Raw genomic sequence first — 72,089 nt, forward strand, 5'->3', positions numbered from 1 at the left:
CTTACGCTAACCCTAAACCGTTGTCGTACACTAACCTGTACCCTAAACCGTACCCGTTCCCTAACCCTAACTCTAATCCTAACCGTCACCCGTACGCGTTCCCTAACCCTAACCCGTACCCGTACCCTAACAACTACCCTACCCGTACCCTAACACGTACGCTAACCCTAAACCGTTGTCATACCCTGATCTGTACCCTAAACTGTACCCGTTCCCTAACCCTAACCCTAACCCTAACATTAACACTAACGCTTACCCTAATCCTTACCCTAACCCGTAACATAATCCTAATCCGTACTGTAACACTAACCCGTATCCTAACACGTACCCTAACCCTAAACCGTTGTCGTACCCTAACCTGTACCATAAACCGTACCCGTTCCCTAACGCTATCCCTAACCCTAACCCTAACACTAACACTAACCCTAACCCAAACCCTAACACTAACCCTAACCCTAACCCCTAACCACAACCACACCACAACCACAACCGTAACCCTAAACCTAACCCTAACTAAAACCCTAACCCTACCTCTAACCCTAACCCTAAACCTAACTCCTAACCACAACACCAACACCAAACCCAACCGTAACCCTAAACCTAACCCTAACCCTAACCCTAACCCTAACCCTATGATGCATTTCCAGGCAGAGCCTCAAAACAAGGGATCAGGGCCTTTATCCAGAGCCGACTGGGATGTGTAGAGAAGAAAAAGGTACAACGTAAAAGCTGAGAGGAACCTTTTATTCGGGGATCTTACTGAGCACTACAGACACGGCGACAGCCACTCACAAAGTGCTATGGAAAGGTTTTGAATTAGTACGGGAGGAAAGAGCCAGGCTATGTAGGAGTTTTCGTTGAATAAAAGAGGAAAAAATAGAAACATGTCGGGGAATACCAAAAGATTGCTGCTAATCACAAAGACAAAAAACAAAACAATGACATAAACACAGCACCAGCACCACCACCACCACCAACAACAACCGCAACACCTCACCCAGAACATCTCAAGTCAGAGATTTGAGCGCTTTTCTAATCATGGGAAGACACAAGAGTCTTGGTCCATTGAAATCATTCCTAGGTATGCATCTGAACTTTCCAGGACTACTATCCTGCTTTTCTCCATCTTGAATTGCCCTCGGGGGCCACCCTTGGGGGCAGAGGCAGTGTGTGAGTGCCGATGGCAGGGCCACAACCTTTGTTTACTGAAGAGGCTGGTGACATTTTGTGTCCGCAGATGCAAAGCAAAGCAGGCGGTCACCGTGGCGTGAGTGTTTAAGGATGTCATGCCCATATGCCACCCAGAGCCTGGCGCGAGACCAATGTGGAAGGTGATCGTGAGGCTCCTTACAGTTTCCTCAACGTTTCCTTTCTTTGCTCCTCTAAAGTCTTCCTAGGTGTGCAGAGCGAGCAGGAGGGAGCTCCAAGGGAAAGCACATCCACGTCCCAGGGATTTCGCACACACTGAAGTATCTGAAGGACTCTTAGAATTGAGGAGTGGAGTGTCTGTTTGGGACATTCTTGTAGGCCAAGCTGTCCCAGGAAGTAGACCCACCTTTGAAATTGGTGAGAAAAAACAAACACACGAAAACATCCCGCGACCACAAAAGTCACCACCTTCCTGTAGGGCCTAAGGGGGATCTTTCCCAGGCATGAAACATCAGGGCACATCGGACACTGATTTGGGGGAAATGCAGGGAGGAAGGAGGGCAGGGACTGGGAGCAGCACGTGGTGGAACCCCTACTCTCAGCATCGCTTCACACCCTTGCCTGTGTTCGCCAGGGCTTAATGTTACTGAAATCACTCGGGCTCGCGCACGCACGCCCCCACCACCCCGCACATGGTCACATTCAGGGCAGCACGCCTGCGCAGGCCCCCGCACTGGTACCCACTCTGCCCGTCTCCGTGGACCCGACGGTTGCCCTACCTTCCTTGTTCCCTGTTCTTCCTCCTTGCCCTTTTCTGTTGCTATTTCCACTTCCCAGTTGGGCACTACAGCATCGCCAAACAGGCCTCTCCCTGGACACGCTTCTGCCCCTTACCTGAGTGGCTGAGACTTAGCCTTGGCTGATGGCTCTTCCCTCAGGAAGCCCCAGGAGGCTTCGGCCGGTTCCATCTGCCAACTTGGGACACAGTGTGCCCTGGGGATCGCCTTCATGCTTCACCTCCATTATGGTCCTTTCTTTTGATTTCTGTTTGCTCTCCGCTTTCGGCTCCTGCCTTCCACTCAATGCCTTACTTTCAGTTCTTCCCTCTGGACAAAAGGCACGGTTGGGAGCGTGCCTGGGAAGCTCAACATGGCCAATACATGTACTTTCCCTGTGCAAGGGAAAATGCCCCCGTGGACTAGGAGAGTAAGGGGCATTCCCTCACAGCCATCCCTTAATTGCCATCGGGGATTACCTCGCCCCTCTCGTGTCCCTTACCTCCCCTTAGTAACCTAGATTTCCCAGGGTTCTACCTAACCTTTCCTGAGTGCCCTGAGTGCATCCCGAGGCTCTTTGGCCCTTTGCAGTGTACCCATGACATACTCAGGGTGTCAGAGGTGGCTCTACCTCTCCTTTTGCCTTCTGTAGGCCCGGCGGGCCCACTGCTGACTCGGAGCCCTTGATGGCACTCAGGAGGGACCCCCACGCCGCCCCCGCCGCCAAGCCCAGGTCAAGGGGCTGCCTGGTGGCCTGTCCTTTGGTCTGCCGGCAGCTTGTGTCTCCCTGTCACTCCCTGTGCATGTTGCAAAAGATACACAGTGAAGCGCCTCTGCACTGGATCCACGGCATCGCTCGTGGTTGTCGTGGCGACGGTGGTGGAGGTGGTGGTGATGGTGACGGTGGTGGTGGTGGTGGTGGTCAGTTACTGCTTCCCTCTATTCCTTTCACTGTCTATTCTGAGCTGGCCTAGTGTCCTCAGCGTCCTCCTCGCACGTCTGCTCTTTCGTTAAGGGGGAGGCACGAGTGTAGGAGAAGGCAGTCGTGTGGTTCACTTCGGACTCTTCCCCTTCCTCCTCGACATCTTTTCCCTTCTCCAGCGGTGGAGGGCATTGTCACCCTCCGGGAAAACCCAGAAAACTAAACATCAACAAAACCAAACAAGATCTAGGAGTTACTTCGCAGTGAAACAGCATGACGAACTCGAGGCTTGCAAAATTATCTCTTGACTTTCCATTCGGTGCAGTTGTTCTCCTTATGGAAGCCCTTCAAGTCCAAACGTGAGCCAGCAGGGGCCCCCTCAAGTTGCACCCTGCTTGCCGTTGGTTCCCAATCCAATGGCGTGATCCGAACAGTGTACATTTCACTGTATGACTTACGAGCGGTCGCCTCCCTGTCCACAAGCCCAGGCAGGTTGGTGCTGGCCGCCGCTCAGAAGACCAGGCAATCAAGCACCCACAGCCGGATACCCACAGCAACACATGCCCACGGGCAGGCAAGCACCTTAGACAGGTGTGAGAGCATGGGCTCGAGTACACACACACACAGACAAACACACACACACACGCACACACACACACACACACCCTGTCTTCCTACCCCGCCACACACAGCACACCCTCACACAACCACAAACATACTGACACACGCTGTCACCTGTGCTTTCCTCTATACCCTCGCACCTGTCTCCCCCCACCCCACCCCCACCCCACCCCCTGACCGCAGCAAGTACTCTGAGAATGGCTGAAACACGCATTCCCAGAGGGGCTCTCAAAAAGGGACACGCAGCCATTCTGTGTTCCAGGTGATAGTCGTCGGTCAGCAGGTGGACCCAAGCTGCCAGTGTAAACCTGAAACGTCCCTTGTTTAGCCAGATAAATGGGGTCTCCAAGTGGGAGCAGAGTCTGTGCCCATCCTCAAGAGAAGCAAGGCCCTGTGTGGGGCTCTGTGACTGGCGATGTTTGTTAGCCTTGCAAGGTTCCTGTGTGAGGGCAAGGCCAGCCCGCCCAGAGCCAGTCCTTGGCACCCCATGTTGGGGGCGCCTCCGGGTTGGGCCAGCCACTTCTGGCTGCACTGTTGGGCCAGCCCGAGGTGGTGGCCTCAAGCCGAAGCTCCGGGCCTTCAAAGGGAAGCGGAGTCCTGCAACAAAGTGACTTGCAAGCCAGCGGGGTTTTCGCCACCAGTAAGGTGGCTGCCACCTGGTCCAGGAGAAATCCTGTGATTTAGACACTCAGGCAATGTCACCCAGCCAGGTCGCTTGGTGTATCCTTTGCCTTTTACTTCTCCCAAGAGCAGGAGTCAAGAAAAAGGGGGTTGGAGGAAAGGAAGTGGAAAGGACTGCAGGGGGTCCAGCCTCGTGGCCAGTGGTCCTTTCGTCCTGTGCATTTGGTGGTCCGCGTGGGTGCCGGTGGGTGGTTGCTTTCTTTCCTTTTCTCTCCTCCTTCGTGGCACTGTCTGTGTTGGTTTGGTTTTGCTTTTGGTTTTACATTAGAAGGGGAGGAGAACCCAGGCCTGATGATGTAGTGGGGGCAGGGTTAGGCGCTTAGTTGGCCTTGATGGAGCTATACTGCCACCAAGCGGAGATGGTTTCGCTCAAAGCCAGTTACCAGGTCTCAAGGGATGGAGACAGCCACAGGGCTGGAAGCAACTGGCCCAGTGGGGACGGCGCGGCGTGGGGCTGGGGTGGGTGTGTTGTCCTGAGGGTGCACATGGGCAATGGGCTCCGGGCCGTGCCTTCATGTGTGCTCTCCGCGGGGGACTGGACCCTGGTTGTGCAGCTGGGCAAGGCCCTCAGAAACCCCAGGGGCAGCACGAGATGGCCGCCCCTGGGATGCCCGGTGCAAATGGCCCCGGCTCCAGGACCTCTAAGACCCTCAGCTTCCGGTGAGGAAGGGGGCCACGTGACCCCAGTGCGGCCGCAGGCAGGGCACCCCGGCACTCCCCAGCAGGGACACCGGAGGAAAAGTTGCAGGGTTGCTCTGGGCCCACCCCCAAAATGGCTGACGGGGGAAGCTCCGCTCCCTGGGCTGGACAGTCCGGGAATTGCCTGCTGTGTCCGGGGCCCCGAGAGCTCATGATTTTCCCCACAGGGTCGCACTGGCGCGCACGGCGCCCTCACAGGCCTCTGAAACCCCGCGGAGGAGACCTCCTGCGCCTTGGGCAGAACCCATTCTGCCCAGCACAGCCTCGCGGTTCCCTGCGCAGGGCAGAAGACACAGCTCGGCTGCCTGGGCTTTTCACATAACGCATTCCGCTGGATGGCACTGTGGCTCCAGAAATGGCAGTCTCCCCTTTCCCTACCCCCACCGAGCCTTCCGCGCCTGCCTTTAACTTCCAAACAGTGGACGGTGTGTAGTGCTGGCTGTGAAACTATTAGATCACCTTCCTCGTCCTGGTCCTCGTCCTCTTTCTGGTCGTCGTCCTCGTCCTCCTCCACCTCCTCCTCCTCCTCCTTCTCCCCGTCATCATCATCATCATTATCATCATCATCAACAGCAGCAGCAGCAGCAGCCACAGAGGCACCAATATCCCATTATCCTCATCCCCATCCATAGTCCAGCTCACCGACCACCCATGTCACCTTCAGCTGGGCTCTTCACCAACTTGGCCACTTTCCACCAAACCCGCAAGTGTAGCTAGGCAGTTCTTGATTCCCTTGATGCCCTGGTTCACAGTGAACGCCGCTGTCGACGACACTGCAGAGATCCCACCAGTGAGCTTGCAGTTTCTTCTTTGTATCTTCTGACTCCTGTCCTGTGGCTTGTCTGCACCGCATCACTTCCTAGGGAGCAACCTCTGTTCTGCTCAAGTTGAGTGCTTCACTGGGACAAAGATCCTGTGGGTCAGTGGCAGACACATCCCGGGAAGGTTCCGAAGGTTGTGAACCCTTCTTTACTTGAGTCACAAGGGTCCGGAGGTGACCACCGCGCTGCATCCCTGCGTGGAAACCCCGAGCATCCTTTGTGCGCAGGGGTGGGACTTTTGGGGATGGCATGGGTCGCACCGGTGGGCCTACTTGGGGAAGGCCACTTGGCCTCGACTACATTTGTCCACAAGTTCGCTACCACCGGGGTCTTTCTTCCCGCAGGCCTCGCTAGCCAGGCTCTCAGGCTTCAGTTCTGCGCCAGAAGCCCGTCCACATGTCATGCTCAATTCTTTCCAGGTGCCCCTGTGAATTTTTATCCTTTGGGAGAAGTGGGATACAGGGCGGAGGGGGAGGGGAAGTGGGTCTTGGGGTTTGGAGGGTCATGTGGAAGAAGGGAGCTTTTTGGCTTGCTTTGGCATGGAGATCACTCTGCTTCTCGACCTAACCTCTGACACTGGCCTAGTGTTCTCACTGGAAGACCCGTGAGATCTTGCAGGGGAAATTATGGATCCCCGGGAAACACGCGCGCACACACACACACACACACACAGTCACACACACACACACACTCACACACGGACACGCACATGCACACATCTCAGAAGCCACTTCTGAAGAACCACTCAACACCTTACCCGAAGGCTTACCCTAACCCGTACCCTCATCCTAACCCGTACACTAACACTAACCCGTACCCTAACACTTACGCTAACCCTAAACCGTTGTCGTACACTAACCTGTACCCTAAACCGTACCCGTTCCCTAACCCTAACTCTAATCCTAACCGTCACCCGTACGCGTTCCCTAACCCTAACCCGTACCCGTACCCTAACAACTACCCTACCCGTACCCTAACACGTACGCTAACCCTAAACCGTTGTCATACCCTGATCTGTACCCTAAACTGTACCCGTTCCCTAACCCTAACCCTAACCCTAACATTAACACTAACGCTTACCCTAATCCTTACCCTAACCCGTAACATAATCCTAATCCGTACTGTAACACTAACCCGTATCCTAACACGTACCCTAACCCTAAACCGTTGTCGTACCCTAACCTGTACCATAAACCGTACCCGTTCCCTAACGCTATCCCTAACCCTAACGATAACCCTAACCCTAACACTAACACTAACCCTAACACTAACCCTAACCCTAACCCCTAACCACAACCACAACCACAACCACAACCGTAACCCTAAACCTAACCCTAACTAAAACCCTAACCCTACCTCTAACCCTAACCCTAAACCTAACCCTAACTATAACCCTAACCCTACCTCTAACCCTAACCCTAAACCTAACCCTAACCCTAACCCTAACCCTATGATGCATTTCCAGGCAGAGCCTCAAAACAAGGGATCAGGGCCTTTATCCAGAGCCGACTGGGATGTGTAGAGAAGAAAAAGGTACAACGTAAAAGCTGAGAGGAACCTTTTATTCGGGGATCTTACTGAGCACTACAGACACGGCGACAGCCACTCACAAAGTGCTATGGAAAGGTTTTGAATTAGTACGGGAGGAAAGAGCCAGGCTATGTAGGAGTTTTCGTTGAATAAAAGAGGAAAAAATAGAAACATGTCGGGGAATACCAAAAGATTGCTGCTAATCACAAAGACAAAAAACAAAACAATGACATAAACACAGCACCAGCACCACCACCACCACCAACAACAACCGCAACACCTCACCCAGAACATCTCAAGTCAGAGATTTGAGCGCTTTTCTAATCATGGGAAGACACAAGAGTCTTGGTCCATTGAAATCATTCCTAGGTATGCATCTGAACTTTCCAGGACTACTATCCTGCTTTTCTCCATCTTGAATTGCCCTCGGGGGCCACCCTTGGGGGCAGAGGCAGTGTGTGAGTGCCGATGGCAGGGCCACAACCTTTGTTTACTGAAGAGGCTGGTGACATTTTGTGTCCGCAGATGCAAAGCAAAGCAGGCGGTCACCGTGGCGTGAGTGTTTAAGGATGTCATGCCCATATGCCACCCAGAGCCTGGCGCGAGACCAATGTGGAAGGTGATCGTGAGGCTCCTTACAGTTTCCTCAACGTTTCCTTTCTTTGCTCCTCTAAAGTCTTCCTAGGTGTGCAGAGCGAGCAGGAGGGAGCTCCAAGGGAAAGCACATCCACGTCCCAGGGATTTCGCACACGCTGAAGTATCTGAAGGACTCTTAGAATTGAGGAGTGGAGTGTCTGTTTGGGACATTCTTGTAGGCCAAGCTGTCCCAGGAAGTAGGCCCACCTTTGAAATTGGTGAGAAAAAACAAACACACGAAAACATCCCGCGACCACAAAAGTCACCACCTTCCTGTAGGGCCTAAGGGGGATCTTTCCCAGGCATGAAACATCAGGGCACATCGGACACTGATTTGGGGGAGATGCAGGGAGGAAGGAGGGCAGGGATTGGGAGCAGCACGTGGTGGAACCCCTACTCTCAGCATCGCTTCACACCCTTGCCTGTGTTCGCCAGGGCTTAATGTTACTGAAATCACTCGGGCTCGCGCACGCACGCCCCCACCACCCCGCACATGGTCACATTCAGGGCAGCACGCCTGCGCAGGCCCCCGCACTGGTACCCACTCTGCCCGTCTCCGTGGACCCGACGGTTGCCCTACCTTCCTTGTTCCCTGTTCTTCCTCCTTGCCCTTTTCTGTTGCTATTTCCACTTCCCAGTTGGGCACTACAGCATCGCCAAACAGGCCTCTCCCTGGACACGCTTCTGCCCCTTGCCTGAGTGGCTGAGACTTAGCCTTGGCTGACGGCTCTTCCCTCAGGAAGCCCCAGGAGGCTTCGGCCGGTTCCATCTGCCAACTTGGAACACAGTGTGCCCTGGGGATCGCCTTCATGCTTCACCTCCATTATGGTCCTTTCTTTTGATTTCTGTTTGCTCTCCGCTTTCGGCTCCTGCCTTCCACTCAATGCCTTACTTTCAGTTCTTCCCTCTGGACAAAAGGCACGGTTGGGAGCGTGCCTGGGAAGCTCAACATGGCCAATACATGTACTTTCCCTGTGCAAGGGAAAATGCCCCCGTGGACTAGGAGAGTAAGGGGCATTCCCTCACAGCCATCCCTTAATTGCCATCGGGGATTACCTCGCCCCTCTCGTGTCCCTTACCTCCCCTTAGTAACCTAGATTTCCCAGGGTTCTACCTAACCTTTCCTGAGTGCCCTGAGTGCATCCCGAGGCTCTTTGGCCCTTTGCAGTGTACCCATGACATACTCAGGGTGTCAGAGGTGGCTCTACCTCTCCTTTTGCCTTCTGTAGGCCCGGCGGGCCCACTGCTGAGTCGGAGCCTTTGATGGCACTCAGGAGGGACCCCCACGCCGCCCCCGCCGCCAAGCCCAGGTCAAGGGGCTGCCTGGTGGCCTGTCCTTTGGTCTGCCGGCAGCTTGTGTCTCCCTGTCACTCCCTGTGCATGTTGCAAAAGATACACAGTGAAGCGCCTCTGCACTGGATCCACGGCATCGCTCGTGGTTGTGGCGACGGTGGTGGAGGTGGTGGTGATGGTGACGGTGGTGGTGGTGGTGGTGGTCAGTTACTGCTTCCCTCTATTCCTTTCACTGTCTATTCTGAGCTGGCCTAGTGTCCTCAGCGTCCTCCTCGCACGTCTGCTCTTTCGTTAAGGGGGAGGCACGAGTGTAGGAGAAGGCAGTCGTGTGGTTCACTTCGGACTCTTCCCCTTCCTCCTCGACATCTTTTCCCTTCTCCAGCGGTGGAGGGCATTGTCACCCTCCGGGAAAACCCAGAAAACTAAACATCAACAAAACCAAACAAGATCTAGGAGTTACTTCGCATGAAACAGCATGACGAACTCGAGGCTTGCAAAATTATCTCTTGACTTTCCATTCGGTGCAGTTGTTCTCCTTATGGAAGCCCTTCAAGTCCAAACGTGAGCCAGCAGGGGCCCCCTCAAGTTGCACCCTGCTTGCCGTTGGTTCCCAATCCAATGGCGTGATCCGAACAGTGTACATTTCACTGTATGACTTACGAGCGGTCGCCTCCCTGTCCACAAGCCCAGGCAGGTTGGTGCTGGCCGCCGCTCAGAAGACCAGGCAATCAAGCACCCACAGCCGGATACCCACGGCAACACATGCCCACGGGCAGGCAAGCACCTTAGACAGGTGTGAGAGCATGGGCTCGAGTACACACACACACACACAAACACACACACACACGCGCGCGCACACACACACACACACACCCTGTCTTCCTACCCCGCCACACACAGCACACCCTCACACAACCACAAACATACTGACACACGCTGTCACCTGTGCTTTCCTCTATACCCTCGCACCTGTCTCCCCCCACCCCACCCCCACCCCACCCCCTGACCGCAGCAAGTACTCTGAGAATGGCTGAAACACGCATTCCCAGAGGGGCTCTCAAAAAGGGACACGCAGCCTTTCTGTGTTCCAGGTGATAGTCGTCGGTCAGCAGGTGGACCCAAGCTGCCAGTGTAAACCTGAAACGTCCCTTGTTTAGCCAGATAAATGGGGTCTCCAAGTGGGAGCAGAGTCTGTGCCCATCCTCAAGAGAAGCAAGGCCCTGTGTGGGGCTCTGTGACTGGCGATGTTTGTTAGCCTTGCAAGGTTCCTGTGTGAGGGCAAGGCCAGCCCGCCCAGAGCCAGTCCTTGGCACCCCATGTTGGGGGCGCCTCCGGGTTGGGCCAGCCACTTCTGGCTGCACTGTTGGGCCAGCCCGAGGTGGTGGCCTCAAGCCGAAGCTCCGGGCCTTCAAAGGGAAGCGGAGTCCTGCAACAAAGTGACTTGCAAGCCAGCGGGGTTTTCGCCACCAGTAAGGTGGCTGCCACCTGGTCCAGGAGAAATCCTGTGATTTAGACACTCAGGCAATGTCACCCAGCCAGGTCGCTTGGTGTATCCTTTGCCTTTTACTTCTCCCAAGAGCAGGAGTCAAGAAAAAGGGGGTTGGAGGAAAGGAAGTGGAAAGGACTGCAGGGGGTCCAGCCTCGTGGCCAGTGGTCCTTTCGTCCTGTGCATTTGGTGGTCCGCGTGGGTGCCGGTGGGTGGTTGCTTTCTTTCCTTTTCTCTCCTCCTTCGTGGCACTGTCTGTGTTGGTTTGGTTTTGCTTTTGGTTTTACATTAGAAGGGGAGGAGAACCCAGGCCTGATGATGTAGTGGGGGCAGGGTTAGGCGCTTAGTTGGCCTTGATGGAGCTATACTGCCACCAAGCGGAGATGGTTTCGCTCAAAGCCAGTTACCAGGTCTCAAGGGATGGAGACAGCCACAGGGCTGGAAGCAACTGGCCCAGTGGGGACGGCGCGGCGTGGGGCTGGGGTGGGTGTGTTGTCCTGAGGGTGCACATGGGCAATGGGCTCCGGGCCGTGCCTTCATGTGTGCTCTCCGCGGGGGACTGGACCCTGGTTGTGCAGCTGGGCAAGGCCCTCAGAAACCCCAGGGGCAGCACGAGATGGCCGCCCCTGGGATGCCCGGTGCAAATGGCCCCGGCTCCAGGACCTCTAAGACCCTCAGCTTCCGGTGAGGAAGGGGGCCACGTGACCCCAGTGCGGCCGCAGGCAGGGCACCCCGGCACTCCCCAGCAGGGACACCGGAGGAAAAGTTGCAGGGTTGCTCTGGGCCCACCCCCAAAATGGCTGACGGGGGAAGCTCCGCTCCCTGGGCTGGACAGTCCGGGAACTGCCTGCTGTGTCCGGGGCCCCGAGGGCTCATGATTTTCCCCACAGGGTCGCACTGGCGCGCACGGCGCCCTCACAGGCCTCTGAAAACCCGCGGAGGAAACCTCCTGCGCCTTGGGCAGAACCCATTCTGCCCAGCACAGCCTCGCGGTTCCCTGCGCAGGGCAGAAGACACAGCTCGGCTGCCTGGGCTTTTCACATAACGCATTCCGCTGGATGGCACTGTGGTTCCAGAAATGGCAGTCTCCCCTTTCCCTACCCCCACCGAGCCTTCCGCGCCTGCCTTTAACTTCCAAACAGTGGACGGTGTGTAGTGCTGGCTGTGAAACTATTAGATCACCTTCCTCGTCCTGGTCCTCGTCCTCTTTCTGGTCGTCGTCCTCGTCCTCCTCCACCTCCTCCTCCTCCTCCTTCTCCCCATCATCATCATCATCATCATTATCATCATCATCAACAGCAGCAGCAGCAGCAGCCACAGAGGCACCAATATCCCATTATCCTCATCCCCATCCATAGTCCAGCTCACCGACCACCCATGTCACCTTCAGCTGGGCTCTTCACCAACTTGGCCACTTTCCACCAAACCCGCAAGTGTAGCTAGGCAGTTCTTGATTCCCTTGATGCCCTGGTTCACAGTGAACGCCGCTGTCGACGACACTGCAGAGATCCCACCAGTGAGCTTGCAGTTTCTTCTTTGTATCTTCTGACTCCTGTCCTGTGGCTTGTCTGCACCGCATCACTTCCTAGGGAGCAACCTCTGTTCTGCTCAAGTTGAGTGCTTCACTGGGACAAAGATCCTGTGGGTCAGTGGCAGACACATCCCGGGAAGGTTCCGAAGGTTGTGAACCCTTCTTTACTTGAGTCACAAGGGTCCGGAGGTGACCACCGCGCTGCATCCCTGCGTGGAAACCCCGAGCATCCTTTGTACGCAGGGGTGGGACTTTTGGGGATGGCATGGGTCGCACCGGTGGGCCTACTTGGGGAAGGCCACTTGGCCTCGACTACATTTGTCCACAAGTTCGCTACCACCGGGGTCTTTCTTCCCGCAGGCCTCGCTAGCCAGGCTCTCAGGCTTCAGTTCTGCGCCAGAAGCCCGTCCACATGTCATGCTCAATTCTTTCCAGGTGCCCCTGTGAATTTTTATCCTTTGGGAGAAGTGGGATACAGGGCGGAGGGGGAGGGGAAGTGGGTCTTGGGGTTTGGAGGGTCATGTGGAAGAAGGGAGCTTTTTGGCTTGCTTTGGCATGGAGATCACTCTGCTTCTCAACCTAACCTCTGACACTGGCCTAGTGTTCTCACTGGAAGACCCGTGAGATCTTGCAGGGGAAATTATGGATCCCCGGGAAACACGCGCGCGCGCACACACACACACACACACACAGTCACACACACACACACTCACACACGGACACGCACATGCACACATCTCAGAAACCACTTCTGAAGAACCACTCAACACCTTACCCGAAGGCTTACCCTAACCCGTACCCTCATCCTAACCCGTACACTAACACTAACCCGTACCCTAACACTTACGCTAACCCTAAACCGTTGTCGTACACTAACCTGTACCCTAAACCGTACCCGTTCCCTAACCCTAACTCTAATCCTAACCGTCACCCGTACGCGTTCCCTAACCCTAACCCGTACCCTAACAACTACCCTACCCGTACCCTAACACGTACGCTAACCCTAAACCGTTGTCATACCCTGATCTGTACCCTAAACCGTACCCGTTCCCTAACCCTAACCCTAACCCTAACATTAACACTAACGCTTACCCTAATCCTTACCCTAACCCGTAACATAATCCTAATCCGTACTGTAACACTAACCCGTATCCTAACACGTACCCTAACCCTAAACCGTTGTCGTACCCTAACCTGTACCATAAACCGTACCCGTTCCCTAACGCTAACCCTAACCCTAACCCTAACGATAACCCTAACCCTAACACTAACACTAACCCTAACCCAAACCCTAACACTAACCCTAACCCTAACCCCTAACCACAACCACAACCACAACCACAACCGTAACCCTAAACCTAACCCTAACTAAAACCCTAACCCTACCTCTAACCCTAACCCTAACCCTAACCCTAAACCTAACCCCTAACCACAACACCAACACCAAACCCAACCGTAACCCTAAACCTAACCCTAACCCTAACCCTAACCCTAACCCTATGATGCATTTCCAGGCAGAGCCTCAAAACAAGGGATCAGGGCCTTTATCCAGAGCCGACTGGGATGTGTAGAGAAGAAAAAGGTACAACGTAAAAGCTGAGAGGAACCTTTTATTCGGGGATCTTACTGAGCACTACAGACACGGCGACAGCCACTCACAAAGTGCTATGGAAAGGTTTTGAATTAGTACGGGAGGAAAGAGCCAGGCTATGTAGGAGTTTTCGTTGAATAAAAGAGGAAAAAATAGAAACATGTCGGGGAATACCAAAAGATTGCTGCTAATCACAAAGACAAAAAACAAAACAATGACATAAACACAGCACCAGCACCACCACCACCAACAACAACAACCGCAACACCTCACCCAGAACATCTCAAGTCAGAGATTTGAGCGCTTTTCTAATCATGGGAAGACACAAGAGTCTTGGTCCATTGAAATCATTCCTAGGTATGCATCTGAACTTTCCAGGACTACTATCCTGCTTTTCTCCATCTTGAATTGCCCTCGGGGGCCACCCTTGGGGGCAGAGGCAGTGTGTGAGTGCCGATGGCAGGGCCACAACCTTTGTTTACTGAAGAGGCTGGTGACATTTTGTGTCCGCAGATGCAAAGCAAAGCAGGCGGTCACCGTGGCGTGAGTGTTTAAGGATGTCATGCCCATATGCCACCCAGAGCCTGGCGCGAGACCAATGTGGAAGGTGATCGTGAGGCTCCTTACAGTTTCCTCAACGTTTCCTTTCTTTGCTCCTCTAAAGTCTTCCTAGGTGTGCAGAGCGAGCAGGAGGGAGCTCCAAGGGAAAGCACATCCACGTCCCAGGGATTTCGCACACGCTGAAGTATCTGAAGGACTCTTAGAATTGAGGAGTGGAGTGTCTGTTTGGGACATTCTTGTAGGCCAAGCTGTCCCAGGAAGTAGGCCCACCTTTGAAATTGGTGAGAAAAAACAAACACACGAAAACATCCCGCGACCACAAAAGTCACCACCTTCCTGTAGGGCCTAAGGGGGATCTTTCCCAGGCATGAAACATCAGGGCACATCGGACACTGATTTGGGGGAAATGCAGGGAGGAAGGAGGGCAGGGATTGGGAGCAGCACGTGGTGGAACCCCTACTCTCAGCATCGCTTCACACCCTTGCCTGTGTTCGCCAGGGCTTAATGTTACTGAAATCACTCGGGCTCGCGCACGCACGCCCCCACCACCCCGCACATGGTCACATTCAGGGCAGCACGCCTGCGCAGGCCCCCGCACTGGTACCCACTCTGCCCGTCTCCGTGGACCCGACGGTTGCCCTACCTTCCTTGTTCCCTGTTCTTCCTCCTTGCCCTTTTCTGTTGCTATTTCCACTTCCCAGTTGGGCACTACAGCATCGCCAAACAGGCCTCTCCCTGGACACGCTTCTGCCCCTTGCCTGAGTGGCTGAGACTTAGCCTTGGCTGACGGCTCTTCCCTCAGGAAGCCCCAGGAGGCTTCGGCCGGTTCCATCTGCCAACTTGGGACACAGTGTGCCCTGGGGATCGCCTTCATGCTTCACCTCCATTATGGTCCTTTCTTTTGATTTCTGTTTGCTCTCCGCTTTCGGCTCCTGCCTTCCACTCAATGCCTTACTTTCAGTTCTTCCCTCTGGACAAAAGGCACGGTTGGGAGCGTGCCTGGGAAGCTCAACATGGCCAATACATGTACTTTCCCTGTGCAAGGGAAAATGCCCCCGTGGACTAGGAGAGTAAGGGGCATTCCCTCACAGCCATCCCTTAATTGCCATCGGGGATTACCTCGCCCCTCTCGTGTCCCTTACCTCCCCTTAGTAACCTAGATTTCCCAGGGTTCTACCTAACCTTTCCTGAGTGCCCTGAGTGCATCCCGAGGCTCTTTGGCCCTTTGCAGTGTACCCATGACATACTCAGGGTGTCAGAGGTGGCTCTACCTCTCCTTTTGCCTTCTGTAGGCCCGGCGGGCCCACTGCTGAGTCGGAGCCTTTGATGGCACTCAGGAGGGACCCCCACGCCGCCCCCGCCGCCAAGCCCAGGTCAAGGGGCTGCCTGGTGGCCTGTCCTTTGGTCTGCCGGCAGCTTGTGTCTCCCTGTCACTCCCTGTGCATGTTGCAAAAGATACACAGTGAAGCGCCTCTGCACTGGATCCACGGCATCGCTCGTGGTTGTGGCGACGGTGGTGGAGGTGGTGGTGATGGTGACGGTGGTGGTGGTGGTGGTGGTCAGTTACTGCTTCCCTCTATTCCTTTCACTGTCTATTCTGAGCTGGCCTAGTGTCCTCAGCGTCCTCCTCGCACGTCTGCTCTTTCGTTAAGGGGGAGGCACGAGTGTAGGAGAAGGCAGTCGTGTGGTTCACTTCGGACTCTTCCCCTTCCTCCTCGACATCTTTTCCCTTCTCCAGCGGTGGAGGGCATTGTCACCCTCCGGGAAAACCCAGAAAACTAAACATCAACAAAACCAAACAAGATCTAGGAGTTACTTCGCATGAAACAGCATGACGAACTCGAGGCTTGCAAAATTATCTCTTGACTTTCCATTCGGTGCAGTTGTTCTCCTTATGGAAGCCCTTCAAGTCCAAACGTGAGCCAGCAGGGGCCCCCTCAAGTTGCACCCTGCTTGCCGTTGGTTCCCAATCCAATGGCGTGATCCGAACAGTGTACATTTCACTGTATGACTTACGAGCGGTCGCCTCCCTGTCCACAAGCCCAGGCAGGTTGGTGCTGGCCGCCGCTCAGAAGACCAGGCAATCAAGCACCCACAGCCGGATACCCACGGCAACACATGCCCACGGGCAGGCAAGCACCTTAGACAGGTGTGAGAGCATGGGCTCGAGTACACACACACACACACAGACAAACACACACACACACGCGCGCGCACACACACACACACACACCCTGTCTTCCTACCCCGCCACACACAGCACACCCTCACACAACCACAAACATACTGACACACGCTGTCACCTGTGCTTTCCTCTATACCCTCGCACCTGTCTCCCCCCACCCCACCCCCACCCCACCCCCTGACCGCAGCAAGTACTCTGAGAATGGCTGAAACACGCATTCCCAGAGGGGCTCTCAAAAAGGGACACGCAGCCTTTCTGTGTTCCAGGTGATAGTCGTCGGTCAGCAGGTGGACCCAAGCTGCCAGTGTAAACCTGAAACGTCCCTTGTTTAGCCAGATAAATGGGGTCTCCAAGTGGGAGCAGAGTCTGTGCCCATCCTCAAGAGAAGCAAGGCCCTGTGTGGGGCTCTGTGACTGGCGATGTTTGTTAGCCTTGCAAGGTTCCTGTGTGAGGGCAAGGCCAGCCCGCCCAGAGCCAGTCCTTGGCACCCCATGTTGGGGGCGCCTCCGGGTTGGGCCAGCCACTTCTGGCTGCACTGTTGGGCCAGCCCGAGGTGGTGGCCTCAAGCCGAAGCTCCGGGCCTTCAAAGGGAAGCGGAGTCCTGCAACAAAGTGACTTGCAAGCCAGCGGGGTTTTCGCCACCAGTAAGGTGGCTGCCACCTGGTCCAGGAGAAATCCTGTGATTTAGACACTCAGGCAATGTCACCCAGCCAGGTCGCTTGGTGTATCCTTTGCCTTTTACTTCTCCCAAGAGCAGGAGTCAAGAAAAAGGGGGTTGGAGGAAAGGAAGTGGAAAGGACTGCAGGGGGTCCAGCCTCGTGGCCAGTGGTCCTTTCGTCCTGTGCATTTGGTGGTCCGCGTGGGTGCCGGTGGGTGGTTGCTTTCTTTCCTTTTCTCTCCTCCTTCGTGGCACTGTCTGTGTTGGTTTGGTTTTGCTTTTGGTTTTACATTAGAAGGGGAGGAGAACCCAGGCCTGATGATGTAGTGGGGGCAGGGTTAGGCGCTTAGTTGGCCTTGATGGAGCTATACTGCCACCAAGCGGAGATGGTTTCGCTCAAAGCCAGTTACCAGGTCTCAAGGGATGGAGACAGCCACAGGGCTGGAAGCAACTGGCCCAGTGGGGACGGCGCGGCGTGGGGCTGGGGTGGGTGTGTTGTCCTGAGGGTGCACATGGGCAATGGGCTCCGGGCCGTGCCTTCATGTGTGCTCTCCGCGGGGGACTGGACCCTGGTTGTGCAGCTGGGCAAGGCCCTCAGAAACCCCAGGGGCAGCACGAGATGGCCGCCCCTGGGATGCCCGGTGCAAATGGCCCCGGCTCCAGGACCTCTAAGACCCTCAGCTTCCGGTGAGGAAGGGGGCCACGTGACCCCAGTGCGGCCGCAGGCAGGGCACCCCGACACTCCCCAGCAGGGACACCGGAGGAAAAGTTGCAGGGTTGCTCTGGGCCCACCCCCAAAATGGCTGACGGGGGAAGCTCCGCTCCCTGGGCTGGACAGTCCGGGAACTGCCTGCTGTGTCCGGGGCCCCGAGGGCTCATGATTTTCCCCACAGGGTCGCACTGGCGCGCACGGCGCCCTCACAGGCCTCTGAAAACCCGCGGAGGAAACCTCCTGCGCCTTGGGCAGAACCCATTCTGCCCAGCACAGCCTCGCGGTTCCCTGCGCAGGGCAGAAGACACAGCTCGGCTGCCTGGGCTTTTCACATAACGCATTCCGCTGGATGGCACTGTGGTTCCAGAAATGGCAGTCTCCCCTTTCCCTACCCCCACCGAGCCTTCCGCGCCTGCCTTTAACTTCCAAACAGTGGACGGTGTGTAGTGCTGGCTGTGAAACTATTAGATCACCTTCCTCGTCCTGGTCCTCGTCCTCTTTCTGGTCGTCGTCCTCGTCCTCCTCCACCTCCTCCTCCTCCTCCTTCTCCCCATCATCATCATCATCATCATTATCATCATCATCAACAGCAGCAGCAGCAGCAGCCACAGAGGCACCAATATCCCATTATCCTCATCCCCATCCATAGTCCAGCTCACCGACCACCCATGTCACCTTCAGCTGGGCTCTTCACCAACTTGGCCACTTTCCACCAAACCCGCAAGTGTAGCTAGGCAGTTCTTGATTCCCTTGATGCCCTGGTTCACAGTGAACGCCGCTGTCGACGACACTGCAGAGATCCCACCAGTGAGCTTGCAGTTTCTTCTTTGTATCTTCTGACTCCTGTCCTGTGGCTTGTCTGCACCGCATCACTTCCTAGGGAGCAACCTCTGTTCTGCTCAAGTTGAGTGCTTCACTGGGACAAAGATCCTGTGGGTCAGTGGCAGACACATCCCGGGAAGGTTCCGAAGGTTGTGAACCCTTCTTTACTTGAGTCACAAGGGTCCGGAGGTGACCACCGCGCTGCATCCCTGCGTGGAAACCCCGAGCATCCTTTGTGCGCAGGGGTGGGACTTTTGGGGATGGCATGGGTCGCACCGGTGGGCCTACTTGGGGAAGGCCACTTGGCCTCGACTACATTTGTCCACAAGTTCGCTACCACCGGGGTCTTTCTTCCCGCAGGCCTCGCTAGCCAGGCTCTCAGGCTTCAGTTCTGCGCCAGAAGCCCGTCCACATGTCATGCTCAATTCTTTCCAGGTGCCCCTGTGAATTTTTATCCTTTGGGAGAAGTGGGATACAGGGCGGAGGGGGAGGGGAAGTGGGTCTTGGGGTTTGGAGGGTCATGTGGAAGAAGGGAGCTTTTTGGCTTGCTTTGGCATGGAGATCACTCTGCTTCTCAACCTAACCTCTGACACTGGCCTAGTGTTCTCACTGGAAGACCCGTGAGATCTTGCAGGGGAAATTATGGATCCCCGGGAAACACGCGCGCACACACACACACACACACACAGTCACACACACACACACACTCACACACGGACACGCACATGCACACATCTCAGAAGCCACTTCTGAAGAACCACTCAACACCTTACCCGAAGGCTTACCCTAACCCGTACCCTCATCCTAACCCGTACACTAACACTAACCCGTACCCTAACACTTACGCTAACCCTAAACCGTTGTCGTACACTAACCTGTACCCTAAACCGTACCCGTTCCCTAACCCTAACTCTAATCCTAACCGTCACCCGTACGCGTTCCCTAACCCTAACCCGTACCCGTACCCTAACAACTACCCTACCCGTACCCTAACACGTACGCTAACCCTAAACCGTTGTCATACCCTGATCTGTACCCTAAACTGTACCCGTTCCCTAACCCTAACCCTAACCCTAACATTAACACTAACGCTTACCCTAATCCTTACCCTAACCCGTAACATAATCCTAATCCGTACTGTAACACTAACCCGTATCCTAACACGTACCCTAACCCTAAACCGTTGTCGTACCCTAACCTGTACCATAAACCGTACCCGTTCCCTAACGCTATCCCTAACCCTAACCCTAACACTAACACTAACCCTAACCCAAACCCTAACACTAACCCTAACCCTAACCCCTAACCACAACCACAACCACAACCACAACCGTAACCCTAAACCTAACCCTAACTAAAACCCTAACCCTACCTCTAACCCTAACCCTAAACCTAACCCCTAACCACAACACCAACACCAAACCCAACCGTAACCCTAAACCTAACCCTAACCCTAACCCTAACCCTATGATGCATTTCCAGGCAGAGCCTCAAAACAAGGGATCAGGGCCTTTATCCAGAGCCGACTGGGATGTGTAGAGAAGAAAAAGGTACAACGTAAAAGCTGAGAGGAACCTTTTATTCGGGGATCTTACTGAGCACTACAGACACGGCGACAGCCACTCACAAAGTGCTATGGAAAGGTCTTGAATTAGTACGGGAGGAAAGAGCCAGGCTATGTAGGAGTTTTCGTTGAATAAAAGAGGAAAAAATAGAAACATGTCGGGGAATACCAAAAGATTGCTGCTAATCACAAAGACAAAAAACAAAACAATGACATAAACACAGCACCAGCACCACCACCACCACCAACAACAACCGCAACACCTCACCCAGAACATCTCAAGTCAGAGATTTGAGCGCTTTTCTAATCATGGGAAGACACAAGAGTCTTGGTCCATTGAAATCATTCCTAGGTATGCATCTGAACTTTCCAGGACTACTATCCTGCTTTTCTCCATCTTGAATTGCCCTCGGGGGCCACCCTTGGGGGCAGAGGCAGTGTGTGAGTGCCGATGGCAGGGCCACAACCTTTGTTTACTGAAGAGGCTGGTGACATTTTGTGTCCGCAGATGCAAAGCAAAGCAGGCGGTCACCGTGGCGTGAGTGTTTAAGGATGTCATGCCCATATGCCACCCAGAGCCTGGCGCGAGACCAATGTGGAAGGTGATCGTGAGGCTCCTTACAGTTTCCTCAACGTTTCCTTTCTTTGCTCCTCTAAAGTCTTCCTAGGTGTGCAGAGCGAGCAGGAGGGAGCTCCAAGGGAAAGCACATCCACGTCCCAGGGATTTCGCACACGCTGAAGTATCTGAAGGACTCTTAGAATTGAGGAGTGGAGTGTCTGTTTGGGACATTCTTGTAGGCCAAGCTGTCCCAGGAAGTAGGCCCACCTTTGAAATTGGTGAGAAAAAACAAACACACGAAAACATCCCGCGACCACAAAAGTCACCACCTTCCTGTAGGGCCTAAGGGGGATCTTTCCCAGGCATGAAACATCAGGGCACATCGGACACTGATTTGGGGGAAATGCAGGGAGGAAGGAGGGCAGGGATTGGGAGCAGCACGTGGTGGAACCCCTACTCTCAGCATCGCTTCACACCCTTGCCTGTGTTCGCCAGGGCTTAATGTTACTGAAATCACTCGGGCTCGCGCACGCACGCCCCCACCACCCCGCACATGGTCACATTCAGGGCAGCACGCCTGCGCAGGCCCCCGCACTGGTACCCACTCTGCCCGTCTCCGTGGACCCGACGGTTGCCCTACCTTCCTTGTTCCCTGTTCTTCCTCCTTGCCCTTTTCTGTTGCTATTTCCACTTCCCAGTTGGGCACTACAGCATCGCCAAACAGGCCTCTCCCTGGACACGCTTCTGCCCCTTGCCTGAGTGGCTGAGACTTAGCCTTGGCTGACGGCTCTTCCCTCAGGAAGCCCCAGGAGGCTTCGGCCGGTTCCATCTGCCAACTTGGGACACAGTGTGCCCTGGGGATCGCCTTCATGCTTCACCTCCATTATGGTCCTTTCTTTTGATTTCTGTTTGCTCTCCGCTTTCGGCTCCTGCCTTCCACTCAATGCCTTACTTTCAGTTCTTCCCTCTGGACAAAAGGCACGGTTGGGAGCGTGCCTGGGAAGCTCAACATGGCCAATACATGTACTTTCCCTGTGCAAGGGAAAATGCCCCCGTGGACTAGGAGAGTAAGGGGCATTCCCTCACAGCCATCCCTTAATTGCCATCGGGGATTACCTCGCCCCTCTCGTGTCCCTTACCTCCCCTTAGTAACCTAGATTTCCCAGGGTTCTACCTAACCTTTCCTGAGTGCCCTGAGTGCATCCCGAGGCTCTTTGGCCCTTTGCAGTGTACCCATGACATACTCAGGGTGTCAGAGGTGGCTCTACCTCTCCTTTTGCCTTCTGTAGGCCCGGCGGGCCCACTGCTGAGTCGGAGCCTTTGATGGCACTCAGGAGGGACCCCCACGCCGCCCCCGCCGCCAAGCCCAGGTCAAGGGGCTGCCTGGTGGCCTGTCCTTTGGTCTGCCGGCAGCTTGTGTCTCCCTGTCACTCCCTGTGCATGTTGCAAAAGATACACAGTGAAGCGCCTGTGCACTGGATCCACGGCATCGCTCGTGGTTGTGGCGACGGTGGTGGAGGTGGTGGTGATGGTGACGGTGGTGGTGGTGGTGGTGGTCAGTTACTGCTTCCCTCTATTCCTTTCACTGTCTATTCTGAGCTGGCCTAGTGTCCTCAGCGTCCTCCTCGCACGTCTGCTCTTTCGTTAAGGGGGAGGCACGAGTGTAGGAGAAGGCAGTCGTGTGGTTCACTTCGGACTCTTCCCCTTCCTCCTCGACATCTTTTCCCTTCTCCAGCGGTGGAGGGCATTGTCACCCTCCGGGAAAACCCAGAAAACTAAACATCAACAAAACCAAACAAGATCTAGGAGTTACTTCGCAGTGAAACAGCATGACGAACTCGAGGCTTGCAAAATTATCTCTTGACTTTCCATTCGGTGCAGTTGTTCTCCTTATGGAAGCCCTTCAAGTCCAAACGTGAGCCAGCAGGGGCCCCCTCAAGTTGCACCCTGCTTGCCGTTGGTTCCCAATCCAATGGCGTGATCCGAACAGTGTACATTTCACTGTATGACTTACGAGCGGTCGCCTCCCTGTCCACAAGCCCAGGCAGGTTGGTGCTGGCCGCCGCTCAGAAGACCAGGCAATCAAGCACCCACAGCCGGATACCCACAGCAACACATGCCCACGGGCAGGCAAGCACCTTAGACAGGTGTGAGAGCATGGGCTCGAGTACGCACACACACACAGACAAACACACACACACACGCACACACACACACACACACCCTGTCTTCCTACCCCGCCACACACAGCACACCCTCACACAACCACAAACATACTGACACACGCTGTCACCTGTGCTTTCCTCTATACCCTCGCACCTGTCTCCCCCCACCCCACCCCCACCCCACCCCCTGACCGCAGCAAGTACTCTGAGAATGGCTGAAACACGCATTCCCAGAGGGGCTCTCAAAAAGGGACACGCAGCCATTCTGTGTTCCAGGTGATAGTCGTCGGTCAGCAGGTGGACCCAAGCTGCCAGTGTAAACCTGAAACGTCCCTTGTTTAGCCAGATAAATGGGGTCTCCAAGTGGGAGCAGAGTCTGTGCCCATCCTCAAGAGAAGCAAGGCCCTGTGTGGGGCTCTGTGACTGGCGATGTTTGTTAGCCTTGCAAGGTTCCTGTGTGAGGGCAAGGCCAGCCCGCCCAGAGCCAGTCCTTGGCACCCCATGTTGGGGGCGCCTCCGGGTTGGGCCAGCCACTTCTGGCTGCACTGTTGGGCCAGCCCGAGGTGGTGGCCTCAAGCCGAAGCTCCGGGCCTTCAAAGGGAAGCGGAGTCCTGCAACAAAGTGACTTGCAAGCCAGCGGGGTTTTCGCCACCAGTAAGGTGGCTGCCACCTGGTCCAGGAGAAATCCTGTGATTTAGACACTCAGGCAATGTCACCCAGCCAGGTCGCTTGGTGTATCCTTTGCCTTTTACTTCTCCCAAGAGCAGGAGTCAAGAAAAAGGGGGTTGGAGGAAAGGAAGTGGAAAGGACTGCAGGGGGTCCAGCCTCGTGGCCAGTGGTCCTTTCGTCCTGTGCATTTGGTGGTCCGCGTGGGTGCCGGTGGGTGGTTGCTTTCTTTCCTTTTCTCTCCTCCTTCGTGGCACTGTCTGTGTTGGTTTGGTTTTGCTTTTGGTTTTACATTAGAAGGGGAGGAGAACCCAGGCCTGATGATGTAGTGGGGGCAGGGTTAGGCGCTTAGTTGGCCTTGATGGAGCTATACTGCCACCAAGCGGAGATGGTTTCGCTCAAAGCCAGTTACCAGGTCTCAAGGGATGGAGACAGCCACAGGGCTGGAAGCAACTGGCCCAGTGGGGACGGCGCGGCGTGGGGCTGGGGTGGGTGTGTTGTCCTGAGGGTGCACATGGGCAATGGGCTCCGGGCCGTGCCTTCATGTGTGCTCTCCGCGGGGGACTGGACCCTGGTTGTGCAGCTGGGCAAGGCCCTCAGAAACCCCAGGGGCAGCACGAGATGGCCGCCCCTGGGATGCCCGGTGCAAATGGCCCCGGCTCCAGGACCTCTAAGACCCTCAGCTTCCGGTGAGGAAGGGGGCCACGTGACCCCAGTGCGGCCGCAGGCAGGGCACCCCGACACTCCCCAGCAGGGACACCGGAGGAAAAGTTGCAGGGTTGCTCTGGGCCCACCCCCAAAATGGCTGACGGGGGAAGCTCCGCTCCCTGGGCTGGACAGTCCGGGAACTGCCTGCTGTGTCCGGGGCCCCGAGGGCTCATGATTTTCCCCACAGGGTCGCACTGGCGCGCACGGCGCCCTCACAGGCCTCTGAAAACCCGCGGAGGAAACCTCCTGCGCCTTGGGCAGAACCCATTCTGCCCAGCACAGCCTCGCGGTTCCCTGCGCAGGGCAGAAGACACAGCTCGGCTGCCTGGGCTTTTCACATAACGCATTCCGCTGGATGGCACTGTGGTTCCAGAAATGGCAGTCTCCCCTTTCCCTACCCCCACCGAGCCTTCCGCGCCTGCCTTTAACTTCCAAACAGTGGACGGTGTGTAGTGCTGGCTGTGAAACTATTAGATCACCTTCCTCGTCCTGGTCCTCGTCCTCTTTCTGGTCGTCGTCCTCGTCCTCCTCCACCTCCTCCTCCTCCTCCTTCTCCCCATCATCATCATCATCATCATTATCATCATCATCAACAGCAGCAGCAGCAGCAGCCACAGAGGCACCAATATCCCATTATCCTCATCCCCATCCATAGTCCAGCTCACCGACCACCCATGTCACCTTCAGCTGGGCTCTTCACCAACTTGGCCACTTTCCACCAAACCCGCAAGTGTAGCTAGGCAGTTCTTGATTCCCTTGATGCCCTGGTTCACAGTGAACGCCGCTGTCGACGACACTGCAGAGATCCCACCAGTGAGCTTGCAGTTTCTTCTTTGTATCTTCTGACTCCTGTCCTGTGGCTTGTCTGCACCGCATCACTTCCTAGGGAGCAACCTCTGTTCTGCTCAAGTTGAGTGCTTCACTGGGACAAAGATCCTGTGGGTCAGTGGCAGACACATCCCGGGAAGGTTCCGAAGGTTGTGAACCCTTCTTTACTTGAGTCACAAGGGTCCGGAGGTGACCACCGCGCTGCATCCCTGCGTGGAAACCCCGAGCATCCTTTGTGCGCAGGGGTGGGACTTTTGGGGATGGCATGGGTCGCACCGGTGGGCCTACTTGGGGAAGGCCACTTGGCCTCGACTACATTTGTCCACAAGTTCGCTACCACCGGGGTCTTTCTTCCCGCAGGCCTCGCTAGCCAGGCTCTCAGGCTTCAGTTCTGCGCCAGAAGCCCGTCCACATGTCATGCTCAATTCTTTCCAGGTGCCCCTGTGAATTTTTATCCTTTGGGAGAAGTGGGATACAGGGCGGAGGGGGAGGGGAAGTGGGTCTTGGGGTTTGGAGGGTCATGTGGAAGAAGGGAGCTTTTTGGCTTGCTTTGGCATGGAGATCACTCTGCTTCTCAACCTAACCTCTGACACTGGCCTAGTGTTCTCACTGGAAGACCCGTGAGATCTTGCAGGGGAAATTATGGATCCCCGGGAAACACGCGCGCACACACACACACACACACACAGTCACACACACACACACACTCACACACGGACACGCACATGCACACATCTCAGAAGCCACTTCTGAAGAACCACTCAACACCTTACCCGAAGGCTTACCCTAACCCGTACCCTCATCCTAACCCGTACACTAACACTAACCCGTACCCTAACACTTACGCTAACCCTAAACCGTTGTCGTACACTAACCTGTACCCTAAACCGTACCCGTTCCCTAACCCTAACTCTAATCCTAACCGTCACCCGTACGCGTTCCCTAACCCTAACCCGTACCCGTACCCTAACAACTACCCTACCCGTACCCTAACACGTACGCTAACCCTAAACCGTTGTCATACCCTGATCTGTACCCTAAACTGTACCCGTTCCCTAACCCTAACCCTAACCCTAACATTAACACTAACGCTTACCCTAATCCTTACCCTAACCCGTAACATAATCCTAATCCGTACTGTAACACTAACCCGTATCCTAACACGTACCCTAACCCTAAACCGTTGTCGTACCCTAACCTGTACCATAAACCGTACCCGTTCCCTAACGCTATCCCTAACCCTAACCCTAACACTAACACTAACCCTAACCCAAACCCTAACACTAACCCTAACCCTAACCCCTAACCACAACCACAACCACAACCACAACCGTAACCCTAAACCTAACCCTAACTAAAACCCTAACCCTACCTCTAACCCTAACCCTAAACCTAACCCCTAACCACAACACCAACACCAAACCCAACCGTAACCCTAAACCTAACCCTAACCCTAACCCTAACCCTATGATGCATTTCCAGGCAGAGCCTCAAAACAAGGGATCAGGGCCTTTATCCAGAGCCGACTGGGATGTGTAGAGAAGAAAAAGGTACAACGTAAAAGCTGAGAGGAACCTTTTATTCGGGGATCTTACTGAGCACTACAGACACGGCGACAGCCACTCACAAAGTGCTATGGAAAGGTCTTGAATTAGTACGGGAGGAAAGAGCCAGGCTATGTAGGAGTTTTCGTTGAATAAAAGAGGAAAAAATAGAAACATGTCGGGGAATACCAAAAGATTGCTGCTAATCACAAAGACAAAAAACAAAACAATGACATAAACACAGCACCAGCACCACCACCACCACCAACAACAACCGCAACACCTCACCCAGAACATCTCAAGTCAGAGATTTGAGCGCTTTTCTAATCATGGGAAGACACAAGAGTCTTGGTCCATTGAAATCATTCCTAGGTATGCATCTGAACTTTCCAGGACTACTATCCTGCTTTTCTCCATCTTGAATTGCCCTCGGGGGCCACCCTTGGGGGCAGAGGCAGTGTGTGAGTGCCGATGGCAGGGCCACAACCTTTGTTTACTGAAGAGGCTGGTGACATTTTGTGTCCGCAGATGCAAAGCAAAGCAGGCGGTCACCGTGGCGTGAGTGTTTAAGGATGTCATGCCCATATGCCACCCAGAGCCTGGCGCGAGACCAATGTGGAAGGTGATCGTGAGGCTCCTTACAGTTTCCTCAACGTTTCCTTTCTTTGCTCCTCTAAAGTCTTCCTAGGTGTGCAGAGCGAGCAGGAGGGAGCTCCAAGGGAAAGCACATCCACGTCCCAGGGATTTCGCACACGCTGAAGTATCTGAAGGACTCTTAGAATTGAGGAGTGGAGTGTCTGTTTGGGACATTCTTGTAGGCCAAGCTGTCCCAGGAAGTAGGCCCACCTTTGAAATTGGTGAGAAAAAACAAACACACGAAAACATCCCGCGACCACAAAAGTCACCACCTTCCTGTCGGGTAGGGCCTAAGGGGGATCTTTCCCAGGCATGAAACATCAGGGCACATCGGACACTGATTTGGGGGAAATGCAGGGAGGAAGGAGGGCAGGGATTGGGAGCAGCACGTGGTGGAACCCCTACTCTCAGCATCGCTTCACACCCTTGCCTGTGTTCGCCAGGGCTTAATGTTACTGAAATCACTCGGGCTCGCGCACGCACGCCCCCACCACCCCGCACATGGTCACATTCAGGGCAGCACGCCTGCGCAGGCCCCCGCACTGGTACCCACTCTGCCCGTCTCCGTGGACCCGACGGTTGCCCTGCCTTCCTTGTTCCCTGTTCTTCCTCCTTGCCCTTTTCTGTTGCTATTTCCACTTCCCAGTTGGGCACTACAGCATCGCCAAACAGGCCTCTCCCTGGACACGCTTCTGCCCCTTGCCTGAGTGGCTGAGACTTAGCCTTGGCTGACGGCTCTTCCCTCAGGAAGCCCCAGGAGGCTTCGGCCGGTTCCATCTGCCAACTTGGGACACAGTGTGCCCTGGGGATCGCCTTCATGCTTCACCTCCATTATGGTCCTTTCTTTTGATTTCTGTTTGCTCTCCGCTTTCGGCTCCTGCCTTCCACTCAATGCCTTACTTTCAGTTCTTCCCTCTGGACAAAAGGCACGGTTGGGAGCGTGCCTGGGAAGCTCAACATGGCCAATACATGTACTTTCCCTGTGCAAGGGAAAATGCCCCCGTGGACTAGGAGAGTAAGGGGCATTCCCTCACAGCCATCCCTTAATTGCCATCGGGGATTACCTCGCCCCTCTCGTGTCCCTTACCTCCCCTTAGTAACCTAGATTTCCCAGGGTTCTACCTAACCTTTCCTGAGTGCCCTGAGTGCATCCCGAGGCTCTTTGGCCCTTTGCAGTGTACCCATGACATACTCAGGGTGTCAGAGGTGGCTCTACCTCTCCTTTTGCCTTCTGTAGGCCCGGCGGGCCCACTGCTGAGTCGGAGCCCTTGATGGCACTCAGGAGGGACCCCCACGCCGCCCCCGCCGCCAAGCCCAGGTCAAGGGGCTGCCTGGTGGCCTGTCCTTTGGTCTGCCGGCAGCTTGTGTCTCCCTGTCACTCCCTGTGCATGTTGCAAAAGATACACAGTGAAGCGCCTGTGCACTGGATCCACGGCATCGCTCGTGGTTGTCGTGGCGACGGTGGTGGAGGTGGTGGTGATGGTGACGGTGGTGGTGGTGGTGGTGGTCAGTTACTGCTTCCCTCTATTCCTTTCACTGTCTATTCTGAGCTGGCCTAGTGTCCTCAGCCTCCTCCTCGCACGTCTGCTCTTTCGTTAAGGGGGAGGCACGAGTGTAGGAGAAGGCAGTCGTGTGGTTCACTTCGGACTCTTCCCCTTCCTCCTCGACATCTTTTCCCTTCTCCAGCGGTGGAGGGCATTGTCACCCTCCGGGAAAACCCAGAAAACTAAACATCAACAAAACCAAACAAGATCTAGGAGTTACTTCGCAGTGAAACAGCATGACGAACTCGAGGCTTGCAAAATTATCTCTTGACTTTCCATTCGGTGCAGTTGTTCTCCTTATGGAAGCCCTTCAAGTCCAAACGTGAGCCAGCAGGGGCCCCCTCAAGTTGCACCCTGCTTGCCGTTGGTTCCCAATCCAATGGCGTGATCCGAACAGTGTACATTTCACTGTATGACTTACGAGCGGTCGCCTCCCTGTCCACAAGCCCAGGCAGGTTGGTGCTGGCCGCCGCTCAGAAGACCAGGCAATCAAGCACCCACAGCCGGATACCCACGGCAACACATGCCCACGGGCAGGCAAGCACCTTAGACAGGTGTGAGAGCATGGGCTCGAGTACGCACACACACACACAGACAAACACACACACACACGCGCACACACACACACACACACACACACCCTGTCTTCCTACCCCGCCACACACAGCACACCCTCACACAACCACAAACATACTGACACACGCTGTCACCTGTGCTTTCCTCTATACCCTCGCACCTGTCTCCCCCCACCCCACCCCCACCCCACCCCCTGACCGCAGCAAGTACTCTGAGAATGGCTGAAACACGCATTCCCAGAGGGGCTCTCAGAAAGGGACACGCAGCCATTCTGTGTTCCAGGTGATAGTCGTCGGTCAGCAGGTGGACCCAAGCTGCCAGTGTAAACCTGAAACGTCCCTTGTTTAGCCAGATAAATGGGGTCTCCAAGTGGGAGCAGAGTCTGTGCCCATCCTCAAGAGAAGCAAGGCCCTGTGTGGGGCTCTGTGACTGGCGATGTTTGTTAGCCTTGCAAGGTTCCTGTGTGAGGGCAAGGCCAGCCCGCCCAGAGCCAGTCCTTGGCACCCCATGTTGGGGGCGCCTCCGGGTTGGGCCAGCCACTTCTGGCTGCACTGTTGGGCCAGCCCGAGGTGGTGGCCTCAAGCCGAAGCTCCGGGCCTTCAAAGGGAAGCGGAGTCCTGCAACAAAGTGACTTGCAAGCCAGCGGGGTTTTCGTCACCAGTAAGGTGGCTGCCACCTGGTCCAGGAGAAATCCTGTGATTTAGACACTCAGGCAATGTCACCCAGCCAGGTCGCTTGGTGTATCCTTTGCCTTTTACTTCTCCCAAGAGCAGGAGTCAAGAAAAAGGGGGTTGGAGGAAAGGAAGTGGAAAGGACTGCAGGGGGTCCAGCCTCGTGGCCAGTGGTCCTTTCGTCCTGTGCATTTGGTGGTCCGCGTGGGTGCCGGTGGGTGGTTGCTTTCTTTCCTTTTCTCTCCTCCTTCGTGGCACTGTCTGTGTTGGTTTGGTTTTGCTTTTGGTTTTACATTAGAAGGGGAGGAGAACCCAGGCCTGATGATGTAGTGGGGGCAGGGTTAGGCGCTTAGTTGGCCTTGATGGAGCTATACTGCCACCAAGCGGAGATGGTTTCGCTCAAAGCCAGTTACCAGGTCTCAAGGGATGGAGACAGCCACAGGGCTGGAAGCAACTGGCCCAGTGGGGACGGCGCGGCGTGGGGCTGGGGTGGGTGTGTGTCCTGAGGGTGCACATGGGCAATGGGCTCCGGGCCGTGCCTTCATGTGTGCTCTCCGCGGGGGACTGGACCCTGGTTGTGCAGCTGGGCAAGGCCCTCAGAAACCCCAGGGGCAGCACGAGATGGCCGCCCCTGGGATGCCCGGTGCAAATGGCCCCGGCTCCAGGACCTCTAAGACCCTCAGCTTCCGGTGAGGAAGGGGGCCACGTGACCCCAGTGCGGCCGCAGGCAGGGCACCCCGGCACTCCCCAGCAGGGACACCGGAGGAAAAGTTGCAGGGTTGCTCTGGGCCCACCCCCAAAATGGCTGACGGGGGAAGCTCCGCTCCCTGGGCTGGACAGTCCGGGAACTGCCTGCTGTGTCCGGGGCCCCGAGGGCTCATGATTTTCCCCACAGGGTCGCACTGGCGCGCACGGCGCCCTCACAGGCCTCTGAAACCCCGTGGAGGAGACCTCCTGCGCCTTGGGCAGAACCCATTCTGCCCAGCACAGCCTCGCGGTTCCCTGCGCAGGGCAGAAGACACAGCTCGGCTGCCTGGGCTTTTCACATAACCCATTCCGCCGGATGGCACCGTGGCTCCAGAAATGGCAGTCTCCCCTTTCCCTACCCCCACCGAGCCTTCCGCGCCTGCCTTTAACTTCCAAACAGTGGACGGTGTGTAGTGCTGGCTGTGAAACTATTAGATCACCTTCCTCGTCCTCGTCCTCGTCCTGGTCTTCGTCCTCGTCCTCGTCCTCCTCCACCTCCTCCTCCTTCTCCCCATCATCATCATCATCATCATCATCATTATCATCATCATCAACAGCAGCAGCAGCAGCAGCCACAGAGGCACCAATATCCCATTATCCTCATCCCCATCCATAGTCCAGCTCACCGACCACCCATGTCACCTTCAGCTGGGCTCTTCACCAACTTGGCCACTTTCCACCAAACCCGCAAGTGTAGCTAGGCAGTTCTTGATTCCCTTGATGCCCTGGTTCACAGTGAACGCCGCTGTCGACGACACTGCAGAGATCCCACCAGTGAGCTTGCAGTTTCTTCTTTGTATCTTCTGACTCCTGTCCTGTGGCTTGTCTGCACCGCATCACTTCCTAGGGAGCAACCTCTGTTCTGCTCAAGTTGAGTGCTTCACTGGGACAAAGATCCTGTGGGTCAGTGGCAGACACATCCCGGGAAGGTTCCGAAGGTTGTGAACCCTTCTTTACTTGAGTCACAAGGGTCCGGAGGTGACCACCGCGCTGCATCCCTGCGTGGAAACCCCGAGCATCCTTTGTGCGCAGGGGTGGGACTTTTGGGGATGGCATGGGTCGCACCGGTGGGCCTACTTGGGGAAGGCCACTTGGCCTCGACTACATTTGTCCACAAGTTCGCTACCACCGGGGTCTTTCTTCCCGCAGGCCTCGCTAGCCAGGCTCTCAGGCTTCAGTTCTGCGCCAGAAGCCCGTCCACATGTCATGCTCAATTCTTTCCAGGTGCCCCTGTGAATTTTTATCCTTTGGGAGAAGTGGGATACAGGGCGGAGGGGGAGGGGAAGTGGGTCTTGGGGTTTGGAGGGTCATGTGGAAGAAGGGAGCTTTTTGGCTTGCTTTGGCATGGAGATCACTCTGCTTCTCAACCTAACCTCTGACACTGGCCTAGTGTTCTCACTGGAAGACCCGTGAGATCTTGCAGGGGAAATTATGGATCCCCGGGAAACACGCGCGCACACACACACACACACACACAGTCACACACACACACACACTCACACACGGACACGCACATGCACACATCTCAGAAGCCACTTCTGAAGAACCACTCAACACCTTACCCGAAGGCTTACCCTAACCCGTACCCTCATCCTAACCCGTACACTAACACTAACCCGTACCCTAACACTTACGCTAACCCTAAACCGTTGTCGTACACTAACCTGTACCCTAAACCGTACCCGTTCCCTAACCCTAACTCTAATCCTAACCGTCACCCGTACGCGTTCCCTAACCCTAACCCGTACCCGTACCCTAACAACTACCCTACCCGTACCCTAACACGTACGCTAACCCTAAACCGTTGTCATACCCTGATCTGTACCCTAAACTGTACCCGTTCCCTAACCCTAACCCTAACCCTAACATTAACACTAACGCTTACCCTAATCCTTACCCTAACCCGTAACATAATCCTAATCCGTACTGTAACACTAACCCGTATCCTAACACGTACCCTAACCCTAAACCGTTGTCGTACCCTAACCTGTACCATAAACCGTACCCGTTCCCTAACGCTATCCCTAACCCTAACCCTAACACTAACACTAACCCTAACCCAAACCCTAACACTAACCCTAACCCTAACCCCTAACCACAACCACAACCACAACCACAACCGTAACCCTAAACCTAACCCTAACTAAAACCCTAACCCTACCTCTAACCCTAACCCTAAACCTAACCCCTAACCACAACACCAACACCAAACCCAACCGTAACCCTAAACCTAACCCTAACCCTAACCCTAACCCTAACCCTATGATGCATTTCCAGGCAGAGCCTCAAAACAAGGGATCAGGGCCTTTATCCAGAGCCGACTGGGATGTGTAGAGAAGAAAAAGGTACAACGTAAAAGCTGAGAGGAACCTTTTATTCGGGGATCTTACTGAGCACTACAGACACGGCGACAGCCACTCACAAAGTGCTATGGAAAGGTTTTGAATTAGTACGGGAGGAAAGAGCCAGGCTATGTAGGAGTTTTCGTTGAATAAAAGAGGAAAAAATAGAAACATGTCGGGGAATACCAAAAGATTGCTGCTAATCACAAAGACAAAAAACAAAACAATGACATAAACACAGCACCAGCACCACCACCACCAACAACAACAACCGCAACACCTCACCCAGAACATCTCAAGTCAGAGATTTGAGCGCTTTTCTAATCATGGGAAGACACAAGAGTCTTGGTCCATTGAAATCATTCCTAGGTATGCATCTGAACTTTCCAGGACTACTATCCTGCTTTTCTCCATCTTGAATTGCCCTCGGGGGCCACCCTTGGGGGCAGAGGCAGTGTGTGAGTGCCGATGGCAGGGCCACAACCTTTGTTTACTGAAGAGGCTGGTGACATTTTGTGTCCGCAGATGCAAAGCAAAGCAGGCGGTCACCGTGGCGTGAGTGTTTAAGGATGTCATGCCCATATGCCACCCAGAGCCTGGCGCGAGACCAATGTGGAAGGTGATCGTGAGGCTCCTTACAGTTTCCTCAACGTTTCCTTTCTTTGCTCCTCTAAAGTCTTCCTAGGTGTGCAGAGCGAGCAGGAGGGAGCTCCAAGGGAAAGCACATCCACGTCCCAGGGATTTCGCACACACTGAAGTATCTGAAGGACTCTTAGAATTGAGGAGTGGAGTGTCTGTTTGGGACATTCTTGTAGGCCAAGCTGTCCCAGGAAGTAGACCCACCTTTGAAATTGGTGAGAAAAAACAAACACACGAAAACATCCCGCGACCACAAAAGTCACCACCTTCCTGTAGGGCCTAAGGGGGATCTTTCCCAGGCATGAAACATCAGGGCACATCGGACACTGATTTGGGGGAAATGCAGGGAGGAAGGAGGGCAGGGATTGGGAGCAGCACGTGGTGGAACCCCTACTCTCAGCATCGCTTCACACCCTTGCCTGTGTTCGCCAGGGCTTAATGTTACTGAAATCACTCGGGCTCGCGCACGCACGCCCCCACCACCCCGCACATGGTCACATTCAGGGCAGCACGCCTGCGCAGGCCCCCGCACTGGTACCCACTCTGCCCGTCTCCGTGGACCCGACGGTTGCCCTACCTTCCTTGTTCCCTGTTCTTCCTCCTTGCCCTTTTCTGTTGCTATTTCCACTTCCCAGTTGGGCACTACAGCATCGCCAAACAGGCCTCTCCCTGGACACGCTTCTGCCCCTTACCTGAGTGGCTGAGACTTAGCCTTGGCTGATGGCTCTTCCCTCAGGAAGCCCCAGGAGGCTTCGGCCGGTTCCATCTGCCAACTTGGGACACAGTGTGCCCTGGGGATCGCCTTCATGCTTCACCTCCATTATGGTTCTTTCTTTTGATTTCTGTTTGCTCTCCGCTTTCGGCTCCTGCCTTCCACTCAATGCCTTACTTTCAGTTCTTCCCTCTGGACAAAAGGCACGGTTGGGAGCGTGCCTGGGAAGCTCAACATGGCCAATACATGTACTTTCCCTGTGCAAGGGAAAATGCCCCCGTGGACTAGGAGAGTAAGGGGCATTCCCTCACAGCCATCCCTTAATTGCCATCGGGGATTACCTCGCCCCTCTCGTGTCCCTTACCTCCCCTTAGTAACCTAGATTTCCCAGGGTTCTACCTAACCTTTCCTGAGTGCCCTGAGTGCATCCCGAGGCTCTTTGGCCCTTTGCAGTGTACCCATGACATACTCAGGGTGTCAGAGGTGGCTCTACCTCTCCTTTTGCCTTCTGTAGGCCCGGCGGGCCCACTGCTGACTCGGAGCCCTTGATGGCACTCAGGAGGGACCCCCACGCCGCCCCCGCCGCCAAGCCCAGGTCAAGGGGCTGCCTGGTGGCCTGTCCTTTGGTCTGCCGGCAGCTTGTGTCTCCCTGTCACTCCCTGTGCATGTTGCAAAAGATACACAGTGAAGCGCCTCTGCACTGGATCCACGGCATCGCTCGTGGTTGTCGTGGCGACGGTGGTGGAGGTGGTGGTGATGGTGACGGTGGTGGTGGTGGTGGTGGTCAGTTACTGCTTCCCTCTATTCCTTTCACTGTCTATTCTGAGCTGGCCTAGTGTCCTCAGCGTCCTCCTCGCACGTCTGCTCTTTCGTTAAGGGGGAGGCACGAGTGTAGGAGAAGGCAGTCGTGTGGTTCACTTCGGACTCTTCCCCTTCCTCCTCGACATCTTTTCCCTTCTCCAGCGGTGGAGGGCATTGTCACCCTCCGGGAAAACCCAGAAAACTAAACATCAACAAAACCAAACAAGATCTAGGAGTTACTTCGCAGTGAAACAGCATGACGAACTCGAGGCTTGCAAAATTATCTCTTGACTTTCCATTCGGTGCAGTTGTTCTCCTTATGGAAGCCCTTCAAGTCCAAACGTGAGCCAGCAGGGGCCCCCTCAAGTTGCACCCTGCTTGCCGTTGGTTCCCAATCCAATGGCGTGATCCGAACAGTGTACATTTCACTGTATGACTTACGAGCGGTCGCCTCCCTGTCCACAAGCCCAGGCAGGTTGGTGCTGGCCGCCGCTCAGAAGACCAGGCAATCAAGCACCCACAGCCGGATACCCACAGCAACACATGCCCACGGGCAGGCAAGCACCTTAGACAGGTGTGAGAGCATGGGCTCGAGTACACACACACACAGACAAACACACACACACACGCACACACACACACACACACCCTGTCTTCCTACCCCGCCACACACAGCACACCCTCACACAACCACAAACATACTGACACACGCTGTCACCTGTGCTTTCCTCTATACCCTCGCACCTGTCTCCCCCCACCCCACCCCCACCCCACCCCCTGACCGCAGCAAGTACTCTGAGAATGGCTGAAACACGCATTCCCAGAGGGGCTCTCAAAAAGGGACACGCAGCCATTCTGTGTTCCAGGTGATAGTCGTCGGTCAGCAGGTGGACCCAAGCTGCCAGTGTAAACCTGAAACGTCCCTTGTTTAGCCAGATAAATGGGGTCTCCAAGTGGGAGCAGAGTCTGTGCCCATCCTCAAGAGAAGCAAGGCCCTGTGTGGGGCTCTGTGACTGGCGATGTTTGTTAGCCTTGCAAGGTTCCTGTGTGAGGGCAAGGCCAGCCCGCCCAGAGCCAGTCCTTGGCACCCCATGTTGGGGGCGCCTCCGGGTTGGGCCAGCCACTTCTGGCTGCACTGTTGGGCCAGCCCGAGGTGGTGGCCTCAAGCCGAAGCTCCGGGCCTTCAAAGGGAAGCGGAGTCCTGCAACAAAGTGACTTGCAAGCCAGCGGGGTTTTCGTCACCAGTAAGGTGGCTGCCACCTGGTCCAGGAGAAATCCTGTGATTTAGACACTCAGGCAATGTCACCCAGCCAGGTCGCTTGGTGTATCCTTTGCCTTTTACTTCTCCCAAGAGCAGGAGTCAAGAAAAAGGGGGTTGGAGGAAAGGAAGTGGAAAGGACTGCAGGGGGTCCAGCCTCGTGGCCAGTGGTCCTTTCGTCCTGTGCATTTGGTGGTCCGCGTGGGTGCCGGTGGGTGGTTGCTTTCTTTCCTTTTCTCTCCTCCTTCGTGGCACTGTCTGTGTTGGTTTGGTTTTGCTTTTGGTTTTACATTAGAAGGGGAGGAGAACCCAGGCCTGATGATGTAGTGGGGGCAGGGTTAGGCGCTTAGTTGGCCTTGATGGAGCTATACTGCCACCAAGCGGAGATGGTTTCGCTCAAAGCCAGTTACCAGGTCTCAAGGGATGGAGACAGCCACAGGGCTGGAAGCAACTGGCCCAGTGGGGACGGCGCGGCGTGGGGCTGGGGTGGGTGTGTTGTCCTGAGGGTGCACATGGGCAATGGGCTCCGGGCCGTGCCTTCATGTGTGCTCTCCGCGGGGGACTGGACCCTGGTTGTGCAGCTGGGCAAGGCCCTCAGAAACCCCAGGGGCAGCACGAGATGGCCGCCCCTGGGATGCCCGGTGCAAATGGCCCCGGCTCCAGGACCTCTAAGACCCTCAGCTTCCGGTGAGGAAGGGGGCCACGTGACCCCAGTGCGGCCGCAGGCAGGGCACCCCGGCACTCCCCAGCAGGGACACCGGAGGAAAAGTTGCAGGGTTGCTCTGGGCCCACCCCCAAAATGGCTGACGGGGGAAGCTCCGCTCCCTGGGCTGGACAGTCCGGGAATTGCCTGCTGTGTCCGGGGCCCCGAGAGCTCATGATTTTCCCCACAGGGTCGCACTGGCGCGCACGGCGCCCTCACAGGCCTCTGAAACCCCGTGGAGGAGACCTCCTGCGCCTTGGGCAGAACCCATTCTGCCCAGCACAGCCTCGCGGTTCCCTGCGCAGGGCAGAAGACACAGCTCGGCTGCCTGGGCTTTTCACATAACGCATTCCGCTGGATGGCACTGTGGCTCCAGAAATGGCAGTCTCCCCTTTCCCTACCCCCACCGAGCCTTCCGCGCCTGCCTTTAACTTCCAAACAGTGGACGGTGTGTAGTGCTGGCTGTGAAACTATTAGATCACCTTCCTCGTCCTGGTCCTCGTCCTCTTTCTGGTCGTCGTCCTCGTCCTCCTCCACCTCCTCCTCCTCCTCCTTCTCCCCGTCATCATCATCATCATTATCATCATCATCAACAGCAGCAGCAGCAGCAGCCACAGAGGCACCAATATCCCATTATCCTCATCCCCATCCATAGTCCAGCTCACCGACCACCCATGTCACCTTCAGCTGGGCTCTTCACCAACTTGGCCACTTTCCACCAAACCCGCAAGTGTAGCTAGGCAGTTCTTGATTCCCTTGATGCCCTGGTTCACAGTGAACGCCGCTGTCGACGACACTGCAGAGATCCCACCAGTGAGCTTGCAGTTTCTTCTTTGTATCTTCTGACTCCTGTCCTGTGGCTTGTCTGCACCGCATCACTTCCTAGGGAGCAACCTCTGTTCTGCTCAAGTTGAGTGCTTCACTGGGACAAAGATCCTGTGGGTCAGTGGCAGACACATCCCGGGAAGGTTCCGAAGGTTGTGAACCCTTCTTTACTTGAGTCACAAGGGTCCGGAGGTGACCACCGCGCTGCATCCCTGCGTGGAAACCCCGAGCATCCTTTGTGCGCAGGGGTGGGACTTTTGGGGATGGCATGGGTCGCACCGGTGGGCCTACTTGGGGAAGGCCACTTGGCCTCGACTACATTTGTCCACAAGTTCGCTACCACCGGGGTCTTTCTTCCCGCAGGCCTCGCTAGCCAGGCTCTCAGGCTTCAGTTCTGCGCCAGAAGCCCGTCCACATGTCATGCTCAATTCTTTCCAGGTGCCCCTGTGAATTTTTATCCTTTGGGAGAAGTGGGATACAGGGCGGAGGGGGAGGGGAAGTGGGTCTTGGGGTTTGGAGGGTCATGTGGAAGAAGGGAGCTTTTTGGCTTGCTTTGGCATGGAGATCACTCTGCTTCTCAACCTAACCTCTGACACTGGCCTAGTGTTCTCACTGGAAGACCCGTGAGATCTTGCAGGGGAAATTATGGATCCCCGGGAAACACGCGCGCACACACACACACACACACACAGTCACACACACACACACACTCACACACGGACACGCACATGCACACATCTCAGAAGCCACTTCTGAAGAACCACTCAACACCTTACCCGAAGGCTTACCCTAACCCGTACCCTCATCCTAACCCGTACACTAACACTAACCCGTACCCTAACACTTACGCTAACCCTAAACCGTTGTCGTACACTAACCTGTACCCTAAACCGTACCCGTTCCCTAACCCTAACTCTAATCCTAACCGTCACCCGTACGCGTTCCCTAACCCTAACCCGTACCCGTACCCTAACAACTACCCTACCCGTACCCTAACACGTACGCTAACCCTAAACCGTTGTCATACCCTGATCTGTACCCTAAACTGTACCCGTTCCCTAACCCTAACCCTAACCCTAACATTAACACTAACGCTTACCCTAATCCTTACCCTAACCCGTAACATAATCCTAATCCGTACTGTAACACTAACCCGTATCCTAACACGTACCCTAACCCTAAACCGTTGTCGTACCCTAACCTGTACCATAAACCGTACCCGTTCCCTAACGCTATCCCTAACCCTAACGATAACCCTAACCCTAACACTAACACTAACCCTAACACTAACCCTAACCCTAACCCCTAACCACAACCACAACCACAACCACAACCGTAACCCTAAACCTAACCCTAACTAAAACCCTAACCCTACCTCTAACCCTAACCCTAAACCTAACCCTAACTATAACCCTAACCCTACCTCTAACCCTAACCCTAAACCTAACCCTAACCCTAACCCTAACCCTATGATGCATTTCCAGGCAGAGCCTCAAAACAAGGGATCAGGGCCTTTATCCAGAGCCGACTGGGATGTGTAGAGAAGAAAAAGGTACAACGTAAAAGCTGAGAGGAACCTTTTATTCGGGGATCTTACTGAGCACTACAGACACGGCGACAGCCACTCACAAAGTGCTATGGAAAGGTCTTGAATTAGTACGGGAGGAAAGAGCCAGGCTATGTAGGAGTTTTCGTTGAATAAAAGAGGAAAAAATAGAAACATGTCGGGGAATACCAAAAGATTGCTGCTAATCACAAAGACAAAAAACAAAACAATGACATAAACACAGCACCAGCACCACCACCACCACCACCAACAACCGCAACACCTCACCCAGAACATCTCAAGTCAGAGATTTGAGCGCTTTTCTAATCATGGGAAGACACAAGAGTCTTGGTCCATTGAAATCATTCCTAGGTATGCATCTGAACTTTCCAGGACTACTATCCTGCTTTTCTCCATCTTGAATTGCCCTCGGGGGCCACCCTTGGGGGCAGAGGCAGTGTGTGAGTGCCGATGGCAGGGCCACAACCTTTGTTTACTGAAGAGGCTGGTGACATTTTGTGTCCGCAGATGCAAAGCAAAGCAGGCGGTCACCGTGGCGTGAGTGTTTAAGGATGTCATGCCCATATGCCACCCAGAGCCTGGCGCGAGACCAATGTGGAAGGTGATCGTGAGGCTCCTTACAGTTTCCTCAACGTTTCCTTTCTTTGCTCCTCTAAAGTCTTCCTAGGTGTGCAGAGCGAGCAGGAGGGAGCTCCAAGGGAAAGCACATCCACGTCCCAGGGATTTCGCACACGCTGAAGTATCTGAAGGACTCTTAGAATTGAGGAGTGGAGTGTCTGTTTGGGACATTCTTGTAGGCCAAGCTGTCCCAGGAAGTAGGCCCACCTTTGAAATTGGTGAGAAAAAACAAACACACGAAAACATCCCGCGACCACAAAAGTCACCACCTTCCTGTAGGGCCTAAGGGGGATCTTTCCCAGGCATGAAACATCAGGGCACATCGGACACTGATTTGGGGGAGATGCAGGGAGGAAGGAGGGCAGGGATTGGGAGCAGCACGTGGTGGAACCCCTACTCTCAGCATCGCTTCACACCCTTGCCTGTGTTCGCCAGGGCTTAATGTTACTGAAATCACTCGGGCTCGCGCACGCACGCCCCCACCACCCCGCACATGGTCACATTCAGGGCAGCACGCCTGCGCAGGCCCCCGCACTGGTACCCACTCTGCCCGTCTCCGTGGACCCGACGGTTGCCCTACCTTCCTTGTTCCCTGTTCTTCCTCCTTGCCCTTTTCTGTTGCTATTTCCACTTCCCAGTTGGGCACTACAGCATCGCCAAACAGGCCTCTCCCTGGACACGCTTCTGCCCCTTGCCTGAGTGGCTGAGACTTAGCCTTGGCTGACGGCTCTTCCCTCAGGAAGCCCCAGGAGGCTTCGGCCGGTTCCATCTGCCAACTTGGAACACAGTGTGCCCTGGGGATCGCCTTCATGCTTCACCTCCATTATGGTCCTTTCTTTTGATTTCTGTTTGCTCTCCGCTTTCGGCTCCTGCCTTCCACTCAATGCCTTACTTTCAGTTCTTCCCTCTGGACAAAAGGCACGGTTGGGAGCGTGCCTGGGAAGCTCAACATGGCCAATACATGTACTTTCCCTGTGCAAGGGAAAATGCCCCCGTGGACTAGGAGAGTAAGGGGCATTCCCTCACAGCCATCCCTTAATTGCCATCGGGGATTACCTCGCCCCTCTCGTGTCCCTTACCTCCCCTTAGTAACCTAGATTTCCCAGGGTTCTACCTAACCTTTCCTGAGTGCCCTGAGTGCATCCCGAGGCTCTTTGGCCCTTTGCAGTGTACCCATGACATACTCAGGGTGTCAGAGGTGGCTCTACCTCTCCTTTTGCCTTCTGTAGGCCCGGCGGGCCCACTGCTGAGTCGGAGCCCTTGATGGCACTCAGGAGGGACCCCCACGCCGCCCCCGCCGCCAAGCCCAGGTCAAGGGGCTGCCTGGTGGCCTGTCCTTTGGTCTGCCGGCAGCTTGTGTCTCCCTGTCACTCCCTGTGCATGTTGCAAAAGATACACAGTGAAGCGCCTGTGCACTGGATCCACGGCATCGCTCGTGGTTGTCGTGGCGACGGTGGTGGAGGTGGTGGTGATGGTGACGGTGGTGGTGGTGGTGGTGGTCAGTTACTGCTTCCCTCTATTCCTTTCACTGTCTATTCTGAGCTGGCCTAGTGTCCTCAGCCTCCTCCTCGCACGTCTGCTCTTTCGTTAAGGGGGAGGCACGAGTGTAGGAGAAGGCAGTCGTGTGGTTCACTTCGGACTCTTCCCCTTCCTCCTCGACATCTTTTCCCTTCTCCAGCGGTGGAGGGCATTGTCACCCTCCGGGAAAACCCAGAAAACTAAACATCAACAAAACCAAACAAGATCTAGGAGTTACTTCGCAGTGAAACAGCATGACGAACTCGAGGCTTGCAAAATTATCTCTTGACTTTCCATTCGGTGCAGTTGTTCTCCTTATGGAAGCCCTTCAAGTCCAAACGTGAGCCAGCAGGGGCCCCCTCAAGTTGCACCCTGCTTGCCGTTGGTTCCCAATCCAATGGCGTGATCCGAACAGTGTACATTTCACTGTATGACTTACGAGCGGTCGCCTCCCTGTCCACAAGCCCAGGCAGGTTGGTGCTGGCCGCCGCTCAGAAGACCAGGCAATCAAGCACCCACAGCCGGATACCCACGGCAACACATGCCCACGGGCAGGCAAGCACCTTAGACAGGTGTGAGAGCATGGGCTCGAGTACGCACACACACACACAGACAAACACACACACACACGCGCACACACACACACACACACACACACCCTGTCTTCCTACCCCGCCACACACAGCACACCCTCACACAACCACAAACATACTGACACACGCTGTCACCTGTGCTTTCCTCTATACCCTCGCACCTGTCTCCCCCCACCCCACCCCCACCCCACCCCCTGACCGCAGCAAGTACTCTGAGAATGGCTGAAACACGCATTCCCAGAGGGGCTCTCAGAAAGGGACACGCAGCCATTCTGTGTTCCAGGTGATAGTCGTCGGTCAGCAGGTGGACCCAAGCTGCCAGTGTAAACCTGAAACGTCCCTTGTTTAGCCAGATAAATGGGGTCTCCAAGTGGGAGCAGAGTCTGTGCCCATCCTCAAGAGAAGCAAGGCCCTGTGTGGGGCTCTGTGACTGGCGATGTTTGTTAGCCTTGCAAGGTTCCTGTGTGAGGGCAAGGCCAGCCCGCCCAGAGCCAGTCCTTGGCACCCCATGTTGGGGGCGCCTCCGGGTTGGGCCAGCCACTTCTGGCTGCACTGTTGGGCCAGCCCGAGGTGGTGGCCTCAAGCCGAAGCTCCGGGCCTTCAAAGGGAAGCGGAGTCCTGCAACAAAGTGACTTGCAAGCCAGCGGGGTTTTCGTCACCAGTAAGGTGGCTGCCACCTGGTCCAGGAGAAATCCTGTGATTTAGACACTCAGGCAATGTCACCCAGCCAGGTCGCTTGGTGTATCCTTTGCCTTTTACTTCTCCCAAGAGCAGGAGTCAAGAAAAAGGGGGTTGGAGGAAAGGAAGTGGAAAGGACTGCAGGGGGTCCAGCCTCGTGGCCAGTGGTCCTTTCGTCCTGTGCATTTGGTGGTCCGCGTGGGTGCCGGTGGGTGGTTGCTTTCTTTCCTTTTCTCTCCTCCTTCGTGGCACTGTCTGTGTTGGTTTGGTTTTGCTTTTGGTTTTACATTAGAAGGGGAGGAGAACCCAGGCCTGATGATGTAGTGGGGGCAGGGTTAGGCGCTTAGTTGGCCTTGATGGAGCTATACTGCCACCAAGCGGAGATGGTTTCGCTCAAAGCCAGTTACCAGGTCTCAAGGGATGGAGACAGCCACAGGGCTGGAAGCAACTGGCCCAGTGGGGACGGCGCGGCGTGGGGCTGGGGTGGGTGTGTGTCCTGAGGGTGCACATGGGCAATGGGCTCCGGGCCGTGCCTTCATGTGTGCTCTCCGCGGGGGACTGGACCCTGGTTGTGCAGCTGGGCAAGGCCCTCAGAAACCCCAGGGGCAGCAAGAGATGGCCGCCCCTGGGATGCCCGGTGCAAATGGCCCCGGCTCCAGGACCTCTAAGACCCTCAGCTTCCGGTGAGGAAGGGGGCCACGTGACCCCAGTGCGGCCGCAGGCAGGGCACCCCGGCACTCCCCAGCAGGGACACCGGAGGAAAAGTTGCAGGGTTGCTCTGGGCCCACCCCCAAAATGGCTGACGGGGGAAGCTCCGCTCCCTGGGCTGGACAGTCCGGGAACTGCCTGCTGTGTCCGGGGCCCCGAGGGCTCATGATTTTCCCCACAGGGTCGCACTGGCGCGCACGGCGCCCTCACAGGCCTCTGAAACCCCGTGGAGGAGACCTCCTGCGCCTTGGGCAGAACCCATTCTGCCCAGCACAGCCTCGCGGTTCCCTGCGCAGGGCAGAAGACACAGCTCGGCTGCCTGGGCTTTTCACATAACCCATTCCGCCGGATGGCACCGTGGCTCCAGAAATGGCAGTCTCCCCTTTCCCTACCCCCACCGAGCCTTCCGCGCCTGCCTTTAACTTCCAAACAGTGGACGGTGTGTAGTGCTGGCTGTGAAACTATTAGATCACCTTCCTCGTCCTCGTCCTCGTCCTGGTCTTCGTCCTCGTCCTCGTCCTCCTCCACCTCCTCCTCCTTCTCCCCATCATCATCATCATCATCATCATCATTATCATCATCATCAACAGCAGCAGCAGCAGCAGCCACAGAGGCACCAATATCCCATTATCCTCATCCCCATCCATAGTCCAGCTCACCGACCACCCATGTCACCTTCAGCTGGGCTCTTCACCAACTTGGCCACTTTCCACCAAACCCGCAAGTGTAGCTAGGCAGTTCTTGATTCCCTTGATGCCCTGGTTCACAGTGAACGCCGCTGTCGACGACACTGCAGAGATCCCACCAGTGAGCTTGCAGTTTCTTCTTTGTATCTTCTGACTCCTGTCCTGTGGCTTGTCTGCACCGCATCACTTCCTAGGGAGCAACCTCTGTTCTGCTCAAGTTGAGTGCTTCACTGGGACAAAGATCCTGTGGGTCAGTGGCAGACACATCCCGGGAAGGTTCCAAAGGTTGTGAACCCTTCTTTACTTGAGTCACAAGGGTCCGGAGGTGACCACCGCGCTGCATCCCTGCGTGGAAACCCCGAGCATCCTTTGTGCGCAGGGGTGGGACTTTTGGGGATGGCATGGGTCGCACCGGTGGGCCTACTTGGGGAAGGCCACTTGGCCTCGACTACATTTGTCCACAAGTTCGCTACCACCGGGGTCTTTCTTCCCGCAGGCCTCGCTAGCCAGGCTCTCAGGCTTCAGTTCTGCGCCAGAAGCCCGTCCACATGTCATGCTCAATTCTTTCCAGGTGCCCCTGTGAATTTTTATCCTTTGGGAGAAGTGGGATACAGGGCGGAGGGGGAGGGGAAGTGGGTCTTGGGGTTTGGAGGGTCATGTGGAAGAAGGGAGCTTTTTGGCTTGCTTTGGCATGGAGATCACTCTGCTTCTCAACCTAACCTCTGACACTGGCCTAGTGTTCTCACTGGAAGACCCGTGAGATCTTGCAGGGGAAATTATGGATCCCCGGGAAACACGCGCGCACACACACACACACACACACAGTCACACACACACACACACTCACACACGGACACGCACATGCACACATCTCAGAAGCCACTTCTGAAGAACCACTCAACACCTTACCCGAAGGCTTACCCTAACCCGTACCCTCATCCTAACCCGTACACTAACACTAACCCGTACCCTAACACTTACGCTAACCCTAAACCGTTGTCGTACACTAACCTGTACCCTAAACCGTACCCGTTCCCTAACCCTAACTCTAATCCTAACCGTCACCCGTACGCGTTCCCTAACCCTAACCCGTACCCGTACCCTAACAACTACCCTACCCGTACCCTAACACGTACGCTAACCCTAAACCGTTGTCATACCCTGATCTGTACCCTAAACTGTACCCGTTCCCTAACCCTAACCCTAACCCTAACATTAACACTAACGCTTACCCTAATCCTTACCCTAACCCGTAACATAATCCTAATCCGTACTGTAACACTAACCCGTATCCTAACACGTACCCTAACCCTAAACCGTTGTCGTACCCTAACCTGTACCATAAACCGTACCCGTTCCCTAACGCTATCCCTAACCCTAACCCTAACACTAACACTAACCCTAACCCAAACCCTAACACTAACCCTAACCCTAACCCCTAACCACAACCACAACCACAACCACAACCGTAACCCTAAACCTAACCCTAACTAAAACCCTAACCCTACCTCTAACCCTAACCCTAAACCTAACCCCTAACCACAACACCAACACCAAACCCAACCGTAACCCTAAACCTAACCCTAACCCTAACCCTAACCCTAACCCTATGATGCATTTCCAGGCAGAGCCTCAAAACAAGGGATCAGGGCCTTTATCCAGAGCCGACTGGGATGTGTAGAGAAGAAAAAGGTACAACGTAAAAGCTGAGAGGAACCTTTTATTCGGGGATCTTACTGAGCACTACAGACACGGCGACAGCCACTCACAAAGTGCTATGGAAAGGTTTTGAATTAGTACGGGAGGAAAGAGCCAGGCTATGTAGGAGTTTTCGTTGAATAAAAGAGGAAAAAATAGAAACATGTCGGGGAATACCAAAAGATTGCTGCTAATCACAAAGACAAAAAACAAAACAATGACATAAACACAGCACCAGCACCACCACCACCACCAACAACAACCGCAACACCTCACCCAGAACATCTCAAGTCAGAGATTTGAGCGCTTTTCTAATCATGGGAAGACACAAGAGTCTTGGTCCATTGAAATCATTCCTAGGTATGCATCTGAACTTTCCAGGACTACTATCCTGCTTTTCTCCATCTTGAATTGCCCTCGGGGGCCACCCTTGGGGGCAGAGGCAGTGTGTGAGTGCCGATGGCAGGGCCACAACCTTTGTTTACTGAAGAGGCTGGTGACATTTTGTGTCCGCAGATGCAAAGCAAAGCAGGCGGTCACCGTGGCGTGAGTGTTTAAGGATGTCATGCCCATATGCCACCCAGAGCCTGGCGCGAGACCAATGTGGAAGGTGATCGTGAGGCTCCTTACAGTTTCCTCAACGTTTCCTTTCTTTGCTCCTCTAAAGTCTTCCTAGGTGTGCAGAGCGAGCAGGAGGGAGCTCCAAGGGAAAGCACATCCACGTCCCAGGGATTTCGCACACACTGAAGTATCTGAAGGACTCTTAGAATTGAGGAGTGGAGTGTCTGTTTGGGACATTCTTGTAGGCCAAGCTGTCCCAGGAAGTAGACCCACCTTTGAAATTGGTGAGAAAAAACAAACACACGAAAACATCCCGCGACCACAAAAGTCACCACCTTCCTGTAGGGCCTAAGGGGGATCTTTCCCAGGCATGAAACATCAGGGCACATCGGACACTGATTTGGGGGAAATGCAGGGAGGAAGGAGGGCAGGGACTGGGAGCAGCACGTGGTGGAACCCCTACTCTCAGCATCGCTTCACACCCTTGCCTGTGTTCGCCAGGGCTTAATGTTACTGAAATCACTCGGGCTCGCGCACGCACGCCCCCACCACCCCGCACATGGTCACATTCAGGGCAGCACGCCTGCGCAGGCCCCCGCACTGGTACCCACTCTGCCCGTCTCCGTGGACCCGACGGTTGCCCTACCTTCCTTGTTCCCTGTTCTTCCTCCTTGCCCTTTTCTGTTGCTATTTCCACTTCCCAGTTGGGCACTACAGCATCGCCAAACAGGCCTCTCCCTGGACACGCTTCTGCCCCTTACCTGAGTGGCTGAGACTTAGCCTTGGCTGATGGCTCTTCCCTCAGGAAGCCCCAGGAGGCTTCGGCCGGTTCCATCTGCCAACTTGGGACACAGTGTGCCCTGGGGATCGCCTTCATGCTTCACCTCCATTATGGTTCTTTCTTTTGATTTCTGTTTGCTCTCCGCTTTCGGCTCCTGCCTTCCACTCAATGCCTTACTTTCAGTTCTTCCCTCTGGACAAAAGGCATGGTTGGGAGCGTGCCTGGGAAGCTCAACATGGCCAATACATGTACTTTCCCTGTGCAAGGGAAAATGCCCCCGTGGACTAGGAGAGTAAGGGGCATTCCCTCACAGCCATCCCTTAATTGCCATCGGGGATTACCTCGCCCCTCTCGTGTCCCTTACCTCCCCTTAGTAACCTAGATTTCCCAGGGTTCTACCTAACCTTTCCTGAGTGCCCTGAGTGCATCCCGAGGCTCTTTGGCCCTTTGCAGTGTACCCATGACATACTCAGGGTGTCAGAGGTGGCTCTACCTCTCCTTTTGCCTTCTGTAGGCCCGGCGGGCCCACTGCTGAGTCGGAGCCCTTGATGGCACTCAGGAGGGACCCCCACGCCGCCCCCGCCGCCAAGCCCAGGTCAAGGGGCTGCCTGGTGGCCTGTCCTTTGGTCTGCCGGCAGCTTGTGTCTCCCTGTCACTCCCTGTGCATGTTGCAAAAGATACACAGTGAAGCGCCTGTGCACTGGATCCACGGCATCGCTCGTGGTTGTCGTGGCGACGGTGGTGGAGGTGGTGGTGATGGTGACGGTGGTGGTGGTGGTGGTGGTCAGTTACTGCTTCCCTCTATTCCTTTCACTGTCTATTCTGAGCTGGCCTAGTGTCCTCAGCGTCCTCCTCGCACGTCTGCTCTTTCGTTAAGGGGGAGGCACGAGTGTAGGAGAAGGCAGTCGTGTGGTTCACTTCGGACTCTTCCCCTTCCTCCTCGACATCTTTTCCCTTCTCCAGCGGTGGAGGGCATTGTCACCCTCCGGGAAAACCCAGAAAACTAAACATCAACAAAACCAAACAAGATCTAGGAGTTACTTCGCAGTGAAACAGCATGACGAACTCGAGGCTTGCAAAATTATCTCTTGACTTTCCATTCGGTGCAGTTGTTCTCCTTATGGAAGCCCTTCAAGTCCAAACGTGAGCCAGCAGGGGCCCCCTCAAGTTGCACCCTGCTTGCCGTTGGTTCCCAATCCAATGGCGTGATCCGAACAGTGTACATTTCACTGTATGACTTACGAGCGGTCGCCTCCCTGTCCACAAGCCCAGGCAGGTTGGTGCTGGCCGCCGCTCAGAAGACCAGGCAATCAAGCACCCACAGCCGGATACCCACAGCAACACATGCCCACGGGCAGGCAAGCACCTTAGACAGGTGTGAGAGCATGGGCTCGAGTACGCACACACACACAGACAAACACACACACACACGCACACACACACACACACACCCTGTCTTCCTACCCCGCCACACACAGCACACCCTCACACAACCACAAACATACTGACACACGCTGTCACCTGTGCTTTCCTCTATACCCTCGCACCTGTCTCCCCCCACCCCACCCCCACCCCACCCCCTGACCGCAGCAAGTACTCTGAGAATGGCTGAAACACGCATTCCCAGAGGGGCTCTCAAAAAGGGACACGCAGCCATTCTGTGTTCCAGGTGATAGTCGTCGGTCAGCAGGTGGACCCAAGCTGCCAGTGTAAACCTGAAACGTCCCTTGTTTAGCCAGATAAATGGGGTCTCCAAGTGGGAGCAGAGTCTGTGCCCATCCTCAAGAGAAGCAAGGCCCTGTGTGGGGCTCTGTGACTGGCGATGTTTGTTAGCCTTGCAAGGTTCCTGTGTGAGGGCAAGGCCAGCCCGCCCAGAGCCAGTCCTTGGCACCCCATGTTGGGGGCGCCTCCGGGTTGGGCCAGCCACTTCTGGCTGCACTGTTGGGCCAGCCCGAGGTGGTGGCCTCAAGCCGAAGCTCCGGGCCTTCAAAGGGAAGCGGAGTCCTGCAACAAAGTGACTTGCAAGCCAGCGGGGTTTTCGCCACCAGTAAGGTGGCTGCCACCTGGTCCAGGAGAAATCCTGTGATTTAGACACTCAGGCAATGTCACCCAGCCAGGTCGCTTGGTGTATCCTTTGCCTTTTACTTCTCCCAAGAGCAGGAGTCAAGAAAAAGGGGGTTGGAGGAAAGGAAGTGGAAAGGACTGCAGGGGGTCCAGCCTCGTGGCCAGTGGTCCTTTCGTCCTGTGCATTTGGTGGTCCGCGTGGGTGCCGGTGGGTGGTTGCTTTCTTTCCTTTTCTCTCCTCCTTCGTGGCACTGTCTGTGTTGGTTTGGTTTTGCTTTTGGTTTTACATTAGAAGGGGAGGAGAACCCAGGCCTGATGATGTAGTGGGGGCAGGGTTAGGCGCTTAGTTGGCCTTGATGGAGCTATACTGCCACCAAGCGGAGATGGTTTCGCTCAAAGCCAGTTACCAGGTCTCAAGGGATGGAGACAGCCACAGGGCTGGAAGCAACTGGCCCAGTGGGGACGGCGCGGCGTGGGGCTGGGGTGGGTGTGTTGTCCTGAGGGTGCACATGGGCAATGGGCTCCGGGCCGTGCCTTCATGTGTGCTCTCCGCGGGGGACTGGACCCTGGTTGTGCAGCTGGGCAAGGCCCTCAGAGACCCCAGGGGCAGCACGAGATGGCCGCCCCTGGGATGCCCGGTGCAAATGGCCCGGGCTCCAGGACCTCTAAGACCCTCAGCTTCCGGTGAGGAAGGGGGCCACGTGACCCCAGTGCGGCCGCAGGCAGGGCACCCCGGCACTCCCCAGCAGGGACACCGGAGGAAAAGTTGCAGGGTTGCTCTGGGCCCACCCCCAAAATGGCTGACGGGGGAAGCTCCGCTCCCTGGGCTGGACAGTCCGGGAATTGCCTGCTGTGTCCGGGGCCCCGAGAGCTCATGATTTTCCCCACAGGGTCGCACTGGCGCGCACGGCGCCCTCACAGGCCTCTGAAACCCCGCGGAGGAGACCTCCTGCGCCTTGGGCAGAACCCATTCTGCCCAGCACAGCCTCGCGGTTCCCTGCGCAGGGCAGAAGACACAGCTCGGCTGCCTGGGCTTTTCACATAACGCATTCCGCTGGATGGCACTGTGGCTCCAGAAATGGCAGTCTCCCCTTTCCCTACCCCCACCGAGCCTTCCGCGCCTGCCTTTAACTTCCAAACAGTGGACGGTGTGTAGTGCTGGCTGTGAAACTATTAGATCACCTTCCTCGTCCTGGTCCTCGTCCTCTTTCTGGTCGTCGTCCTCGTCCTCCTCCACCTCCTCCTCCTCCTCCTTCTCCCCGTCATCATCATCATCATTATCATCATCATCAACAGCAGCAGCAGCAGCAGCCACAGAGGCACCAATATCCCATTATCCTCATCCCCATCCATAGTCCAGCTCACCGACCACCCATGTCACCTTCAGCTGGGCTCTTCACCAACTTGGCCACTTTCCACCAAACCCGCAAGTGTAGCTAGGCAGTTCTTGATTCCCTTGATGCCCTGGTTCACAGTGAACGCCGCTGTCGACGACACTGCAGAGATCCCACCAGTGAGCTTGCAGTTTCTTCTTTGTATCTTCTGACTCCTGTCCTGTGGCTTGTCTGCACCGCATCACTTCCTAGGGAGCAACCTCTGTTCTGCTCAAGTTGAGTGCTTCACTGGGACAAAGATCCTGTGGGTCAGTGGCAGACACATCCCGGGAAGGTTCCGAAGGTTGTGAACCCTTCTTTACTTGAGTCACAAGGGTCCGGAGGTGACCACCGCGCTGCATCCCTGCGTGGAAACCCCGAGCATCCTTTGTGCGCAGGGGTGGGACTTTTGGGGATGGCATGGGTCGCACCGGTGGGCCTACTTGGGGAAGGCCACTTGGCCTCGACTACATTTGTCCACAAGTTCGCTACCACCGGGGTCTTTCTTCCCGCAGGCCTCGCTAGCCAGGCTCTCAGGCTTCAGTTCTGCGCCAGAAGCCCGTCCACATGTCATGCTCAATTCTTTCCAGGTGCCCCTGTGAATTTTTATCCTTTGGGAGAAGTGGGATACAGGGCGGAGGGGGAGGGGAAGTGGGTCTTGGGGTTTGGAGGGTCATGTGGAAGAAGGGAGCTTTTTGGCTTGCTTTGGCATGGAGATCACTCTGCTTCTCAACCTAACCTCTGACACTGGCCTAGTGTTCTCACTGGAAGACCCGTGAGATCTTGCAGGGGAAATTATGGATCCCCGGGAAACACGCGCGCGCGCACACACACACACACACACACACAGTCACACACACACACACACTCACACACGGACACGCACATGCACACATCTCAGAAGCCACTTCTGAAGAACCACTCAACACCTTACCCGAAGGCTTACCCTAACCCGTACCCTCATCCTAACCCGTACACTAACACTAACCCGTACCCTAACACTTACGCTAACCCTAAACCGTTGTCGTACACTAACCTGTACCCTAAACCGTACCCGTTCCCTAACCCTAACTCTAATCCTAACCGTCACCCGTACGCGTTCCCTAACCCTAACCCGTACCCGTACCCTAACAACTACCCTACCCGTACCCTAACACGTACGCTAACCCTAAACCGTTGTCATACCCTGATCTGTACCCTAAACTGTACCCGTTCCCTAACCCTAACCCTAACCCTAACATTAACACTAACGCTTACCCTAATCCTTACCCTAACCCGTAACATAATCCTAATCCGTACTGTAACACTAACCCGTATCCTAACACGTACCCTAACCCTAAACCGTTGTCGTACCCTAACCTGTACCATAAACCGTACCCGTTCCCTAACGCTATCCCTAACCCTAACCCTAACACTAACACTAACCCTAACCCAAACCCTAACACTAACCCTAACCCTAACCCCTAACCACAACCACAACCACAACCACAACCGTAACCCTAAACCTAACCCTAACTAAAACCCTAACCCTACCTCTAACCCTAACCCTAAACCTAACCCCTAACCACAACACCAACACCAAACCCAACCGTAACCCTAAACCTAACCCTAACCCTAACCCTAACCCTAACCCTATGATGCATTTCCAGGCAGAGCCTCAAAACAAGGGATCAGGGCCTTTATCCAGAGCCGACTGGGATGTGTAGAGAAGAAAAAGGTACAACGTAAAAGCTGAGAGGAACCTTTTATTCGGGGATCTTACTGAGCACTACAGACACGGCGACAGCCACTCACAAAGTGCTATGGAAAGGTCTTGAATTAGTACGGGAGGAAAGAGCCAGGCTATGTAGGAGTTTTCGTTGAATAAAAGAGGAAAAAATAGAAACATGTCGGGGAATACCAAAAGATTGCTGCTAATCACAAAGACAAAAAACAAAACAATGACATAAACACAGCACCAGCACCACCACCACCAACAACAACAACCGCAACACCTCACCCAGAACATCTCAAGTCAGAGATTTGAGCGCTTTTCTAATCATGGGAAGACACAAGAGTCTTGGTCCATTGAAATCATTCCTAGGTATGCATCTGAACTTTCCAGGACTACTATCCTGCTTTTCTCCATCTTGAATTGCCCTCGGGGGCCACCCTTGGGGGCAGAGGCAGTGTGTGAGTGCCGATGGCAGGGCCACAACCTTTGTTTACTGAAGAGGCTGGTGACATTTTGTGTCCGCAGATGCAAAGCAAAGCAGGCGGTCACCGTGGCGTGAGTGTTTAAGGATGTCATGCCCATATGCCACCCAGAGCCTGGCGCGAGACCAATGTGGAAGGTGATCGTGAGGCTCCTTACAGTTTCCTCAACGTTTCCTTTCTTTGCTCCTCTAAAGTCTTCCTAGGTGTGCAGAGCGAGCAGGAGGGAGCTCCAAGGGAAAGCACATCCACGTCCCAGGGATTTCGCACACGCTGAAGTATCTGAAGGACTCTTAGAATTGAGGAGTGGAGTGTCTGTTTGGGACATTCTTGTAGGCCAAGCTGTCCCAGGAAGTAGGCCCACCTTTGAAATTGGTGAGAAAAAACAAACACACGAAAACATCCCGCGACCACAAAAGTCACCACCTTCCTGTAGGGCCTAAGGGGGATCTTTCCCAGGCATGAAACATCAGGGCACATCGGACACTGATTTGGGGGAGATGCAGGGAGGAAGGAGGGCAGGGATTGGGAGCAGCACGTGGTGGAACCCCTACTCTCAGCATCGCTTCACACCCTTGCCTGTGTTCGCCAGGGCTTAATGTTACTGAAATCACTCGGGCTCGCGCACGCACGCCCCCACCACCCCGCACATGGTCACATTCAGGGCAGCACGCCTGCGCAGGCCCCCGCACTGGTACCCACTCTGCCCGTCTCCGTGGACCCGACGGTTGCCCTACCTTCCTTGTTCCCTGTTCTTCCTCCTTGCCCTTTTCTGTTGCTATTTCCACTTCCCAGTTGGGCACTACAGCATCGCCAAACAGGCCTCTCCCTGGACACGCTTCTGCCCCTTACCTGAGTGGCTGAGACTTAGCCTTGGCTGACGGCTCTTCCCTCAGGAAGCCCCAGGAGGCTTCGGCCGGTTCCATCTGCCAACTTGGGACACAGTGTGCCCTGGGGATCGCCTTCATGCTTCACCTCCATTATGGTCCTTTCTTTTGATTTCTGTTTGCTCTCCGCTTTCGGCTCCTGCCTTCCACTCAATGCCTTACTTTCAGTTCTTCCCTCTGGACAAAAGGCACGGTTGGGAGCGTGCCTGGGAAGCTCAACATGGCCAATACATGTACTTTCCCTGTGCAAGGGAAAATGCCCCCGTGGACTAGGAGAGTAAGGGGCATTCCCTCACAGCCATCCCTTAATTGCCATCGGGGATTACCTCGCCCCTCTCGTGTCCCTTACCTCCCCTTAGTAACCTAGATTTCCCAGGGTTCTACCTAACCTTTCCTGAGTGCCCTGAGTGCATCCCGAGGCTCTTTGGCCCTTTGCAGTGTACCCATGACATACTCAGGGTGTCAGAGGTGGCTCTACCTCTCCTTTTGCCTTCTGTAGGCCCGGCGGGCCCACTGCTGACTCGGAGCCCTTGATGGCACTCAGGAGGGACCCCCACGCCGCCCCCGCCGCCAAGCCCAGGTCAAGGGGCTGCCTGGTGGCCTGTCCTTTGGTCTGCCGGCAGCTTGTGTCTCCCTGTCACTCCCTGTGCATGTTGCAAAAGATACACAGTGAAGCGCCTCTGCACTGGATCCACGGCATCGCTCGTGGTTGTCGTGGCGACGGTGGTGGAGGTGGTGGTGATGGTGACGGTGGTGGTGGTGGTGGTGGTCAGTTACTGCTTCCCTCTATTCCTTTCACTGTCTATTCTGAGCTGGCCTAGTGTCCTCAGCGTCCTCCTCGCACGTCTGCTCTTTCGTTAAGGGGGAGGCACGAGTGTAGGAGAAGGCAGTCGTGTGGTTCACTTCGGACTCTTCCCCTTCCTCCTCGACATCTTTTCCCTTCTCCAGCGGTGGAGGGCATTGTCACCCTCCGGGAAAACCCAGAAAACTAAACATCAACAAAACCAAACAAGATCTAGGAGTTACTTCGCAGTGAAACAGCATGACGAACTCGAGGCTTGCAAAATTATCTCTTGACTTTCCATTCGGTGCAGTTGTTCTCCTTATGGAAGCCCTTCAAGTCCAAACGTGAGCCAGCAGGGGCCCCCTCAAGTTGCACCCTGCTTGCCGTTGGTTCCCAATCCAATGGCGTGATCCGAACAGTGTACATTTCACTGTATGACTTACGAGCGGTCGCCTCCCTGTCCACAAGCCCAGGCAGGTTGGTGCTGGCCGCCGCTCAGAAGACCAGGCAATCAAGCACCCACAGCCGGATACCCACGGCAACACATGCCCACGGGCAGGCAAGCACCTTAGACAGGTGTGAGAGCATGGGCTCGAGTACACACACACACACAGACAAACACACACACACACGCGCACACACACACACACACACCCTGTCTTCCTACCCCGCCACACACAGCACACCCTCACACAACCACAAACATACTGACACACGCTGTCACCTGTGCTTTCCTCTATACCCTCGCACCTGTCTCCCCCCACCCCACCCCCACCCCACCCCCTGACCGCAGCAAGTACTCTGAGAATGGCTGAAACACGCATTCCCAGAGGGGCTCTCAAAAAGGGACACGCAGCCATTCTGTGTTCCAGGTGATAGTCGTCGGTCAGCAGGTGGACCCAAGCTGCCAGTGTAAACCTGAAACGTCCCTTGTTTAGCCAGATAAATGGGGTCTCCAAGTGGGAGCAGAGTCTGTGCCCATCCTCAAGAGAAGCAAGGCCCTGTGTGGGGCTCTGTGACTGGCGATGTTTGTTAGCCTTGCAAGGTTCCTGTGTGAGGGCAAGGCCAGCCCGCCCAGAGCCAGTCCTTGGCACCCCATGTTGGGGGCGCCTCCGGGTTGGGCCAGCCACTTCTGGCTGCACTGTTGGGCCAGCCCGAGGTGGTGGCCTCAAGCCGAAGCTCCGGGCCTTCAAAGGGAAGCGGAGTCCTGCAACAAAGTGACTTGCAAGCCAGCGGGGTTTTCGTCACCAGTAAGGTGGCTGCCACCTGGTCCAGGAGAAATCCTGTGATTTAGACACTCAGGCAATGTCACCCAGCCAGGTCGCTTGGTGTATCCTTTGCCTTTTACTTCTCCCAAGAGCAGGAGTCAAGAAAAAGGGGGTTGGAGGAAAGGAAGTGGAAAGGACTGCAGGGGGTCCAGCCTCGTGGCCAGTGGTCCTTTCGTCCTGTGCATTTGGTGGTCCGCGTGGGTGCCGGTGGGTGGTTGCTTTCTTTCCTTTTCTCTCCTCCTTCGTGGCACTGTCTGTGTTGGTTTGGTTTTGCTTTTGGTTTTACATTAGAAGGGGAGGAGAACCCAGGCCTGATGATGTAGTGGGGGCAGGGTTAGGCGCTTAGTTGGCCTTGATGGAGCTATACTGCCACCAAGCGGAGATGGTTTCGCTCAAAGCCAGTTACCAGGTCTCAAGGGATGGAGACAGCCACAGGGCTGGAAGCAACTGGCCCAGTGGGGACGGCGCGGCGTGGGGCTGGGGTGGGTGTGTGTCCTGAGGGTGCACATGGGCAATGGGCTCCGGGCCGTGCCTTCATGTGTGCTCTCCGCGGGGGACTGGACCCTGGTTGTGCAGCTGGGCAAGGCCCTCAGAAACCCCAGGGGCAGCACGAGATGGCCGCCCCTGGGATGCCCGGTGCAAATGGCCCCGGCTCCAGGACCTCTAAGACCCTCAGCTTCCGGTGAGGAAGGGGGCCACGTGACCCCAGTGCGGCCGCAGGCAGGGCACCCCGGCACTCCCCAGCAGGGACACCGGAGGAAAAGTTGCAGGGTTGCTCTGGGCCCACCCCCAAAATGGCTGACGGGGGAAGCTCCGCTCCCTGGGCTGGACAGTCCGGGAACTGCCTGCTGTGTCCGGGGCCCCGAGGGCTCATGATTTTCCCCACAGGGTCGCACTGGCGCGCACGGCGCCCTCACAGGCCTCTGAAACCCCGTGGAGGAGACCTCCTGCGCCTTGGGCAGAACCCATTCTGCCCAGCACAGCCTCGCGGTTCCCTGCGCAGGGCAGAAGACACAGCTCGGCTGCCTGGGCTTTTCACATAACCCATTCCGCCGGATGGCACCGTGGCTCCAGAAATGGCAGTCTCCCCTTTCCCTACCCCCACCGAGCCTTCCGCGCCTGCCTTTAACTTCCAAACAGTGGACGGTGTGTAGTGCTGGCTGTGAAACTATTAGATCACCTTCCTCGTCCTCGTCCTCGTCCTGGTCTTCGTCCTCGTCCTCGTCCTCCTCCACCTCCTCCTCCTTCTCCCCATCATCATCATCATCATCATCATCATTATCATCATCATCAACAGCAGCAGCAGCAGCAGCCACAGAGGCACCAATATCCCATTATCCTCATCCCCATCCATAGTCCAGCTCACCGACCACCCATGTCACCTTCAGCTGGGCTCTTCACCAACTTGGCCACTTTCCACCAAACCCGCAAGTGTAGCTAGGCAGTTCTTGATTCCCTTGATGCCCTGGTTCACAGTGAACGCCGCTGTCGACGACACTGCAGAGATCCCACCAGTGAGCTTGCAGTTTCTTCTTTGTATCTTCTGACTCCTGTCCTGTGGCTTGTCTGCACCGCATCACTTCCTAGGGAGCAACCTCTGTTCTGCTCAAGTTGAGTGCTTCACTGGGACAAAGATCCTGTGGGTCAGTGGCAGACACATCCCGGGAAGGTTCCGAAGGTTGTGAACCCTTCTTTACTTGAGTCACAAGGGTCCGGAGGTGACCACCGCGCTGCATCCCTGCGTGGAAACCCCGAGCATCCTTTGTGCGCAGGGGTGGGACTTTTGGGGATGGCATGGGTCGCACCGGTGGGCCTACTTGGGGAAGGCCACTTGGCCTCGACTACATTTGTCCACAAGTTCGCTACCACCGGGGTCTTTCTTCCCGCAGGCCTCGCTAGCCAGGCTCTCAGGCTTCAGTTCTGCGCCAGAAGCCCGTCCACATGTCATGCTCAATTCTTTCCAGGTGCCCCTGTGAATTTTTATCCTTTGGGAGAAGTGGGATACAGGGCGGAGGGGGAGGGGAAGTGGGTCTTGGGGTTTGGAGGGTCATGTGGAAGAAGGGAGCTTTTTGGCTTGCTTTGGCATGGAGATCACTCTGCTTCTCAACCTAACCTCTGACACTGGCCTAGTGTTCTCACTGGAAGACCCGTGAGATCTTGCAGGGGAAATTATGGATCCCCGGGAAACACGCGCGCGCGCACACACACACACACACACACACAGTCACACACACACACACACTCACACACGGACACGCACATGCACACATCTCAGAAGCCACTTCTGAAGAACCACTCAACACCTTACCCGAAGGCTTACCCTAACCCGTACCCTCATCCTAACCCGTACACTAACACTAACCCGTACCCTAACACTTACGCTAACCCTAAACCGTTGTCGTACACTAACCTGTACCCTAAACCGTACCCGTTCCCTAACCCTAACTCTAATCCTAACCGTCACCCGTACGCGTTCCCTAACCCTAACCCGTACCCGTACCCTAACAACTACCCTACCCGTACCCTAACACGTACGCTAACCCTAAACCGTTGTCATACCCTGATCTGTACCCTAAACTGTACCCGTTCCCTAACCCTAACCCTAACCCTAACATTAACACTAACGCTTACCCTAATCCTTACCCTAACCCGTAACATAATCCTAATCCGTACTGTAACACTAACCCGTATCCTAACACGTACCCTAACCCTAAACCGTTGTCGTACCCTAACCTGTACCATAAACCGTACCCGTTCCCTAACGCTATCCCTAACCCTAACCCTAACACTAACACTAACCCTAACCCAAACCCTAACACTAACCCTAACCCTAACCCCTAACCACAACCACAACCACAACCACAACCGTAACCCTAAACCTAACCCTAACTAAAACCCTAACCCTACCTCTAACCCTAACCCTAAACCTAACCCTAACTATAACCCTAACCCTACCTCTAACCCTAACCCTAAACCTAACCCTAACCCTAACCCTAACCCTATGATGCATTTCCAGGCAGAGCCTCAAAACAAGGGATCAGGGCCTTTATCCAGAGCCGACTGGGATGTGTAGAGAAGAAAAAGGTACAACGTAAAAGCTGAGAGGAACCTTTTATTCGGGGATCTTACTGAGCACTACAGACACGGCGACAGCCACTCACAAAGTGCTATGGAAAGGTCTTGAATTAGTACGGGAGGAAAGAGCCAGGCTATGTAGGAGTTTTCGTTGAATAAAAGAGGAAAAAATAGAAACATGTCGGGGAATACCAAAAGATTGCTGCTAATCACAAAGACAAAAAACAAAACAATGACATAAACACAGCACCAGCACCACCACCACCACCAACAACAACCGCAACACCTCACCCAGAACATCTCAAGTCAGAGATTTGAGCGCTTTTCTAATCATGGGAAGACACAAGAGTCTTGGTCCATTGAAATCATTCCTAGGTATGCATCTGAACTTTCCAGGACTACTATCCTGCTTTTCTCCATCTTGAATTGCCCTCGGGGGCCACCCTTGGGGGCAGAGGCAGTGTGTGAGTGCCGATGGCAGGGCCACAACCTTTGTTTACTGAAGAGGCTGGTGACATTTTGTGTCCGCAGATGCAAAGCAAAGCAGGCGGTCACCGTGGCGTGAGTGTTTAAGGATGTCATGCCCATATGCCACCCAGAGCCTGGCGCGAGACCAATGTGGAAGGTGATCGTGAGGCTCCTTACAGTTTCCTCAACGTTTCCTTTCTTTGCTCCTCTAAAGTCTTCCTAGGTGTGCAGAGCGAGCAGGAGGGAGCTCCAAGGGAAAGCACATCCACGTCCCAGGGATTTCGCACACGCTGAAGTATCTGAAGGACTCTTAGAATTGAAGAGTGGAGTGTCTGTTTGGGACATTCTTGTAGGCCAAGCTGTCCCAGGAAGTAGGCCCACCTTTGAAATTGGTGAGAAAAAACAAACACACGAAAACATCCCGCGACCACAAAAGTCACCACCTTCCTGTAGGGCCTAAGGGGGATCTTTCCCAGGCATGAAACATCAGGGCACATCGGACACTGATTTGGGGGAGATGCAGGGAGGAAGGAGGGCAGGGACTGGGAGCAGCACGTGGTGGAACCCCTACTCTCAGCATCGCTTCACACCCTTGCCTGTGTTTGCCAGGGCTTAATGTTACTGAAATCACTCGGGCTCGCGCACGCACGCCCCCACCACCCCGCACATGGTCACATTCAGGGCAGCACGCCTGCGCAGGCCCCCGCACTGGTACCCACTCTGCCCGTCTCCGTGGACCCGACGGTTGCCCTACCTTCCTTGTTCCCTGTTCTTCCTCCTTGCCCTTTTCTGTTGCTATTTCCACTTCCCAGTTGGGCACTACAGCATCGCCAAACAGGCCTCTCCCTGGACACGCTTCTGCCCCTTGCCTGAGTGGCTGAGACTTAGCCTTGGCTGACGGCTCTTCCCTCAGGAAGCCCCAGGAGGCTTCGGCCGGTTCCATCTGCCAACTTGGGACACAGTGTGCCCTGGGGATCGCCTTCATGCTTCACCTCCATTATGGTCCTTTCTTTTGATTTCTGTTTGCTCTCCGCTTTCGGCTCCTGCCTTCCACTCAATGCCTTACTTTCAGTTCTTCCCTCTGGACAAAAGGCACGGTTGGGAGCGTGCCTGGGAAGCTCAACATGGCCAATACATGTACTTTCCCTGTGCAAGGGAAAATGCCCCCGTGGACTAGGAGAGTAAGGGGCATTCCCTCACAGCCATCCCTTAATTGCCATCGGGGATTACCTCGCCCCTCTCGTGTCCCTTACCTCCCCTTAGTAACCTAGATTTCCCAGGGTTCTACCTAACCTTTCCTGAGTGCCCTGAGTGCATCCCGAGGCTCTTTGGCCCTTTGCAGTGTACCCATGACATACTCAGGGTGTCAGAGGTGGCTCTACCTCTCCTTTTGCCTTCTGTAGGCCCGGCGGGCCCACTGCTGACTCGGAGCCCTTGATGGCACTCAGGAGGGACCCCCACGCCGCCCCCGCCGCCAAGCCCAGGTCAAGGGGCTGCCTGGTGGCCTGTCCTTTGGTCTGCCGGCAGCTTGTGTCTCCCTGTCACTCCCTGTGCATGTTGCAAAAGATACACAGTGAAGCGCCTCTGCACTGGATCCACGGCATCGCTCGTGGTTGTCATGGCGACGGTGGTGGAGGTGGTGGTGATGGTGACGGTGGTGGTGGTGGTGGTGGTCAGTTACTGCTTCCCTCTATTCCTTTCACTGTCTATTCTGAGCTGGCCTAGTGTCCTCAGCGTCCTCCTCGCACGTCTGCTCTTTCGTTAAGGGGGAGGCACGAGTGTAGGAGAAGGCAGTCGTGTGGTTCACTTCGGACTCTTCCCCTTCCTCCTCGACATCTTTTCCCTTCTCCAGCGGTGGAGGGCATTGTCACCCTCCGGGAAAACCCAGAAAACTAAACATCAACAAAACCAAACAAGATCTAGGAGTTACTTCGCAGTGAAACAGCATGACGAACTCGAGGCTTGCAAAATTATCTCTTGACTTTCCATTCGGTGCAGTTGTTCTCCTTATGGAAGCCCTTCAAGTCCAAACGTGAGCCAGCAGGGGCCCCCTCAAGTTGCACCCTGCTTGCCGTTGGTTCCCAATCCAATGGCGTGATCCGAACAGTGTACATTTCACTGTATGACTTACGAGCGGTCGCCTCCCTGTCCACAAGCCCAGGCAGGTTGGTGCTGGCCGCCGCTCAGAAGACCAGGCAATCAAGCACCCACAGCCGGATACCCACGGCAACACATGCCCACGGGCAGGCAAGCACCTTAGACAGGTGTGAGAGCATGGGCTCGAGTACACACACACACACACAAACACACACACACACACACGCGCACACACACACACACACACCCTGTCTTCCTACCCCGCCACACACAGCACACCCTCACACAACCACAAACATACTGACACACGCTGTCACCTGTGCTTTCCTCTATACCCTCGCACCTGTCTCCCCCCACCCCACCCCCACCCCACCCCCTGACCGCAGCAAGTACTCTGAGAATGGCTGAAACACGCATTCCCAGAGGGGCTCTCAAAAAGGGACACGCAGCCATTCTGTGTTCCAGGTGATAGTCGTCGGTCAGCAGGTGGACCCAAGCTGCCAGTGTAAACCTGAAACGTCCCTTGTTTAGCCAGATAAATGGGGTCTCCAAGTGGGAGCAGAGTCTGTGCCCATCCTCAAGAGAAGCAAGGCCCTGTGTGGGGCTCTGTGACTGGCGATGTTTGTTAGCCTTGCAAGGTTCCTGTGTGAGGGCAAGGCCAGCCCGCCCAGAGCCAGTCCTTGGCACCCCATGTTGGGGGCGCCTCCGGGTTGGGCCAGCCACTTCTGGCTGCACTGTTGGGCCAGCCCGAGGTGGTGGCCTCAAGCCGAAGCTCCGGGCCTTCAAAGGGAAGCGGAGTCCTGCAACAAAGTGACTTGCAAGCCAGCGGGGTTTTCGCCACCAGTAAGGTGGCTGCCACCTGGTCCAGGAGAAATCCTGTGATTTAGACACTCAGGCAATGTCACCCAGCCAGGTCGCTTGGTGTATCCTTTGCCTTTTACTTCTCCCAAGAGCAGGAGTCAAGAAAAAGGGGGTTGGAGGAAAGGAAGTGGAAAGGACTGCAGGGGGTCCAGCCTCGTGGCCAGTGGTCCTTTCGTCCTGTGCATTTGGTGGTCCGCGTGGGTGCCGGTGGGTGGTTGCTTTCTTTCCTTTTCTCTCCTCCTTCGTGGCACTGTCTGTGTTGGTTTGGTTTTGCTTTTGGTTTTACATTAGAAGGGGAGGAGAACCCAGGCCTGATGATGTAGTGGGGGCAGGGTTAGGCGCTTAGTTGGCCTTGATGGAGCTATACTGCCACCAAGCGGAGATGGTTTCGCTCAAAGCCAGTTACCAGGTCTCAAGGGATGGAGACAGCCACAGGGCTGGAAGCAACTGGCCCAGTGGGGACGGCGCGGCGTGGGGCTGGGGTGGGTGTGTTGTCCTGAGGGTGCACATGGGCAATGGGCTCCGGGCCGTGCCTTCATGTGTGCTCTCCGCGGGGGACTGGACCCTGGTTGTGCAGCTGGGCAAGGCCCTCAGAGACCCCAGGGGCAGCACGAGATGGCCGCCCCTGGGATGCCCGGTGCAAATGGCCCGGGCTCCAGGACCTCTAAGACCCTCAGCTTCCGGTGAGGAAGGGGGCCACGTGACCCCAGTGCGGCCGCAGGCAGGGCACCCCGGCACTCCCCAGCAGGGACACCGGAGGAAAAGTTGCAGGGTTGCTCTGGGCCCACCCCCAAAATGGCTGACGGGGGAAGCTCCGCTCCCTGGGCTGGACAGTCCGGGAATTGCCTGCTGTGTCCGGGGCCCCGAGAGCTCATGATTTTCCCCACAGGGTCGCACTGGCGCGCACGGCGCCCTCACAGGCCTCTGAAACCCCGCGGAGGAGACCTCCTGCGCCTTGGGCAGAACCCATTCTGCCCAGCACAGCCTCGCGGTTCCCTGCGCAGGGCAGAAGACACAGCTCGGCTGCCTGGGCTTTTCACATAACGCATTCCGCTGGATGGCACTGTGGCTCCAGAAATGGCAGTCTCCCCTTTCCCTACCCCCACCGAGCCTTCCGCGCCTGCCTTTAACTTCCAAACAGTGGACGGTGTGTAGTGCTGGCTGTGAAACTATTAGATCACCTTCCTCGTCCTGGTCCTCGTCCTCTTTCTGGTCGTCGTCCTCGTCCTCCTCCACCTCCTCCTCCTCCTCCTTCTCCCCGTCATCATCATCATCATTATCATCATCATCAACAGCAGCAGCAGCAGCAGCCACAGAGGCACCAATATCCCATTATCCTCATCCCCATCCATAGTCCAGCTCACCGACCACCCATGTCACCTTCAGCTGGGCTCTTCACCAACTTGGCCACTTTCCACCAAACCCGCAAGTGTAGCTAGGCAGTTCTTGATTCCCTTGATGCCCTGGTTCACAGTGAACGCCGCTGTCGACGACACTGCAGAGATCCCACCAGTGAGCTTGCAGTTTCTTCTTTGTATCTTCTGACTCCTGTCCTGTGGCTTGTCTGCACCGCATCACTTCCTAGGGAGCAACCTCTGTTCTGCTCAAGTTGAGTGCTTCACTGGGACAAAGATCCTGTGGGTCAGTGGCAGACACATCCCGGGAAGGTTCCGAAGGTTGTGAACCCTTCTTTACTTGAGTCACAAGGGTCCGGAGGTGACCACCGCGCTGCATCCCTGCGTGGAAACCCCGAGCATCCTTTGTGCGCAGGGGTGGGACTTTTGGGGATGGCATGGGTCGCACCGGTGGGCCTACTTGGGGAAGGCCACTTGGCCTCGACTACATTTGTCCACAAGTTCGCTACCACCGGGGTCTTTCTTCCCGCAGGCCTCGCTAGCCAGGCTCTCAGGCTTCAGTTCTGCGCCAGAAGCCCGTCCACATGTCATGCTCAATTCTTTCCAGGTGCCCCTGTGAATTTTTATCCTTTGGGAGAAGTGGGATACAGGGCGGAGGGGGAGGGGAAGTGGGTCTTGGGGTTTGGAGGGTCATGTGGAAGAAGGGAGCTTTTTGGCTTGCTTTGGCATGGAGATCACTCTGCTTCTCAACCTAACCTCTGACACTGGCCTAGTGTTCTCACTGGAAGACCCGTGAGATCTTGCAGGGGAAATTATGGATCCCCGGGAAACACGCGCGCACACACACACACACACACACAGTCACACACACACACACACTCACACACGGACACGCACATGCACACATCTCAGAAGCCACTTCTGAAGAACCACTCAACACCTTACCCGAAGGCTTACCCTAACCCGTACCCTCATCCTAACCCGTACACTAACACTAACCCGTACCCTAACACTTACGCTAACCCTAAACCGTTGTCGTACACTAACCTGTACCCTAAACCGTACCCGTTCCCTAACCCTAACTCTAATCCTAACCGTCACCCGTACGCGTTCCCTAACCCTAACCCGTACCCGTACCCTAACAACTACCCTACCCGTACCCTAACACGTACGCTAACCCTAAACCGTTGTCATACCCTGATCTGTACCCTAAACTGTACCCGTTCCCTAACCCTAACCCTAACCCTAACATTAACACTAACGCTTACCCTAATCCTTACCCTAACCCGTAACATAATCCTAATCCGTACTGTAACACTAACCCGTATCCTAACACGTACCCTAACCCTAAACCGTTGTCGTACCCTAACCTGTACCATAAACCGTACCCGTTCCCTAACGCTATCCCTAACCCTAACCCTAACACTAACACTAACCCTAACCCAAACCCTAACACTAACGCTAACCCTAACCCCTAACCACAACCACAACCGTAACCCTAAACCTAACCCTAACTAAAACCCTAACCCTACCTCTAACCCTAACCCTAAACCTAACCCTAACTATAACCCTAACCCTACCTCTAACCCTAACCCTAAACCTAACCCTAACCCTAACCCTAACCCTATGATGCATTTCCAGGCAGAGCCTCAAAACAAGGGATCAGGGCCTTTATCCAGAGCCGACTGGGATGTGTAGAGAAGAAAAAGGTACAACGTAAAAGCTGAGAGGAACCTTTTATTCGGGGATCTTACTGAGCACTACAGACACGGCGACAGCCACTCACAAAGTGCTATGGAAAGGTCTTGAATTAGTACGGGAGGAAAGAGCCAGGCTATGTAGGAGTTTTCGTTGAATAAAAGAGGAAAAAATAGAAACATGTCGGGGAATACCAAAAGATTGCTGCTAATCACAAAGACAAAAAACAAAACAATGACATAAACACAGCACCAGCACCACCACCACCACCAACAACAACCGCAACACCTCACCCAGAACATCTCAAGTCAGAGATTTGAGCGCTTTTCTAATCATGGGAAGACACAAGAGTCTTGGTCCATTGAAATCATTCCTAGGTATGCATCTGAACTTTCCAGGACTACTATCCTGCTTTTCTCCATCTTGAATTGCCCTCGGGGGCCACCCTTGGGGGCAGAGGCAGTGTGTGAGTGCCGATGGCAGGGCCACAACCTTTGTTTACTGAAGAGGCTGGTGACATTTTGTGTCCGCAGATGCAAAGCAAAGCAGGCGGTCACCGTGGCGTGAGTGTTTAAGGATGTCATGCCCATATGCCACCCAGAGCCTGGCGCGAGACCAATGTGGAAGGTGATCGTGAGGCTCCTTACAGTTTCCTCAACGTTTCCTTTCTTTGCTCCTCTAAAGTCTTCCTAGGTGTGCAGAGCGAGCAGGAGGGAGCTCCAAGGGAAAGCACATCCACGTCCCAGGGATTTCGCACACGCTGAAGTATCTGAAGGACTCTTAGAATTGAAGAGTGGAGTGTCTGTTTGGGACATTCTTGTAGGCCAAGCTGTCCCAGGAAGTAGGCCCACCTTTGAAATTGGTGAGAAAAAACAAACACACGAAAACATCCCGCGACCACAAAAGTCACCACCTTCCTGTAGGGCCTAAGGGGGATCTTTCCCAGGCATGAAACATCAGGGCACATCGGACACTGATTTGGGGGAGATGCAGGGAGGAAGGAGGGCAGGGATTGGGAGCAGCACGTGGTGGAACCCCTACTCTCAGCATCGCTTCACACCCTTGCCTGTGTTCGCCAGGGCTTAATGTTACTGAAATCACTCGGGCTCGCGCACGCACGCCCCCACCACCCCGCACATGGTCACATTCAGGGCAGCACGCCTGCGCAGGCCCCCGCACTGGTACCCACTCTGCCCGTCTCCGTGGACCCGACGGTTGCCCTACCTTCCTTGTTCCCTGTTCTTCCTCCTTGCCCTTTTCTGTTGCTATTTCCACTTCCCAGTTGGGCACTACAGCATCGCCAAACAGGCCTCTCCCTGGACACGCTTCTGCCCCTTGCCTGAGTGGCTGAGACTTAGCCTTGGCTGACGGCTCTTCCCTCAGGAAGCCCCAGGAGGCTTCGGCCGGTTCCATCTGCCAACTTGGGACACAGTGTGCCCTGGGGATCGCCTTCATGCTTCACCTCCATTATGGTCCTTTCTTTTGATTTCTGTTTGCTCTCCGCTTTCGGCTCCTGCCTTCCACTCAATGCCTTACTTTCAGTTCTTCCCTCTGGACAAAAGGCACGGTTGGGAGCGTGCCTGGGAAGCTCAACATGGCCAATACATGTACTTTCCCTGTGCAAGGGAAAATGCCCCCGTGGACTAGGAGAGTAAGGGGCATTCCCTCACAGCCATCCCTTAATTGCCATCGGGGATTACCTCGCCCCTCTCGTGTCCCTTACCTCCCCTTAGTAACCTAGATTTCCCAGGGTTCTACCTAACCTTTCCTGAGTGCCCTGAGTGCATCCCGAGGCTCTTTGGCCCTTTGCAGTGTACCCATGACATACTCAGGGTGTCAGAGGTGGCTCTACCTCTCCTTTTGCCTTCTGTAGGCCCGGCGGGCCCACTGCTGACTCGGAGCCCTTGATGGCACTCAGGAGGGACCCCCACGCCGCCCCCGCCGCCAAGCCCAGGTCAAGGGGCTGCCTGGTGGCCTGTCCTTTGGTCTGCCGGCAGCTTGTGTCTCCCTGTCACTCCCTGTGCATGTTGCAAAAGATACACAGTGAAGCGCCTCTGCACTGGATCCACGGCATCGCTCGTGGTTGTCGTGGCGACGGTGGTGGAGGTGGTGGTGATGGTGACGGTGGTGGTGGTGGTGGTGGTCAGTTACTGCTTCCCTCTATTCCTTTCACTGTCTATTCTGAGCTGGCCTAGTGTCCTCAGCGTCCTCCTCGCACGTCTGCTCTTTCGTTAAGGGGGAGGCACGAGTGTAGGAGAAGGCAGTCGTGTGGTTCACTTCGGACTCTTCCCCTTCCTCCTCGACATCTTTTCCCTTCTCCAGCGGTGGAGGGCATTGTCACCCTCCGGGAAAACCCAGAAAACTAAACATCAACAAAACCAAACAAGATCTAGGAGTTACTTCGCAGTGAAACAGCATGACGAACTCGAGGCTTGCAAAATTATCTCTTGACTTTCCATTCGGTGCAGTTGTTCTCCTTATGGAAGCCCTTCAAGTCCAAACGTGAGCCAGCAGGGGCCCCCTCAAGTTGCACCCTGCTTGCCGTTGGTTCCCAATCCAATGGCGTGATCCGAACAGTGTACATTTCACTGTATGACTTACGAGCGGTCGCCTCCCTGTCCACAAGCCCAGGCAGGTTGGTGCTGGCCGCCGCTCAGAAGACCAGGCAATCAAGCACCCACAGCCGGATACCCACGGCAACACATGCCCACGGGCAGGCAAGCACCTTAGACAGGTGTGAGAGCATGGGCTCGAGTACACACACACACACACAAACACACACACACACACACGCGCACACACACACACACACACCCTGTCTTCCTACCCCGCCACACACAGCACACCCTCACACAACCACAAACATACTGACACACGCTGTCACCTGTGCTTTCCTCTATACCCTCGCACCTGTCTCCCCCCACCCCACCCCCACCCCACCCCCTGACCGCAGCAAGTACTCTGAGAATGGCTGAAACACGCATTCCCAGAGGGGCTCTCAAAAAGGGACACGCAGCCATTCTGTGTTCCAGGTGATAGTCGTCGGTCAGCAGGTGGACCCAAGCTGCCAGTGTAAACCTGAAACGTCCCTTGTTTAGCCAGATAAATGGGGTCTCCAAGTGGGAGCAGAGTCTGTGCCCATCCTCAAGAGAAGCAAGGCCCTGTGTGGGGCTCTGTGACTGGCGATGTTTGTTAGCCTTGCAAGGTTCCTGTGTGAGGGCAAGGCCAGCCCGCCCAGAGCCAGTCCTTGGCACCCCATGTTGGGGGCGCCTCCGGGTTGGGCCAGCCACTTCTGGCTGCACTGTTGGGCCAGCCCGAGGTGGTGGCCTCAAGCCGAAGCTCCGGGCCTTCAAAGGGAAGCGGAGTCCTGCAACAAAGTGACTTGCAAGCCAGCGGGGTTTTCGCCACCAGTAAGGTGGCTGCCACCTGGTCCAGGAGAAATCCTGTGATTTAGACACTCAGGCAATGTCACCCAGCCAGGTCGCTTGGTGTATCCTTTGCCTTTTACTTCTCCCAAGAGCAGGAGTCAAGAAAAAGGGGGTTGGAGGAAAGGAAGTGGAAAGGACTGCAGGGGGTCCAGCCTCGTGGCCAGTGGTCCTTTCGTCCTGTGCATTTGGTGGTCCGCGTGGGTGCCGGTGGGTGGTTGCTTTCTTTCCTTTTCTCTCCTCCTTCGTGGCACTGTCTGTGTTGGTTTGGTTTTGCTTTTGGTTTTACATTAGAAGGGGAGGAGAACCCAGGCCTGATGATGTAGTGGGGGCAGGGTTAGGCGCTTAGTTGGCCTTGATGGAGCTATACTGCCACCAAGCGGAGATGGTTTCGCTCAAAGCCAGTTACCAGGTCTCAAGGGATGGAGACAGCCACAGGGCTGGAAGCAACTGGCCCAGTGGGGACGGCGCGGCGTGGGGCTGGGGTGGGTGTGTTGTCCTGAGGGTGCACATGGGCAATGGGCTCCGGGCCGTGCCTTCATGTGTGCTCTCCGCGGGGGACTGGACCCTGGTTGTGCAGCTGGGCAAGGCCCTCAGAAACCCCAGGGGCAGCACGAGATGGCCGCCCCTGGGATGCCCGGTGCAAATGGCCCCGGCTCCAGGACCTCTAAGACCCTCAGCTTCCGGTGAGGAAGGGGGCCACGTGACCCCAGTGCGGCCGCAGGCAGGGCACCCCGGCACTCCCCAGCAGGGACACCGGAGGAAAAGTTGCAGGGTTGCTCTGGGCCCACCCCCAAAATGGCTGACGGGGGAAGCTCCGCTCCCTGGGCTGGACAGTCCGGGAATTGCCTGCTGTGTCCGGGGCCCCGAGAGCTCATGATTTTCCCCACAGGGTCGCACTGGCGCGCACGGCGCCCTCACAGGCCTCTGAAACCCCGCGGAGGAGACCTCCTGCGCCTTGGGCAGAACCCATTCTGCCCAGCACAGCCTCGCGGTTCCCTGCGCAGGGCAGAAGACACAGCTCGGCTGCCTGGGCTTTTCACATAACGCATTCCGCTGGATGGCACTGTGGCTCCAGAAATGGCAGTCTCCCCTTTCCCTACCCCCACCGAGCCTTCCGCGCCTGCCTTTAACTTCCAAACAGTGGACGGTGTGTAGTGCTGGCTGTGAAACTATTAGATCACCTTCCTCGTCCTGGTCCTCGTCCTCTTTCTGGTCGTCGTCCTCGTCCTCCTCCACCTCCTCCTCCTCCTCCTTCTCCCCGTCATCATCATCATCATTATCATCATCATCAACAGCAGCAGCAGCAGCAGCCACAGAGGCACCAATATCCCATTATCCTCATCCCCATCCATAGTCCAGCTCACCGACCACCCATGTCACCTTCAGCTGGGCTCTTCACCAACTTGGCCACTTTCCACCAAACCCGCAAGTGTAGCTAGGCAGTTCTTGATTCCCTTGATGCCCTGGTTCACAGTGAACGCCGCTGTCGACGACACTGCAGAGATCCCACCAGTGAGCTTGCAGTTTCTTCTTTGTATCTTCTGACTCCTGTCCTGTGGCTTGTCTGCACCGCATCACTTCCTAGGGAGCAACCTCTGTTCTGCTCAAGTTGAGTGCTTCACTGGGACAAAGATCCTGTGGGTCAGTGGCAGACACATCCCGGGAAGGTTCCGAAGGTTGTGAACCCTTCTTTACTTGAGTCACAAGGGTCCGGAGGTGACCACCGCGCTGCATCCCTGCGTGGAAACCCCGAGCATCCTTTGTGCGCAGGGGTGGGACTTTTGGGGATGGCATGGGTCGCACCGGTGGGCCTACTTGGGGAAGGCCACTTGGCCTCGACTACATTTGTCCACAAGTTCGCTACCACCGGGGTCTTTCTTCCCGCAGGCCTCGCTAGCCAGGCTCTCAGGCTTCAGTTCTGCGCCAGAAGCCCGTCCACATGTCATGCTCAATTCTTTCCAGGTGCCCCTGTGAATTTTTATCCTTTGGGAGAAGTGGGATACAGGGCGGAGGGGGAGGGGAAGTGGGTCTTGGGGTTTGGAGGGTCATGTGGAAGAAGGGAGCTTTTTGGCTTGCTTTGGCATGGAGATCACTCTGCTTCTCAACCTAACCTCTGACACTGGCCTAGTGTTCTCACTGGAAGACCCGTGAGATCTTGCAGGGGAAATTATGGATCCCCGGGAAACACGCGCGCGCGCGCACACACACACACACACACAGTCACTCACACACACACACACTCACACACGGACACGCACATGCACACATCTCAGAAACCACTTCTGAAGAACCACTCAACACCTTACCCGAAGGCTTATCCTAACCCGTACCCTCATCCTAACCCGTACACTAACACTAACCCGTACCCTAACACTTACGCTAACCCTAAACCGTTGTCGTACACTAACCTGTACCCTAAACCGTACCCGTTCCCTAACCCTAACTCTAATCCTAACCGTCACCCGTACGCGTTCCCTAACCCTAACCCTAACCCTAACATTAACACTAACGCTTACCCTAATCCTTACCCTAACCCGTAACATAATCCTAATCCGTACTGTAACACTAACCCGTATCCTAACACGTACCCTAACCCTAAACCGTTGTCGTACCCTAACCTGTACCATAAACCGTACCCGTTCCCTAACGCTAACCCTAACCCTAACCCTAACGATAACCCTAACCCTAACACTAACACTAACCCTAACCCAAACCCTAACACTAACCCTAACCCTAACCCCTAACCACAACCACAACCACAACCACAACCGTAACCCTAAACCTAACCCTAACTAAAACCCTAACCCTACCTCTAACCCTAACCCTAAACCTAACGCTAAACCTAACCCCTAACCACAACACCAACACCAAACCCAACCGTAACCCTAAACCTAACCCTAACCCTAACCCTATGATGCATTTCCAGGCAGAGCCTCAAAACAAGGGATCAGGGCCTTTATCCAGAGCC

This window comes from Orcinus orca, chromosome X, assembly GCF_937001465.1.
Source record: "Orcinus orca chromosome X, mOrcOrc1.1, whole genome shotgun sequence".
Lineage (NCBI taxonomy): Eukaryota > Metazoa > Chordata > Mammalia > Artiodactyla > Delphinidae > Orcinus > Orcinus orca.